Below are 72,089 nucleotides of genomic sequence, written 5' to 3'. Positions count from 1 at the left end.
ATGATGGTAGGTTAGTCTTTCTAACATTCACGCTGCTCTTAAAGTCTCTGTGTTTATGTACAATACTTTCGTACCTTGATGATGGTGTCACTGAGGCTGTAGTATTGAACTCCAGGAAGTCGAGGCTGGGGTCATTCCTCATCTGGGACTGTTCATCGATGAACCTACAGAAATGAATAAATGGGGGAAAAGTGATGTCATGCACTCTTTTGTACCTTGAGACTGATGCCGCCCACTTCTCTTGCAGGCTGTATGGTAACTTCACGACAATTGGGTTCACCCCATGGGCTGTATCCAGGTAGCAAAGACCGGACAGACGAGGGTGTCTTTTGGCAAGCTCCAGTTCCATGAGCAAATCACTTAAATCCTGAAGCTTATGGACATCCTTGAGACTGATCTTGGGGACGTTCTGCAGTCTCCTGAATAGTGCCTTCTCTATTGCTTCTGCACTGCCAAAGGTGCGTTCGAGTCTCTGCCAGGCTGCAGCGAGACCTGCTTCTGCTTGTCCCACATAGACAGTTCTAAGGCTCTTGATGCGATTTGTGGAGCCTGGGCCCAGCCAGTTGATCAAGAGGTCAAGCTCCTGCTCTGCGGTTAGGTTGAGGTTGGCGATGGCGGCTTTGAAGGTTGCCTTCCAGGCTCTGTAGCTCTCCGCACGGTCATCAAATTTTGAGAGACTGGTGTTAATTAGCTCTCTGCTCACCATAAACCTGGCAAACTCAGACATATCTGATTTCTCACTGCTTGTTGCCATGACAACTTGTGATGCCCCTGGGTTGTATAGGCTGCGTGGCGTGAAAGGGTGAGATGCTTCCGGGTAGAATGATGTTGCTGCAGGGTTGAGCTGTGGTCTAGCCTCTGTAGATTCTGATGACTGCTGCTTGAGCTGTGGAGGTAGGCCAGGAAACACCTGGTAGCCATCTTGCTGTAATAACTGCCCTTGAGAGGGTGCGTCTGGGCGACTGTTATTGGATTGCTCGGGTGCTATGGGTGTCACTGCCACTGCAGGTAGAGATGACTTGGAGGTTTCAGTGTTGGCTTGGACGGTACTGCACACTGGGGGTGGTGCAGATAACTGTTTCAGTACATAGTCGCTGGTGCGGTCAACTGGATCGTCTATCTCCTCTGGTGGCAAGCAGACTGAATCAAGGCCTTGGCTCAATGCTTGCTCAAGTAGTCTTACTTTTGCTAATGCGATTTCCTCTTCCCTCTCTGATTCAAGGATCTTCATTCGAGCCTCTGCTTCTGCCCTCTTGGCTTCTGCTTCTGCCCACTTAGCTTCTGCTTCTGCCCTCGCAAGGACTTCTTTTTCGGTGAAGGAACGCCTCACTTTGGATTGCTCTGCATTTATGCGGGCCTCTAGTAATCTGTCGCTCAGGGCGGAGCTTCTAGAGCATGATGATCTGTAGGACCGCGAGGAATGTTTGGATGAATGCGATCTGTGTGATCTGGTTTCTTGCAAATGAGAGATGCGGAGTTCCACTTTATCTTTAGCGTCCAGCACCATGGCGTCTCTTTGTCTGTCTATTGATTCTGCCTTGCACAATTCTGACGGGGCTTCTTCAATATTAGAGTCTTTTAGAAAGGTTATATACCTTGTGGACAGTCTCTTGTATCTTTCATGGGCTGCGTTCAGCCGCCCGATGGCAATTTGTAAACTGGTGGCATCGCCTGAGGAGGACTTAAGTCCTGATATGAGGGAGGAAACTCGTTCCCATAGCTCTTCCAGGTTGTCACATAGCTCATCTTTCCTGGTGTGATAGTTTTCTGTGATCTTTATAGTTGGTTTGAGAGAGCGCCTTGGTCGAGTGACTTGGTCTGCTGGAAGTGTGGGTTCTACCTCCAGCTCTTCATAATGATCAGTATCAGGTTGCATTTGCTTTATTTGATCACTGGGGAACTGTACGAGGTCCTTTTCAGCCATTTTGATTTAAGGTGCGCTGTCTCTTTAAGAAAATGAACTTTTGAATTGGGGGCTGAAAATTGCAGTGCGGCTCAGATGAGGCACCCCGATGAGTTTCCCAAGGTGTTTTGAGTGAATTGCGGGGTTTGGTTTAAGGGAGGCCCCCGCGTGCGTGAACAGTTCTTATATCATGCGAGCAAGGGTTAATATAGGATGTAGAAAGTGGCTTGGCGAGTAGTGGAGGACTTCCAGGCGAGAGTATATCTACTGCGGACACGCCGTGCTTCCCCTTAGGCTTATGGGACATGCACTGTTGCTGGGCAGATTTGCTGGAAGTGGCCGTGTTGCAGGGGAGGTTCCTGAGTGTGGCACTGGGCTCTGAGGGAACCTGCAGCCGGGAATTGGACATTCAGACGGATATTGACTGGGGTATAAGGCTTTAAGGCAGTTTTTGACTGTTCTGTCCCCACATGAAGGCGAATGAAGGTGTAACTGATAATGATTTTGTGACTGTCCTACCTTCGTATCCAAGCAGTGGAGCAGACCGGACCGGCAGATGCTCAGGTTAGATGGACCCAGATGTAGACATGAGGATGCAATCAAACGTGGGTTTATTTGATCCAGAGCAGTGACATACAGTGATGCAATACAGGAATGCAGTAGATGCTGTGATGTGGATGTCTTTGCTGAGGCTACTGCTGGTCAAAAACTGATGCCTTCACAAGCCAAGGTGTGTGTCTCCAGTAACAAAGAATGCAGCACTGAAAAAGGCTACAGGAAGTGACCAGGCCCAAGGCTGCTAAAACCACGCCCAGAGAAAAAACTTTATAGACAACGAACGAGGCGTGCAGCATACAAATTCCGGCCAGCAGATAGCAGCAGAGAACAATAGACTTAAACAACATAGGTAAAACAAGAAATAATACAGTGCAGAAATTCAATATGAAAGGAACAGCACAGTCTGCTGAGCTGTGTATCTAATCCTATCCTGTGTGATACTGTCTGCTGAGCTGTGTATCTAATCCTATCCTGTGTGATATTGTCTGTTGAGCTGTGTATATAATCCTATCCTTTGTGATACTCTCTGCTGAGCTGTGTATCCAATCCTATCCTGTGTGATATTGTCTGCTGAGCTGTGTATCAAATCCAATCCTGTGTGATACTGTCTGCTAAGCTGTGTATCCAATCCTATCCTGTGTGATATTGTCTGCTGAGCTGTGTATCGAATCCAATCCTGTGTGATACTGTCTGCTAAGCTGTGTATCTAATAACCTATCCTGTGAGATACTGCTTGCTTAGCTGTGTATCTAATCCTGACACGTCATATGACTGAATATTTAAGGACCTACGAACTGCTAAAACCTGTGATCAGTTGTTATGGAAACCTGGAGTAGGACCTGTGAGCTTCTATTGGCTGATAAGGGACATGTGACCGTGTGTATGGCAGTTGGCATATGAAGAGAAACACTTGCAGGCTTGTATTGGCTAATGCAGGTCATTTTTTGGGGAATAGCTCAGAAACGGTACGTGCTAGAGACCTGAGACCCACTCTATAACCTTCCTGGACACCTGATGTACCTGTGTACCAAAATTGGTGACGATCGGTCCAGTCGTTTGGTCGCGCACAAAGAACAGACAGAAACTCATTTTTATAATATAAGAGATAATATATTAAGTATCTTATAATATGTTATATTAAAGGGATTCTGCACTTTGTTTAAAGTGATGATCTATCCTCTGGATAGATCATTAGCATCTGATCTGCGGGGGTCCGACACCCGGGACCCCCGCCGATCAGCTGTTTGAGAAGACAGCGGTGCTCCAGCAGTGTCGCGGCCTTCTCACTGTTTACCGCTGGCCGAGTGACGTCACCACTAGTATCAACTGGCCTGGGCGGGGCTAAGCTCCATTCAAGTGAACGTTACTAGGCCAGCGATCACTAGTCGTGACGTTACTGGGCCAGCGGTAAACAGTGAGATGGGCTGCTGGAACGCCGCTGCCTTCTCAAACAGCTGATCGGCAGGGGTCCCGGGTGTCGGACCCCCGCCGATCAGATGCTGATGATCTTTCCAGAGGATAGATCATCAGTTTAAACAAAGTGCAGAACCCCTTTAAGGATTAATAAATCTGCTCCACTGTTTTCTCTTGTATTGTCGTTTTAAGATATTTTACTTTGGCTCCCTAGGCAATAAAAAAAAAAAAATGGCAACATGCTCTGGGTGTGTCATTTAAAAAAAAAGGTATGTGACTAAGGCCTCATGCACACGACCGTTGTTTTGGTCCGCATCCGAGCCGCAGTTTTTGCGGCTTGGATGTGGACCCATTCATTTCAATGGGGCCGCAAAAGATGCGGATAGCACTCCATGTGCTGTCCGCATCCGTTTCTCCGTTCCGTGGTCCGCAAAAAAAAATAAAAGCTGTCCTATTCTTGTCCGTTTTGCGAACAAGAACAGGCAGTTATATCAATGGCTGTCCGTGCCGTTCCGCAAACACCATCTGTGTTTTACGGATCCGCAATTTGCGGACCGCAAAACACACAACAGTCGTGTGCATGAGGCCTAAAAAACACAAACGTTAAATAACTCTTTGAGGACTACATGGATTTCATGGCATTTTTACAAGCCAAAAGATGCAAAGAAAAAGATTAAGCAGTAATAAAGGACAGTAATTTATATATAATGTATACATAGTAAACTTCTCTTAATAATAATTAAAATAATAATAGCAAAATATAATGAAATGGCATAAATATATGTGCAATGTTCGGTTGGAAAAAAAAAATCCTGAACTATAAACCAGTAAATGCTACTAGGGAGACCTCTGCTGGTGCACTTCAATAGTGCACATTTTGTATAAAATTATGGTTCCCAGGGTGCTTTCAATTATAAGGTTTCTGCTGGTGTTTTTCTGTACTTTTGCATTTTAAGTGTTGTTTTTCTGCACTTTTGCCTTTTTTGAAGTAAAAGCACAAGCTTCAGATGTTAGCTGAAAATCTATGGGAAATATGAAACACGGGACACACAAATGTTTTTTGCTACTGCCGTTTATATTAATTAGGTCTCATTTTTGTGTCTTTTTGCCTGTAGCTCTTGGCATTTTCTCATGCATTTTTACATCACCTTCTCTATTGGGGAGATTACAATGAAGAAAATAGTAGTGGACAAACACAGTGCAAACAATGCCAGGAAAAAAAAAACTTTATAAAAACGCAACAAAACACACAGGCGGCCAAAAAAGTGCTTGCATTATTTTTGGTAACAGAAATGCTAGGCAAAACGTATGAGTATCAGGACCCTAAATCTTGCTTCACACACAAACCAGTAAAAAGCATCCTAGAAACTACTTGCTTTTTTTCTATACCACATGCATTTTTAATAGTGTTCTTTTAGTGCTCTTTTTTCAATACAAATGTGTAGATATCTTTTTCTTAGCAAGCATTTTTTTTCCCGCTAGAGAAGGAGGTGGAAAAACTCCTGAACAAAATATTACCTATACATGCTGCATTTTTAAACACAATACCGTAGAGACAAAAAAAAAAACGACAAAAAAAATCATAAATGTGATTTTAAAAAAAAGCTGCAAAACCCTTTCACTTTTAGCTAAAATCGGGAGCTGGTCTTTTTTCTGCTAAAAACACACCAAAAAAACACATGTGTAAAATGGAGCCCGCAAAGTGAACGGAGCATGCATATGCCACCAGTGCTTGGGATGATACAACCCCTTTTAAGGTGGTATTACATGCAGAGATCACCTCATACAGCTGCATTGTTTCTGGGCAGCAGATCACTGTTTAGACCCCACAATCTGCTGCCCAGAAACGATAATTTACTTGCCTGCATAAATTACTTTTCACCTGATGAACGAGTGTTTCGCTCGTTCATCGGGAAATCGGCTGCACCTTTAGATGGGCAGATTATAGGGAACAAGTTTATTGCACATGAACGTGTGCGCTCCGCGGCCGTATTGCAGATCGCATACACGGGCACCGTTCCGTGTGCATTCCGCATCACGGATGCGGACCTATTCACTTCAATGGGTCCGCAAATCCGGAGATGCGGAATGGTGCGGAACGGAAGCACGGAACAGAACCCTACGGAAGCACTATGGAGTGCGTCCGTGTGGTTTCGTCTCGTACTACCGTTCCACAAAAAGATAGAACATGTCCTACCTTTTTGCGGAATGGCCGGATCACGGACTCATTAAAGTGAATAGGTCCGCGATCCACTGCGGCTGCCCCACGGTGCGTGTTCGTGCATTGCGGCCCGCAGTATGGCCACAGGGTGCACACGTTCGTGTGCAAGAGGCCTTACAGTGGTTTCACAAGCAGATTTTTTTAAAAGAACACCACCATGTTTTTTTTATACAGGTTTTTGAGTCAAAACCAGAAGTGGATCCAGCAGAAAGCAAGTCCTTCCTTTATATTTCTCATTCCTTGTGAATCCACTTCTGGATTTGGCGCAAAAGACTATATAAAAAAACTGCAGTAGTTTAACTCCTAAATACGCGGTGTGTGAGCCCTTATAATGAGAATATTTACTGTATTTAAAACCAAGCAATCCTCCCTGTTAGGCCTCATGCACACAAAAAATTTTTGAGTCCGCATCTGCAGTGGGGCTGTAAAAGATGCAGACCGCACGCCGTGTATCTATTCCGCAGCCCTGCAAAAAAAATAGAACATGTCCTATACTTGTCCGTTTTGTGGACAAGGATAGGACAATTCTACAGAGGGAAGGATGTTCAGTTCCGTTCCTCAAAATGCGGAATGCACACAGCCGTTATCCGGAATGAGCCAATGGTCTTGTGCATGAGCCCTAACAATTATCAGGTATGACTCTACCTGCACACGGTGCGGATTACGTGCAGTTTGTGTGGAAAAACCACAGTATAATACAGCAGTGATGGCCAGTTCGCCGTGTTCGCCCGCGAACACATGCAGGCTGCCATCTTAACTCACAAGTCCGGCGATGCACAGGTAAGTCCTTACCTGTGCCTGTGCCGCGAGCCGGTCTGAAACAAATGCGGTCACCGGGAGCAGGCAGTTCCGAGAACAGCCGCCGGGGGCCTTCATCGGGCTGTTCTCGGAACTGCCTGCTCCCGGTAACCGCATTTGTTTCAGACCGGCTCGCGGAGTTAAGAAGGCAGCCCGCATGTGTTCGCGGGCGAACACTGCGGACTGGCCATCACTGTAATACAGTACCAGCAAAGTGAATGAAATTCGACAAATCTCATGTACACTTTCAGTATTTTTTTCCGTGAGGAAACTGACCCGTTTTGTAGATTTTTTAATCTGTAGCATGTCAATAGCTTCTGCATATTTTTAGTTCGGATTGCAGTGCAAAGGGTGAGATCTGGGGTTAAGTCCGCATCAAAAGTAACACATGCAGATTTTGTTGTGGATTTGGTGTGGAAGTGCAGAGAAAAAATCTGCACGAAAATCTGTTTGTTAATATGCACCCATGTACTGGTGGCCTGAATCTGACTATACAGAGTTAACAGGGGAGGATTGGCCACAGACCCTACAGGGAAATTTGCTGGTGGCCGATGCAGGTGCATAATGAGGTCTTAACAGTAATTTATGCTATAAGAATCAAGTACTCATGTACCCAGCCAGCGACCGCACGTGCCCTCCTGAATTCAACTGCTATGGCCTGCACCTCACCTCCTAAGCCCCTGCTTCATAGATGACTGGAGGAGGAGGACAGAAGATGGTAGCTATTAATGGCCACCACAGAGGGCCGGCTTTTGGGGCAGTATTTACCTACACTGTGTTATTTGGTTCCGCTGGGATGGTATTTTGCACTATGGTATTGTTGACCCTGCCTACGTGTAGTAGCCCCGCCTTCTGTTTTTTGGACCTGTCTACAAAATCAGGCCACTTTTAGTTTTTTTTTTCCAGGACCACTTTAAGTTCCTACTCCGTCTCTGACAGTTAATAGCTGTTGGCCGACTAGTCATTAAGCCAATGGCAATTGTTCCTGGATTCCACATGCACAATCAGTTCAGGCGAGTGCATATGTGTTGTCAGTCTGGAGAGAGACACCCTTGATGGTGGCTTATGTTCTGGGAATAATAAAAAAAAAGGATCATGCAAAATTTTCACCTTGCCGCCGTTCACTTGATCGTTGAGTTGACGCTGTGGAATATGGTGGCTCCAAAGGTTTAGAATACAGGGATCTTTATCACTGGTACTCCACGTTCCACGTTTCACTTTTCCATCTTATAGGATATGAGCTTTTGGCTGGGTGGTGGGAGATGAATCCCTACTTGGACTATCACAGCCTGCCTAAAAGCGGAGGAATCGCCCGCCTATATGCGGAGGCTTCCAAAAAGGAACGGCCCCACTTATCGGTGGCTTACCCTGACAATAACTTTCCCTTCCTAGATGTGTTACTCCCAGGCAAAATCAATAATATTTTCCAAGCATACCATCCCGAGTCCCAACGCGTTTCCCCTGTCAGAATAGAGGACAGGTTCATCAGGGGATATAGATGATTAAGTGAAGCTCGATAGCTACAGCAATATGCCGACTGGATGCTCAGCAGTCTTAAGTGATATGTCCAGACTGCTGCCAAATATACCCAAAGTAATCGTTAAAGTTACTACACCTGCTCACTATGAGCGTTTGTGGCGTGCTTTCCAGCCCACTGCGCCTGTGCCAGGTTATTTGTCTGTATAGGAAGCGCCGACTTCTCTATTGGAACGTAGGATGTCACTGATGTATGCGTCCCTACGTTGAGACGTTCCCATGTTGTACATGCGTTCCAGCTCTAAAACCTCATTCTCACTTTGGTGCACTAGATAATATTCTGGCGCCTGCGCATTAGAAATCCCGGGCCAGTGTATTAGAAGCTGTTTCTTTTAAAAAAAAAAAATATATATGTTTTATGCGCCCATCATAGAGATAATAGATGTCCCCATGTGTAGGTGCAAGATGCTTCGCTTTTCTTTACGACTCTACTACTCAACAACCCACGCGTAGATTAGAAGAGTGGGTATATTGTGCGCACGCTCAGATACTATCTTTCTGTCTTGTAACTTATGCGCAGGCGCACAGTCTATCCTTCTGTCCTATAGCTGTCACCTATATTTAGGTAATTACATTTTTGTTTATCCAACCAAAGGTACAGGAATGGCATAGTTAAATAGCTTATTTGGATCAAGATAATATATATATATATATATACACTCACCTAAAGAATTATTAGGAACACCTGTTGTATTTCTCATTAATGCAATTATCTAGTCAACCAATCACATGGCAGTTGCTTCAATGCATTTAGGGGGGTGCTCCTGGTCAAGACAATCTCCTGAACTCCAAACTGAATGTCAGAATGGGAAAGAAAGGTGATTTAAGCAATTTTGAGCGTGGCATGGTTGTTGGTGCCAGACGGGCCGGTCTGAGTATTTCACAATCTGCTCAGTTACTGGGATTTTCACGCACAACAATTTCTAGGGTTTACAAAGAATGGTGTGAAAAACATCCAGTATGCGGCAGTCCTGTGGGCAAAAATGCCTTGTGGATGCTAGAGGTCAGAGGAGAATGGGCCGACTGATTCAAGCTGATAGAAGAGCAACGTTGACTGAAATAACCACTCGTTACAACCGAGGTATGCAGCAAAGCATTTGTGAAGCCACAACACGCACAACCTTGAGGCGGATGGGCTACAACAGCAGAAGACCCCACCGGGTACCACTCATCTCCACTACAAATAGGAAAAAGAGGCTACAATTTGCACAAGCTCACCAAAATTGGACTGTTGAAGACTGGAAAAATTTGGCGTAAACAGAATGAGAACATGTATCCATCCTCTGGCTACTTCCAGCAGGATAATGCACCATGTCACAAAGCTCGAATCATTTCAAATTGGTTTCTTGAACATGACAATGAGTTCACTGTACTAAAATGGCCCCCACAGTCACCAGATCTCAAACCAATAGAGCATCTTTGGGATGTGGTGGAATGGGAGCTTCGTGCCCTGGATGTGCATCCCTCAAATCTCCATCAACTGCAAGATGCTATCCTATCAATATGGGCCAACATTTCTAAAGAATGCTATCACCACCTTGTTGAATCAATGCCACGTAGAATTAAGGCAGTTCTGAAGGCAAAAGGGGGTCCAACACCATATTATAATTCTTTAGGTGAGTGTATATATCAGTGTAGCACAATTATTATTTTTTTTGTATTTTATATTAGGATCAGAGGGCAAATGGTTTGGGATATAGTGAGGAAATGGAGCTTAGGGCTAGAAGTTCATTCAAAAAGAGAATCAAAACAGACCCAGGATGGATTTCCTCATACTTTTTGATGTATAGTAGTGTTTGACCATTTTTGGTCTAATACATTTATTCCTGACTTGCCTAAGATAATAGTGTCATTATTCTTCTGTAGGTATATTATATACATACACTTTACCTGTGTGGGCCCCATTATAAACCTTTGATTGGTTCCTGCTTTTGTAGGCTGTATACTTGTTGCACTTTGCTCTTTATAAACTGCTCAGTATATAGACACTTGCAGGCTCTCTCTATATGTGCTCACTTTGCTTTTATTGGCTTATGTATACTCTGTCCGCTGGGAGGTATCACACAGTTTGTGTGTGTCTTGTTATCTCGATGCTTTTATATTTATGTATTCAATAAAATTTATTTTTATTTTTGTATATATTGCTGTTTAAGGACTCATTTGTTTCGCTGTAGGTTTATCAGCCCAGGAATAGGTTGGCATAGTTGGGGGCACCAGCTTCTTCCACCAGGGTACGGCAATGGGGAGCGCATGTGCCCCCACCTATGCCAACCTATTCCTGGGCTTCACAGAGAACAGTATATGGACATTGAGGATAGTTTTCTGGGGCCACTACATAGATAATATCATAATACTGTGGAGCGGCTCCAGAGAACTTTTTTCTGAGTTCCTGGCAGAACTTAATACCAACCAGATTGGTATGCACTTTACCTCAGAGGTCAGTGATAATAATCTGGCCTTCCTGGACTTGCATATCAGTTTGATTGAAGGAGTCCTATATACAAAGAAATATAGGAAACCAACTGCAACTAATAATTTACCTAAATGGGAACGCCATCACCCACTAAGTCTAAAAAGCGGGATCCCAAAAGGACAATACCTGCACATCTGTAGGAATTGCTCCACCCAGAATGCCTTCTACAATCAGGCCAGAGATTTGAGAACACGATTTAAGCAGAGAGGGTACTCAAATCAGACCCTACAAATGGCGTTCAAGTCTGCCCTAAGTAAAGATAGGACAGATATACTGTCCAGTAAAAGAGATAAAAAAGATATGGATATTGTTTGAATTATAGGAACATATGACAACTATAGCAAGGAAGTGAGAAATATTCTGCAGAAATATTGGGAAATGTTACTCTTGGACCCAGATATTAAAGAAATTCTTCCCCCATACCCCGCAATTACATACAGAAGAGGGAGATCGGTTTGGGATAGGTTTGTCCATAGCCACGACAAATCACCGAACAAACCAGGTACATGGCTGGACAGAAAACCCATAGGTGCCTTTAGATGTGGCACATGTATCGCCTGTCAATATATATGTCAAACAAAGACTTTCACCAGCCACACGACCCAAAAAACATACACCATCAGAGATTGTGCAAATTGCAAATGTACATGTTTGCTGCAATATGTAGGAAATAAAAAAAGAGAGCTTAGAAGAAGAATAGGGGACTACCTGGGAGACATCAGAACAAAAGGGACACCACAATTTCCAGACATATACAGGAATTTCATGACGGAGATAGTAAATTGTTACATTTTTTTGTGATGGAGGTTGTTCGCCCCTCACCACTGGGGGTGACCTGAACAGAAAAATATTACAAAATGAGGCCGAGTGGATCCACAGACTTAAAACTGTGGAACCGCTCTGCCTATATAAGACGCTGTCCTTTGCTTGGTTTATTTGATCCTTCACTCTATATACAGTACAGACCAAAAGTTTGGACACACCTTCTCATTCAAAGAGTTTTCTTTATTTTCATGACTATGAAGGCATCAAAACTATGAATTAACACATTTGGAATTATATACATAACAAACAAGTGTGAAACCACTGAAAATATGTCATATTCTAGGTTCTTCAAAGTAGCCACCTTTTGCTTTGATTACTGCTTTGCACACTCTTGGCATTCTCTTGATGAGCTTCAAGAGGTAGTCCCCTGAAATGGTCTTCCAACAGTCTTGAATGACTTCCCAGAGATGCTTAGCACTTGTTGGCCCTTTTGCCTTCACTCTGCGGTCCAGCTCACCCCAAACCATCTCGATTGGGTTCAGGTCTGGTGACTGTGGAGGCCAGGTCATCTGGCGCAGCACCCCATAACGCTCCTTCATGGTCAAATAGCCCTTACTTTCAAAGTTTTCCCAATTTTTCGGCTGACTGACTGACCTTCATTTCTTAAAGTAATGATGGCCACTCGTTTTTCTTTACTTAGCTGCTTTTTTCTTGCCATAATACCAATTCTAATAGTCTATTCAGTAGGACTATCGGCTGTGTATCCATCTGACTTCTCCTCAACGCAACTGATGGTCCCAACCCCATTTATAAGGCAAGAAATCCCACTTATTAAACCTGACAGGGCACACCTGTGAAGTGAAAACCATTTCAGGGGACTACCTCTTGAAGCTCATCAAGAGAATGCCAAGAGTGTGCAAATCAGTAATCAAAGCAAAAGGTGGCTACTTTGAAGAACCTAGAATATGACATATTTTCAGTTGTTTCATACTTGTTTGTTATGTATATAATTCCACATGTGTTAATTCATAGTTTTGATGCCTTCATAGTCATGAAAATAAAGAAAACTCTTTGAATGAGAAGGTGTGTCCAAACTTTTGGTCTGTACTGTACATACAGGGCGGGCCATTTATATGGATACACCTTAATAAAATGGGAATGGTTGGTGATATTAACTTCCTGTTTGTGGCACATTAGTATATGTGAGGGGGGAAACTTTTCAAGATGGGTGGTGACCATGGCGGCCATTTTGAAGTCAGACATTTTTAATCCAACTTTTGTTTTTTCAATAGGAAGAGGGTCATGTGACACATCAAACTTATTGGGAATTTCACAAGAAAAACAATGGTGTGCTTGGTTTTAACGTAACTTTATTCTTTCATGAGTTATTTACAAGGGGACATTCAACTGGTCCACGATGACCAATCCACTTTCCCTCTTTATGCACTGAAGCTGGCACGTTCCCTGAGTTTTTCCAGCAAGATGGTGCACCACCACATTATGGGTGTCAGGTCCGAGCATTCCTAGATGAACAGTTTCCTGGAAAGTGGATTGGTCATCGTGGGCCAGTTGAAATGCCCCAAGGTCTCCCGATCTGACCCCCTTAGACTTTTATCTTTGGGGTCATCTGAAGGCAATTGTCTATGCTGTGAAGATACGAGATGTGCAGCACCTGAAACTACGGATACTGGAAGCCTGTGCTAGCATTTCTCCTGTGGTGTTGCTATCAGTGTGTGAATAGTGGGAGAAGAGGGTTGCATTGACAATCCAACACAATGGGCAGCACATTGAACACATTTTATAAGTGGTCAGAAACTTGTAAATAACTCATGAAAGAATAAAGTTTCGTTAAAACCAAGTACACCATTGTTTTTCTTGTGAAATTCCCAATAAGTTTGATGTGTCACATGACCCTCTTCCAATTGAAAAAACAAAAGTTGGATTCAAAATGGCCGACTTCAAAATGGCCGCCATGTTCACCACCCATCTTGAAAAGTTTCCCCCCTCACATATACTAATGTGCCACAAACAGGAAGTTAATATCACCAACCATTCCCATTTTATTAAGGTGTATCCATATAAATGGCCCACCCTGTACAGGGAGTGCAGAATTATTAGGCAAGTTGTATTTTTGAGGATTAATTTTATTATTGAACAACAACCATGTTCTCAATGAACCCAAAAAACTCATTAATATCAAAGCTGAATATTTTTGGAAGTAGTTTTTAGTTTGTTTTTAGTTTTAGCTATTTTAGGGGGATATCTGTGTGTGCAGGTGACTATTACTGTGCATAATTATTAGGCAACTTAACAAAAAACAAATATATACCCATTTCAATTATTTATTTTTACCAGTGAAACCAATATAACATCTCAACATTCACAAATATACATTTCTGACATTCAAAAACAAAACAAAAACAAATCAGTGACCAATATAGCCACCTTTCTTTGCAAGGACACTCAAAAGCCTGCCATCCATGGATTCTGTCAGTGTTTTGATCTGTTCACCATCAACATTGCGTGCAGCAGCAACCACAGCCTCCCAGACACTGTTCAGAGAGGTGTACTGTTTTCCCTCCTTGTAAATCTCACATTTGATGATGGACCACAGGTTCTCAATGGGGTTCAGATCAGGTGAACAAGGAGGCCATGTCATTAGATTTTCTTCTTTTATACCCTTTCTTGCCAGCCACGCTGTGGAGTACTTGGACGCGTGTGATGGAGCATTGTCCTGCATGAAAATCATGTTTTTCTTGAAGGATGCAGACTTCTTCCTGTACCACTGCTTGAAGAAGGTGTCTTCCAGAAACTGGCAGTAGGACTGGGAGTTGAGCTTGACTCCATCCTCAACCCGAAAAGGCCCCACAAGCTCATCTTTGATGATACCAGCCCAAACCAGTACTCCACCTCCACCTTGCTGGCGTCTGAGTCGGACTGGAGCTCTCTGCCCTTTACCAATCCAGCCACGGGCCCATCCATCTGGCCCATCAAGACTCACTCTCATTTCATCAGTCCATAAAACCTTAGAAAAATCAGTCTTGAGATATTTCTTGGCCCAGTCTTGACGTTTCAGCTTGTGTGTCTTGTTCAGTGGTGGTCGTCTTTCAGCCTTTCTTACCTTGGCCATGTCTCTGAGTATTGCACACCTTGTGCTTTTGGGCACTCCAGTGATGTTGCAGCTCTGAAATATGGCCAAACTGGTGGCAAGTGGCATCTTGGCAGCTGCACGCTTGACTTTTCTCAGTTCATGGGCAGTTATTTTGCGCCTTGGTTTTTCCACACGCTTCTTGCGACCCTGTTGACTATTTTGAATGAAACGCTTGATTGTTCGATGATCACGCTTCAGAAGCTTTGCAATTTTAAGAGTGCTGCATCCCTCTGCAAGATATCTCACTATTTTTGACTTTTCTGAGCCTGTCAAGTCCTTCTTTTGACCCATTTTGCCAAAGGAAAGGAAGTTGCCTAATAATTATGCACACCTAATATAGGGTGTTGATGTCATTAGACCACACCCCTTCTCATTACAGAGATGCACATCACCTAATATGCTTAATTGGTAGTAGGCTTTCGAGCCTATACAGCTTGGAGTAAGACAACATGCATAAAGAGGATGATGTGGTCAAAATACTCATTTGCCTAATAATTCTGCACGCAGTGTATATATATATATATAACAGCACTCTCAAACACTTTATTCACTCCTGTGGTCACAATGTGGTTTCAAGCTATGAGCTAAAACGTTGTGACTAGTGTTGAGTGAACTTGTGTTTCAGCATACAAGGTTCAGGTTATCTAAGAATTCCGTTATGGATTCCGCTACAATGGACCATAAAGGTCCATTCACACGTCCTCAACTTTTTTGCTGTCCGCAAATTGCGGATCGGCCAAACACGGACACCGGCCATGTGCGTTCCGTATTTTGCAGACCGCACATGGCCGGCACTATGATAGAAATGCCTATTCTTGTTCGTGACTGCAGACAAGAATAGGACATGCTCTATTTTTTTGCGGGGCCGTGGAACGAAAGTGTGGATGCAGACAGTACATGGTGTGCTGTCAGCATCTTTTGCGGCCCCATTGAAAATGAATAGGTCTGCACCCCTTCCGCAAAATTGCGGAACAGATGCAGACCCATTATGCGGACGTTTGAATGGACCCTCGGTGCTCTATTTTAACCCCTTCCTGGCTATACACCAGTGCCAGTTATAGTCTCTGACTCACTTGCTGTGTTCCTGGTTCCTTGTTCCTGCATTGCTGATTGATTCCTCTCTGACCCCGGCTCGTCTTCTGACCACTCTATGTCTCACGTTTTGTTACGGCATAGCCCATCTGGTTCTGACCCTTTTCTGATGACTCTGGTATTGGGTTTGTCTGTCTTTGTTAGTCCATCTATATAGCATTGACCAGTTGTGGTCTAGGGCTTGTACTGCAAGTAGGTAGGGAAAGTGGGCTGGGTACTAGCCTTAGGGCTCACTGTTCTTGTCTGTCCCTACCTACAGTCGTTACAATAATGCGGAATTACAGTATCTATGTTGGCATCGGTCATATGCAAAATGATAGAAATTGTCATGATTTTTTAAAATAATAAATACAAATACATGTGGAACTAAAATAAATGTGTAAATTGTTTCTTTAATTGTGTAATATTGTTTATTGCACACACTCATAATGAAATAATGCAGTTACTATTCCTATATAATGACAAATTTAATAAGAAATTGCCTTTATCAGATGCTCAGCAAATCTAATATCGGGCTGCAGATCGATCAGTTCTATGGTCTAAAATTTACACCAAATATAGTTTTCTTCTGTAATTTTAGATTATAATACAGATATGGAATCATATTGCTGAATCTCATGATGTTTTCTGAGTTTATTAAGCTGGTGCAACTTGATTGGGTTTGACATCAGTTTGTTTTTCCACTGGTCCAACCATAGAAATTGTATCCTCCTTTGGTGCGGATAGGTCAATGTGACCACATGTCAACAGCTCAACAGCACAACTGCGGAACTGAAGAGAAAAGCAATGTTATACATAGTTTTGTCTATTTAATATATACCTTAAATGGGTTGTTCCGCATTTCATGTCATATTCATTTTATAGATACTAAAAAATGAAACATATAACAAGATGTTAAGAAAAAAAGCTCCAGTAATGAGTTTTGACATTTAGGCTCCATTTACACATCCGTATAATGGGTCCGCATCCGTTCCACAAATCGCAATTGCGGACAAGAATAGGCAGTTCTATGGGGTGCCGGCCGGGTGTATTGCGGATCCGCAATGCACTACGGACGTCTGAATGGACCCTTACTGATATAGTATGGCACCACCTGGTGGTCAAAGTAAATAGCTACACGTCCATCTAGTAAGCATGCTCAATCATTCTCCCCATAGCCAGGTCTCTGCATAGTGATCCTCTGGTCACTGAAGAACAGCTAATGAATGGAGGATCACTACGCAGAGAGTGACTGAGAATGTGTGATCAACAGCACTCATCTCAGCATATCAACATTACTATATACTGTGAACAACAGGTGGTGCCATACATGCAATGTCTTTTGGGGCTCCGTTCCCCGTTCGCTGGGACCTGCACCTATCAAACAATGGGGGCATATCCTAACGATATGCCCCCATTGTCTCAGATGAGACAACGCCTTTAATTTTTATTACACACCCTTTAATTATTATTTTTTTTTAACAGATTTTTAGGACACATCAATCATTTTCTCTAACATTCACTTAGGAGTTTAATTGCTCATGCTTTGAGCAAACAATATGATTGAGACAGATCCTGACAGTCATCGTAAGGGCTTATCAGCAAAATACAGACTGCTAGATACTGTAAACTACGGACTCTAGTTAGCCAATGACGTTCAAGCTGGAAATCGTTAAAGGGAACCTGTCACCTAGAAAATGTATATTAAACCGCCAGCAGTACCTTATTGCAGCCTGCAGCATGATTATAAAGGTGTCTGTGTATTTTCTGTACAATGCGGCAAAAGTCTGAAAAAATACTTTTATTCAACTTGGTGCGCTATGTAAACGATAATCTTGAAGTCAGAGGGGCAGCGGCTTTCTCTTCTGAAGTCAAGCATGCCACGCCCCCTCTCCTGCCCGTTAGGGTTTGATTGATAGGAATTCCAATTCCTTCACCACTGGACGCTCAAACGTAGTCTTGAGCGTGCACTGTTTCCCTGCAGTGCCGACGCCTGCGCACTGTTCCACTCCGCTGTGAGGTAGGCTCAATGATATGATCAGGCACTCGCACATGAGAGCCTGCGCATGCGCGAGACTATGCTCAAGTGCCCAGCAGTGAAGGAATTGGACATCCTATCAATCAAATACTAAGGGGTGGGCAAGAGGGCGGGGCACGCTTGACTTCAGGCGAGAAAGCCGCTGCCCCCCTAACTTCAAGACTATCGTTTACATAGCGCACCAAGCTGAATAAAAGTCTTTTTTTCCGATGTGTGGCGCATTGTAAAGAAAAGACACCTTTATAATCATGCTACATGCTGCAATAAGGTACTGCTGGAGGTTTAATATGCATTTTCTAGGTGACAGGTTCCCTTTAAGAACAGGTTGTAATCTGCGAAATAGTGTTGAGCAAATTATTAAAAAATTCGATTTGGCTGCTTTGACGAATTTCACAAAGAAATTTGCTTCATGACGAATTACTTAGTTACGAAGCTCATTTCTTTGTAAGTAGCCGACGCAAGGACAGGGAACGGTGATTGCGCTGCCCCCCGTCACTGAAACCATCAGATACCACGTTTATCGCTGATTGCAGCATCTGAGAATAACAGTGAGGGCTTTCAAGGGTTAATCCACCACGGCAATCTTTATTGAAGATCCTGCCCGGTGCATGATGATGTCATCATGTTGTGTGGCGACGTCATATGTCACCATGCACAAGTTTGATCTTCAATCAAGATAGCTGCGGCGGCAAATGATTTAGGTGAGTATGTTTTTTTTTACTGCCATTTCAGGGTAAATTGATTTGTTACCACGAAGCATGAGGAAATTCGGCTTCATGGCGAATCAAATTTTCCCTGAAATTCTGATCGAAGTCCACTTCGAATACTTCGATTCACTCAACCCTACTGCTAAAGATTAAGAGGGAATCTGTAGGTAATTAGATTTTTGCTGGCACATTCCTGTTGTAGTTGTAGATCTCTCCTGCTTGTGGCAGAAGCATGTAGAGAGTGGAGCTTACGCTTGTGTGTAGAAGTTTTTGTAACTGAAAATTAGTTTCACTGTACTTCGATAAAATTAATTTTATTTAATAGAGAATGGTATAACTTCTAAATCACTTCTTTCAAAAAATATGCCTGAATCCACCTGAAAAAAAAAAAGTATTTGCGGCTTGGATGCGGACCCATTCACTTCAATAGGGGCGCAAAAGATGCGGACAGCACTCCGTGTGCTGTCCGCATCCGTTGCTCCGTTCCGTGGTCCACAAAAAAAATAGAACCTGTCCTATTTTTGTCCGTTTTACGGACAAGAATAGGCAGTTATATTAATGGCTGTCCGCGCCATCCGTGTTTTGCTGATCCGCAATTTGCGGACAGCAAAACACACAACGGTTGTGTGCATGAGGCCTAACTTGCAGTCCACTGCCTGTCATCAGGCAAGATCTGTCTCTGGTAACAGAGACTCAGAAGACAGTTGTCAGGAAGCGGGGCGTGTCAAAGCTAGTTGAGAGAGTGAGCCTGATAAACTGCCTCTACACTGCATCTAAAGATCACAGGAGCTGTGATTTATCCCTCATTATCTGTGAGCTCAAGAACTGAAAAAAAACATATTAGGAACTAAGGGAAAGGATATCATAGCAGTGCAGTTCTGGCAGAAGGTAGCCGCTCCCAAGACTATTCCTTCACAGTTATGATTGTACAAAGAAGCACAGCCATTATGCAAACTTTTTCTAAAAGCTCAGGTACACTTTAAAAAGGTTGTGCCACGAATAACACTTACCCTTTATCTGACTGCCAGGACCCCCTGTGATCACAAGCACGGGAATCCACAAGTGCAGCCAAATTTCCCTTATGAGAATGGAGTGGTGGTGTGCATGCAGGGTCAGGACAAGGTATTTTGGTGCCCGAGGCAGAGTAGGCAAATTGTGACCCCAGACCAGACCCCCAAATTAATACAGACCTCATGACAGACCTTAAAATTAATACAGACTTCAGATTAGTCCCAAATTCATACAAATCCCAGATAAAAGGCCAAATTTATACAGACCACAAATTCATACAGACCCCAGGATCATGTGAGCCCCCTATAACCTTCTTCCCTTAAATGGAGACCTCAGATCAGACCCCAAATTAATGTGGCTCCCTATAACCACCATCCCACCATCACTTAAATCAGATCTCAGATCAGACCTCAAATTCATGTAGCCCCTCATACAGATCCCTGCAGATCTCAGATCAGACCCCAAAATAAAAAATGACCCCCAAAACCTCCTTCCCTCAGATTCCTGCAGACATCAAAGACCCCAAAATACATGTGCCCCTCTTCACTCAGATCAGACCCCAAAATTCATGTACCCTTCCTAACTCAGATCTCTGCAAACAGCAAATCAGACCTCAAAATTCACATCCTCTCACTTAGACCAGACCCCAATATCATGTGCTTCCCACTCCAGATCCCTGCAGACTTCAGATCAGACTCCCACCCGCTGATCCCGGCAGATCTCAGATCAGATTCCCCCGAGATCCCTGCAGACCTAAGATCAGACTCCTCCCCAGATAACTGCAGATCTTAAATCAGAATCCCTCCCATCATGTCCATTCACACCTCAGATCAGACTCCCCCCACCTCCAGATCCCTGCAGATCTCAGATGATACTCCCCCCAATCACTGCAGACCTCAGAACAGACTCCCCCTGATCCCTGCAGACCTCAGAAATGACTCCCCCTCCAAATCCCTTCTGACCTCAGATCAGACTCACCTTCCAGATCACTGCAGATCTTAGATCAGACTCCCCCCACAGATCTCTGCAGGCCTCAGATCCGACCCCCCAGATCACTGCAGACCTCAGATCAGACTCCCCCAGATCACTGCAGATCTCAGATCAGACTTCCCCCCTTCAGGTCCCTGCAAACCTCAGATCAGACTACCCTCCCATATCACTGCAGATCTCATAACAGACTCCCCATCCAGGTCCCTGCAGACTGCAAATAGGCCTGTCCCCGGATCACTGGAGATCTCAGATCAGAATCCCCCCTCAAGATCAATGGAGACTTTAGATCAGACTCCCCCCAGATAACTGCATAGATGATCTCAGATCAGACTCCCCCCCCCCCCCAGATCACTGCAGATTTCAGATCAGATCAAACCTAGATCACTGCAGACCTCAGATCCGACCCCCCCAGATCACTGCAGATCTCAGATCAGACTCCCCCAGATCACTGCAGATCTTATATAAGACTCCCCCCCCCAGATGGACTGCAGACCTTAGATCAGACATCCCCCAGATCACTGTAGATCTCAGATCAGACTTCCACCACAGATCACTGCAGACCTCAGATCAGACATCCCCCCACAGATCGCTGCAGACATCAGATGAAACTCCCTCCCAGATTACTGCAGATCTCAGATCAGACTCATCCCTTCAGGTCCCTGCAGACCTCAGATCAGACTACCCTCCCAGATCACTGCAGATCTCCTATCAGACTCCCCCTCCAGGTTCCTGCAGATCTCAGATCAAACTCCCCTTCCAGATCACTGCAGACTTCAGATGAGACTCCCCCGATTACTCCATGTTTAAGAATCTCCCCCCAGATCACTGCAGACCTCTGATGAGACTCCCCCCCCCCAGATCACTGCAGACCTCATATCAGACTCCCCCCTCCTTCCCCCTAGGTCCCTGCAGACCTCAGATCAAAAAAAACAAAAAAAAAAACAACTTACCTCTCCAGCTCCGGACATCTATGTCTGACCTGACCCTGTAGGAGGGCAGGACACAGCGCAACTGCTAGAAGAAGAGCAGGGAGAGGTGAGTGATGACATACACTCAACGCTCCCTGGCTCACAGCTGCTGTGTACTTAGTGTTTCCATAATGGACACGCTTATTAGTAACGGTTGCAAAGTTATTTATTTTTTACAGACAAAAGTTTGCCCCCCTGTGGGTAGCAAGGTGGTTCCCTAGGCGGGCGGCTACCTTCACCTACCAATCGTCCCGGCCCTGAGCGCATGTGTGTCTACCCTTCCATTTGCTTCTATTGGACTGCCTAGTACAGTGCTCACAGCAGCTCCATAGAAGGGAATAGAGTAGAGGACGTATACGCACACCACCACTCCATTCTCATGGGCAGCTCAGTGCCACTTGTGGACCCCCATTCTCATGCTGTGGGTGGGTCAGACCTCCAGAGATCAAACATTTATCCCCTGTCCTGTGAATAGGGGATGTGTTTTTAGTGGCACCACCCTTTTAAACTTATTGATCAGAGCTACGAATGTGCTACATTTGTTATGTATTATACATAGCAATCTGGTCTAGAGATTGAGCTCTGTTGTCCCTTGCCCATTAACTTGCTGGGTACAGATACTGTACATTGTCTTTTATAAACCTCTTATATCCGCATTAAATCTAAGTTATTCACATTAAGAAGAAAATCTATTGAAAAGAGAATTTTTGAAGAATCGTTCAGCTCTAACTATAAACTCTGGCTGTATCTTGCTTTTACTTACATAGACATTATTTGTGCAGTAAGAACAGAAATAGCATATCCATAATATCAGTAATCGTTAGGACTGCTGCATACATCTGAACGGGGTTTGTAAAAAGCTATATACACAGTGCATACAGATACAGAACTCCATTCAAATGTATGAAACACATTCTCAGTTGCAGAAATAGCAATGTGTAAGTGTTCGCAATCAAACAACACTCAAGTAACACTAAGTAACATTAACACTCAAGTAACAATCAAGTAACGCTCAAGACTACATTTGAAAAGATTTCTGCATCCGTCTCATCAATTATTAAAAATAATAAAACAGTAAGAAAGAAACTTCTGGTGAAAGTTCTAAATGTTATACTATAGCAATGCACTGTGCACATATCATTAGGTCATTACCTGTTTGTTTAGAAAAATGTAGATGATTGGATTATAGACAGGACTTGTCTTAGCAAAATAAGTTGGTAGAGTTGCAGCGAGCGGATTAATGTAGAGGGTCGGTTTGATGACGACAATAAGAGCAAACACTGTATATGGCAGCCAGCATACAAGGAAAGCAATCACCATAAAAAGCACCATCACTATTACTCTTTTCTCTTCTTCCGGGTCTGTCTTCCCCCCCTGATTTTCAATTTTCCTGTTCAGCTGGGAAAATAAAGGCAATAAAAATGATGCTCAAATCTATATATGCACATGACATTTCTACCTGTTACCATTGCCATAGCAGTTTTATCAAAGTGTTATGACCATTAATTGTAGACATTTGATTGACATGCCTATAAATAATAGTTGTATATATAGTACTGTGCAAAGGTTTTAGGCAGGTGTTGAAAGAAGATATATATATATACTGCCCGTCCAAGAAAAAAGTTGCCACCAAAAATATTTTGTTGGACCGCCTTTAGCTTTGATTACGGCACGCATTTGCTGTGGCATTGTTTCGATAAGATTCTGCAATGTCACAAGATTTATTTCCATCCAGTGTTGCATTAATTTTTCACCAAGATCTTGCATTGATGATGGTAGAGTCTGACTGCTGCGCAAAACCTTCTCCAGCACATCCCAAAGATTCTCAATGGGGTTAAGGTCTGGACTCTGTGGTGGCCAATCCATGTGTGAAAATGATGTCTCATGCTCCCTGAACCACTCTTTCACAATCTGAGCCCGATGAATCCTGGCATTGTCATCTTGGAATATGCCCGTGCCATCAGGGAATAAAAAATCCATTGATGGAATAACCTGGTCATTCAGTATGTTCAGGTTGTCAGCTGACCTCATTCTTGGAGCACATACTGTTGCTGAACCTAGACGTGACCAACTGCAGCAACCCCGGATCATAGCACTGCCCCCACAGGCTTGTACAGTAGGCACTAGGCCTGATGAGTGCATGATGCGCCCATCCCTCTGGAACAGGGTAAATCTTGACTCATCAGACCACATGACCTTCTTCCATTGCTCCAGAGTCCAATCTTTATGCTCCATAGCAAATTGAAGCCTTTTTTCTGGTTTGCCTCACTGATTTAGTGGGTTTCTTACGGCTACACAGCTGTTCAGTCCCAATCCCTTGAGTTCCCTTCGCATTGTGCATGTGGAAATGCTCTTACTTTCACTATTAAACATAGCCCTAAGTTCTACTGTTGTTTTTCTTCAATTTGATTTCGCCAAACGTTTAAGTGATCGCCGATCACGATCATTAAGGATTTTTTCCAGCCACATTTCTTCCTCGAATATGATGGGTCCCCACTATCCTTCCAGTTTTTAATAATGTGTTGGACAGTTCTTAACCCAATTTTAGTAGTTTCTGCAATCTCCTTAGATGTTTTCTCTGCTTGATGCATGCCAATGATTTGATCCTTCTCAAACAGACTAACATCTTTTTCACGACCACGAGATGTGTCTTTCGACATGGTTGTTTAAGAAATGAGAAGCAACTCATTGCACCAGTTGGGGTTAAATAACTTGTTGCCAGCTGACAGATAATCGCCCATGCAGTAATTATCCAATAGGAGGCTCATAACTATTTGCTTAGTTAAATCTAGGTGGCGATTTCTTTTTTTGGACAGGCAGTGTATATATATATATATATATATATATATATATATATGCATCAGCCAAGCCAAGACTGCAGATCCTCAGCAGTCATCAGATTAGCCTTTATCAAGCTAAATAACAAGTGATATCTACAACTATGTTATAGTGTCTAAAGGCCCTCCCATTTAGATGAGGAGCCAATCAAACGGGTGTCACAACCCCCACTTTGTAAAAATCGCCAATCCAAAGTGAACCCTCATAAAGTATTGTATTCATCATAGTTGTGTATAATTAAAACAGTTGTGCACAATTAAAACACATGTGTTTACCTTATCAGAGGCGGTAGTCATCAGTGGTGCGCATGTCAAGAGACCCGGGTTCCACATCCGCGTCTCTACATCTCAACTGCGCATGTCAGAGCACACATCAACCAATGCCCAGGTGCCATGGTACGCAGTATCGCGTCATCATATCACTTGGCGATCATGAGATAATCACATGATCACTATTCAACTTCTGTCTATCTATGCCAATATACTCAGCTAAAAAGAGTCTTTCTGACCATGGCGACGCATTCATATAGCAGAATGAATCAATATGCACGTGCGCAAAAAACCACCCGATTGAAATCCATCTAATAGAGGATGCCGCGCACGAGCACAGGGATGAAAAGGATAAACTACTGCCGGAGGGATATACAGTATGTTCTCCGATTACAGACGTAAGTAGAATCTGGGTGTCTCGACTAGCCCACTGTACTCCGCAAATCACCTATAGACAATGACATAAAAAAGTGACAAGTTAAAATCAATTAAACAGTTAAAATAAAACAGACCCCATACTGAATCGGACATATATAATATGTATATTACTCCATACTACTCACATTGAACTCAATATTAGGCCAATAAGGTTGTAAGGCTTTCAAGGTAAATATCCACTTTAATTCCTTTCTCCTAAGGATTTGTTCTCGATCACCCCCTCTTTTCAATATACCCACCGAGTCTATCACACAGAATCTCAACTGGTTGACAGAGTGGCCACACTCCACAAACTGCTTAGCCACCGGTTTATCCAACATTGTTTTGCTGATTGTGCTCTTATGTTTGTTCATTCTTTCTCTAATTTCCATAGTGGTCTCACCCACATAAATTAGGCTACAGGGACATTGAATCATGTACACAACATATCTTGATCTACATGTATAGAAATCACTAATGCTGTAAATTTTGCCACTGTAGGAATGGACAAAGGTATTTCCTTTTATCATATTTCCACAGTTGTAGCAACCAGACAGCCGTGGTTCGGCTCAGTCTTAGGGAGAGCTGCAGCAGAAGGGACAGATAGTGTAGGGACAGGAATTGTTTTTTTTTTGTTAGAAAGGGTTTAGTGTTGAAAGGTGTTAGAGACCCAAAAGTCCTTTTAAAAACTACTGTTTTATCTAGCTGCAATATATATTATTAGCGCAACCTGCGCTAAATTGCGTGCAATTGTTTGGCCGCTGCTGACAGTGAAACAACCTCTGCTACATCTGTTGTGTTAAATTTGCACATCCTAAATATCTGTTACATTCAGTGCAATTGTTTGGAAGCTGCTGACAGTGACATTACCTGCGCTACATCTCCTGTATAACGTTTGTGCATCCTAAATATCTGTGACATTCAGTGTAATTTTTTCGCCGCTGGTAACAGCGACATTACCTGCACTACATCTCCTATATAACGTTTGCACATCCTAAATATCTGTGACATTCAGTGTAATTCTTTCTTAGCCGCTGGTGACAGCGACATTACCTGCACTACATCTCCTGTATAAAGTTTGTGCATCCTAAATATCTGTGACATTCAGTGTAATTTTTTCACCGCTGGTAACAGCGACATTACCTGCGCTACATCTCCTGTATAACATTTGCGCATCCTAAATATCTGTGACATTCAGTGTAATTTATTTGCGCATACATTTACAAAACCTGCACTACTGTACGTGTAACGAACTTACAAGCATATATATAATTTAATATACTCAAGGTGAGCAGTAAGGGACGGGGAAGTGGGTGTGCTGCTGATGGTGCACGCATAGGCCGTGGCCCTGGGCGCTGTAAAACTGTGCCTGCTACCAGAGCACAAAAAACACACTCATCCATGATACCTTGCTTCATGTCCCAGTTTGCACGGCAGCACAGGACACCACTCTCAAAGTCACACCAGTGCAAACAGGTGGTCGGGTGGATTGCATCAGATAATGCTTCCAGTCGGTTAAGCACCACCTTGTCTTCCACAAAGTCCAGTCTCAGTAGCCAAGAGTCTGGTCAACAGAATCCTCACCCATACTCCTTCCTCCCACCAAGGAAAGTCTTGGCAAACAAGTGATCCCACACTTGGATATTCCGAGGAGCTCTTTTCATCGCCATTCCTTGATTTGGGCCTATCGACAAGCCCCCTTGAAGAGGGACATGAAGAGATCTTGTGCACTGATTCCCAAACTCTTGAGCATCCACAGTCAGAAGAAGATGATGGTTAGGAACGGCAATTAGTGTTTCACGAGGTGTATGATGATGATGATACACAGTTGCCAATAAGTCAACGGCAATTAGTGTCTCAAGAGGTTGATGATGAGGATGAGACACAGTTGTCAACAAGTGAGGTTGTTGTTAGGTCAACAAGTCAGGAGGATGACCAGAGTGAGGAAGTGGAAAAGGAGGTGGTGGACGATGAAATCACTGACCCAACCTGGGAAGGTGGCAAACCGTGCAAGGACAGCAGTACAGAGGGCGCGGGATCCGCAGCACCGCAACAAGCTGGAAGAGACAGTGGGGTGGCAAAAGGGAGAAGGCAGGCCACACCAAACAGGCCCGCAACTGTTCCCCGGAGCACCCCCTTGCGGAAATCTCCCTTGCCAAGGGGTAGGTGTTCCGCAGTCTGGCGCTTTTTTGAGGAAAGTGCGGACAATAAAAGAATTGTCATTTGCAACCTGGGCCATACCAAAATGAGCAGGGGCGTGAACACTAGCAACCTCACCACCACAAGCATAATCTGCCACATGGCATCAAAGCACCCTAATAGGTGGGCCGAATGCCTGGGTCCACAATCAGTGTCTGCGGGTCACACCACTGCCTCCTCTTCCCCTGTGTTACATGCTAGCCAATCCCATGTCCAAGACGCAGGCCCGGATGCCTCCCGCCCTGCACCTGGACCTTCGCAAGCACCATCAGTTAGCACATGCATTTCTGTGTCCCAGCGCAGTGTACAGATGTCCATACCCCAGGCCTTTGAACGAAAGTGCAAATACCCAGCCACCCAACCACATGCCAAAGAACTAAATACGCACCTTTCCAAATTGCCGGCCCTGGAAATGTTGCCATTTAGGCTTGTGGACACTGAGGCTTTCCGCAGCCTGATGGCGGCAGCCGTCCCTCATTACTCAGTCCCCAGCCGCCACTATTTTTCCCGTTGTGCCATCCCTGCCTTACACCAGCATGTGTCCCGTAACATCACCTGTGCCCTGACCAACGCAGTTATTGGGAAGGTCCACTTAACGACTGACACATGGACAAGTGCTTTTGGCCAGGGATGCAAAATTTCCATGACGGCACACTGGGTGAACGTTGTGGAGGCCAGGAGCAAGTCATACCCTTGGATGGCACAGGTGCTACCGATGCCAAGGATTGCGGGCCCTACTTCCATCAGGATTTCCGCCACCACCTACATTAGTGGCTGCAACCCTCCCTTCTCCTCCACTTCCACTTCTGAATTTTCATCTTGCAGCACCAGTCAGCCATCATTCAGTAGCTGGAAGCAGTGTAGCACTGCAGTGGGGAAGCCGCAACAGGCCGTGCTGAAACTAATTTGCTTAGGTGACAAACAGCACACCGCTGCAGAGCTGTGGCAGGGTATAAGGGACCAGACTTAGCTGTGGCTCTTGCCACTCAACCTACAACCAGGCATGGTTGTGTCTGATAATGGCCGTAACTTGGTGGTGGCTTTGGAGCTCGGCAAGCTCACACACATACCATGCCTAGACCACGTGTTCAACTTACTGGTTCAGCGGTTTCTCAAAACCTCCCCCAATTTGCCAGAGCTACTGGTGAAGATGCCCCGCGTGCATGCCCATTTCCGAAAGCCATCTATAGCTGCTGCCGGTCTGGCAACGCTGCAGCAGCGCTTGCAATTACCAGCTCACCGACTGTTGTGCGACGTGAGCACGCGCTGGAGCTCCATGTTCCACATGTTGGCCAGGCTTTGCGAGCAGCAGAGGGCAGTAGTGGAATACCAGCTGCAACATGGTCGTCACCTTTACAGTCAGCTTCCGCTCTTCACAAGCGACGAGTGGGCATGGATGTCTGACCTCTGTGAGGTTTTAAGCAACTTTGAGAAATCAACACAGATGGTGAGCAGCGATGCCGCTATTATCAGCATAACCATCCCACTTCTGTGTCTACTGAAACGCTGGCTGCTCACAATGAAGGCGGATGCTTTGCATGTGGAAGAGGTGGAAATGGGGGAAGACAGTACACAGGGTGATAGCCAGAGAACCCTCAGTTCGTCTTCTCAGCACGAATTGGATAATGATGATGAGGAGGAGGAGCAGGAGACGGTTGACTCCGCTACAGAGGGTAGTACCTATAGCAGGTTTATTCCATCTGTGCGTGGATGGGCCAAAGAGGAGGAAGAGGATGAGGAGATTGAGAGTCATCCTCCTGATGAGGACAGCGAAGTCTTGTCTGTTGGGATTCTGGCACACATGGCTGACTTTATGTTATGTTGCCTTTCCCATGACCCTTGCGTTATAGGCATTTTGGCCAACACCGATTACTCTTTGTTCACCCTTCTCAACCCCCGCTACAAAGAGAACTTGTCATCCCTCATTCCTGTGGTGGAGAGGACGAGCAAAATAGTGCAATACCAGAAGGTCCTTGTGGAAAAATTGCTCCAAAAATTTCCAGCTGACAACGCTGGCGGAAGAGTACATAGTTCCTTGAGCAAGGGTGTGTATAATGCCCTCCTTTATGTGTAATAAATGGTGTATTGGAGTGCCGGTTCCTTGTAATTTTTGGCAGCCCTTTCACTAAGTACATAGGCTTTATGAGTGTAGGAGTCCCACTACCTGAACAATTGTGCCACAATGTGAATGAGGCCCTCCTTTTTATGTGATATACAAGTTGTATTGGAGTGTCTCTTCCTTGCAATTTTTGGCAGCACTTGCACTTTATATACAAGTAAATATACAGGAAAGAATGTTTCCTAACAATTTTCCCTCTAAAATTGATTTTATCTTCGGTTTTGTGCGTATTATTGTCAGTCTGTAAAAGTGGCGTACTACTTGGACAACATCGTTCCCAGCAGCGACCTGGGAGTCCAAGATGCATCCAGACATCATTCCTATGCTGTTCCCGAACCATTTCAGTTTTGTTTCCATCAATTTCTGACCTTTTCCTGTGAACCAGATACCCTCCCCTATTCAGAGCAGGGGGTGGCTGGTTTAATGCTCTGGTTCTCCCATTGACTTGCATTGTGCTCTGTAGAGCACCCGAGCATCCCAAAGTGTTCTACTCGAGCACCCGAGCACTTTGGTGTTCGATCAGCACTACTCAAATCCTTTTGTCTCTTCCTGTAATCCCAGACAGACTCAATCATGTTGAGATTACAGCTCTTTGAAAGATGTATCATCACTTTCTAGACTCTTTGCTCTTCTTTATACTTGATTTGATAACAGAACAAGATATGCCCATTAGGTCAGTCATAAATTACTTTTGTGGGATTTTCCTTCTCTTGTGTCAACTACTTATTGACATGCAGCTCTCTCTCTTTAATAAGTTCCTCAGCAGCTTCAATGTGTAGCCTTCAGTTTAGTGCCCCAGCCAGGTGTGTAATTTGCCTTTCTCCTGAGGTAAAAAAAAATGAAATGAAATGGTGCCATCATTCCTTCTTTATGTTTCAGATTTCCACGTGGCAAGTTCTCATGTTGAATGCTCATTCCATGCAAATTAATATGATTTAATAATTTTTCTTCACTTGCTGTGGAAAAAATGCCCTACATGATCTGCACAACTGGTTGCCTGTGAATGGTATTAGCTCCTGTGATTGCCTCACTAGCTCTATTGCTGATATACTGCTATCTGGATCTCTGACCACTGGATTGGACCCTGAATTTTCGGAGTCCTTTCGGACTTGATGAACTCTCTTGGTTTTGATCCTTGGCTACTCCCGGTTTCTTGTTAGTTCTGATTTGGTAATGTTCGGATTCTCCTTGTATTAACCTTGGCTTGGTATTTTTCTTGTTTTGGCTTTCATTTTCTGTCACTAGTCATTTGTTGTTTTGTCGAACAGTTGTGGGCCGCCACCTGGGGGTGGATCATGCAAATAGGTAGGGACTGTGGCAGGCGCAGCACTATGAAGTGCTTTTTGCGCTGTGGCATTAGAAGAATTTTGATATCTCTGACTTAGTCTAACCAGAATGTCTATTACTCTGTAATTCCTCTAGCGCCGTTCTATGGAAACAGTAGGATTAAAGAGCACACCAAATGCTTGAAATAAATTCTTTATTAACTCCGCAGCAGATAGTCCATGTACATAACATGTGTTGAAAACATATCACAAAATGGAGGTATGATTAAGATGGTGGTTCAACTGTTTAATCTTGTCATTCAACATAAAATGGTGGATATATCTCTCTCTTGAGTATCTGTACTCTAACTTTTAGGTTATTTAAGCACTTTATGATCTCTCTGAGAGGTATATCTGAGGTCTAACTAATAGTTCTGCTTGCAGTATGCAGTTAGCAGTGACTATTTGCAGACTGAAAACTACAGTTGCAAACTGTGAACTACTACAAATACCATGCAAACATATTGCAATCCAAATTGCATTTAACCATACCAGATCATACTTAACCAATCTGCAAATAGTTACTGCTAATTGCATACCGCCATTTTGTGATATCTTTTCAACACGTGTTTTGTACATGGACTATCTGCTGCGGAGGCGGCAGTGTTATATATGAAAAAAAGTTGAAGTTAATAAAGAAGTTATTTTCAAGCATTTGGTGTGCTCTTTAGGCTACTTTCACATGAGCGTTCGGGTGTCCGCTCGTGCGCTCCGTTTGAAGGGGCTCACGAGCGGCCCCGAACGCATCCGTCTGGCCCCAATGCATTCTCAGTGGAGGCGGATCCACTGAGAATGCATCCGCCTGCCAGCGCTCAGCCTCCGCTCCGCTCAGTGAGCGGACACCTGAACGCTGCTTGCAGCGTTCGGGTGTCCGCCTGGCCGTGCGGAGGCGAGCGGATCCGTCCAGACTTACAATGTAAGTCAATGGGGACGGATCCGCTTGAAGATGACACCATATGGCTCAATCTTCAAGCGGATCCGTTCCCCATTGACTTACAATGTAAAGTCTGAACGGATCCGCTCAGGCTACTTTCATACTTAGAAAATTTTCTAAGTTTTAATGCAGACGGATCCGTTCTGAACGGATGCGAACGTCTGCATTATCGGAGCGGATCCGTCTGATGAAACATCAGACGGATCCGCTCCGAACGCTAGTGTGAAAGTAGCCTAAACCCTACTGTTTCCATAGAATGGCGCTAGAGGAATTACAGAGTAACAGACAGTCTGGTTAGACTAAAAGTCAGAGATATCAAAATTCTTCTAATGCCACAGCACAAAAGGCACTTGATAGTGCTGCGCCTGCCATAGGGATGGTGTCTTTTCTGGAGTTCAGGGCTCTCTGTTACATGCCGTGACACTGAAGATCTTATCAGCTGTATACAGGATCATAACCCTTTGACAAGTAGAACAGAGAGGAGGATGAGGCAGCTCTTTACCTCAGTGTTGTGAAGTAACTTGTACTGCTGTCTGATAGGTTTTGTGTGTACTAATAGGATGGCAGTTATTTTATTTTCCCTGATCATTGCCCCATAGACAAAAGAGCCATTATAACTAAAGAAAGATATTTGGGAATATATTTATAATAAAGTAATATTTAACTATTTTCAGTAATTTTATGTATTTCTGGAGAATCTCTTTATATACACAAATTTCAAATACCTCTAGGCTAATTACAAGTAATGCATGGCTCCTTCCTCACAACTCAAAGTAAATACAGACTCTAGACACCAAAGTATATTCACACTCAGTGACCACAAAATAAACTCTGTCTCCAAATACAAACCACTGAGGCAAAAACAAACACAGACACCCCCTCTCCCCCACACACACCAAAAGAAAAACAGACTTCATGATAGATTTAGGAATAAATACAATAACCTCAGGCCAGAACCCAAAAATATATAAACACAGACCTGACACCACACATACTACGACTTTAGAATCCAGACCCACTACGCTAATGCAGATGTCAGAAATAAATACCATATATCATATCCCATAAATAAAGACCCCAGACCAAACACAATCTAATATATAAAGCTTAGTGTATGTATGTATGTCCGCTAAACAAATCCGCACCATCGCATTTACAATCATGAAATTTGGCACACCGGTACATCAGGTGTCCGGGAAGGTGTTAGACAGGGTCTTAGCTCTCTAGCACGTTCCATTCCTGATATATTCCCCCAAAAATGCAAATATGGCACCATCACATGACCTACATTAGCCAATAGAAGCCTGCAGGTCTTTCTCCTTATATCTCAACTGCCATACACACGGTCACATGACGCTTATCAGCCAATAGAAGCTTGCAGGCCCTTAGTCTCCACATAAACACAGTTTCACACCAGGTTTCCATAACAACCCAGCCATTTTTCTTCACTGCTGTAGGTCAGCTTTAAAGGCACAAGGTGTGTGTGTGTATGTATACATGGGGAGAGGTACACTGAATCTTTGCCTCATGTGATACATACGATATGTATTGTCCACACAATTTCCTTCTCCACTGTCAGAGAAATATAGCTACATACTTCTATGAATCTAGAAGTAGGGATGAATGAATGAAAGGTGTTTGCACCACTTCACCTCCTTCTCTATGAGATGACTAAGCTAGGGTGGAGAGGAGGAGAAGGGAGCAGGGAAGCTACTGAGCATGTCCACCACTGAATGCAGGAGAAGGTGGACCAGAAGAATAAACAGCAGGGGGCGCTGCCAGAGGAAAATGGAATGTACATCACGAAATGAGAATCATTTTACTGCATGTACATTAAAGTAATGCTTCATTTTCAGTTCCCTATTCATTGCATAGCAATACTTTTGATGGGATTAAATATTTCAATTACTATCTCCATCTAATTAGGGCAAATGGAAGATTCATACTGTACAAATTCCTTTGCCTATAGTTTTGTACAATGCATTCGGAACACATACTGTATGAAAATGGATTCATAAAACATTAATTGTTCAAATTAGAGATAGGCACATCCAAATATTTGGGTCACTTGGAAAATACAATCGTTTTATTAAACATCCGATAACATAAGAATATAAAAGAAATATACTAAAAAACATATACGTAAAAACCTATTGGCTCTCGCCACAGGGCAATAAAACAAGGAGATGAGTATTATAAAATCACCAAGCAGTAATGTGCAATGACAAAACAATGGTCACATATAAATATATGGGATGAACTGTGGACTCCAATCTATAAATGACAAATCAAGATTGGATCTGATACATTGTCTCTCCAGGAATAATACAAGTTGGTTGTGTGGTATGCGTCCTAACACTGACATCACTCAGTGTTTTCCCCAAGATTTCATAAAGTGGGGATATTAGATATATTGTTGTTACTCGTCCACTTTAAATTAACCCCAGATCTCTACAAATTATTCTTTCGGAGTATCGGAATAACAGGGTACTCACGGTTGATGTAACCAAACTGCGGATAGAGTTGCACGCTGTGTGGCGTCCCACCTGTATTCAGCGTGACTGTGGTTCTTTTGTGCAGTAAGTCTCGGGAGTTATTACGGGATTTTGGAGTGTTCACCCTGTTCAACTTGCCGGCTTTCAATCCTGGGGTCTGTGGATCGGTGGACAGCTGTTCCTTGTACTTAATCAAGCTTGTAAGCACGATTTTGTGGGTAAAGTTCTGTATGTTCTTTCAGTTGCGCAAATCTGTAGCTGTTTCTTCAGAAAATACTTGGGCACTTCATAGATACTTCATTAAAACCAAACGCGTTTCGGAGTGTATATAATTTCTCACTCCTTCTTCAGTGGTGCTTTAAAGGCACAAGGTGTGTGTGTGTGTATGTATACATGGGGAGAGGTACACTGAATCTTTGCCTCATGTGATACATATGATATGTATTGTCCACACAATTTCCTTCTCCACTGTCAGAGAGATATAGCTACATACTTTTATGAATCTAGAAGTAGGGATGGATGAATGAATGAAAGGTGTTTGCACCACTTCACCTCCTTCTCTATGAGATGACTAAGCTAGCGTGGAGAGGAGGAAAAGGGAGCAGGGAAGCTACTGAGCATGTCCACCACTGAATGCAGGAGAAGGTGGACCAGAAGGATAAACAGCAGGGGGCGCTGCCAGAGGAAAATGGAATGCACATCACAAAATGAGAATCATTTTACTGCATGTACAGTCGTGGCCAAAAGTTTTGAGAATTACATAAATATTGGAAATTGGAAAAGTTGCTGCTTAAGTTTTTATAATAGCAATTTGCATATACTCCAGAATGTTATGAAGAGTGATCAGATGAATTGCATAGTCCTTCTTTGCCATGAAAATTAACTTAATCCCCAAAAAACCTTTCCACTGCATTTCATTGCTGTCATTAAAGGACCTGCAGTGCTAAGATCATTTCAGTAATCGTCTTGTTAACTCAGGTGAGAATGTTGACGAGCACAAGGCTGGAGATCATTATGTCAGACTGATTGGGTTAAAATGGCAGACTTGACATGTTAAAAGGAGGGTGATGCTTGAAATCATTGTTCTTCCATTGTTAACCATGGTGACCTGCAAAGAAGCACGTGCAGCCATCATTGCGTTGCATAAAAATGGCTTCACAGGCAAGGATATTGTGGCTACTAAGATTGCACCTCAATCAACAATTTATAGGATCATCAAGAACTTCAAGGAAAGAGGTTCAATTCTTGTTAAGAAGGCTTCAGGGTATCCAAGAAAGTCCAGCAAGCGCCAGGATCGTCTCCTAAAGAGAATTCAGCTGCGGGATCGGAGTGCCACCAGTGCAGAGCTTGCTCAGGAATGGCAGCAGGCAGGTGTGAGCGCATCTGCACGCACAGTGAGGCGAAGACTTTTGGAAGATGGCCTGGTGTCAAGAAGGGCAGCAAAGAAGCCACTGCTCTCCAAAAAAAACATCAGGGACAGATTGATCTTCTGCAGAAAGTATGGTGAATGGACTGCTGAGGACTGGGGCAAAGTCATATTCTCCGATAAAGCCTCTTTCCGATTGTTTGGGGCATCTGGAAAAAGGCTTGTCCGGAGAAGAAAAGGTGAGCGCTACCATCACTCCTGTGTCATGCCAACAGTAAAGCATCCTGAGACCATTCATGTGTGGGGTTGCTTCTCATCCAAGGGAGTGGGCTCACTCACAATTTTGCCCAAAAACACAGCCATGAATAAAGAATGGTACCAAAACACCCTCCAACAGCAACTTCTTCCAACAATCCAACAACAGTTTGGTGAAGAACAATGCATTTTCCAGCACGATGGAGCACCGTGCCATAAGGCAAAAGTGATAACTAAGTGGCTCTGGGACCAAAACTTTGACATTTTGGGTCCATGGCCTGGAAACTCCACAGATCTTAATCCCATTGAGAAGTTGTTGTCAATCCTCAAGAGGCGGGTGGACAAACAAAAACCCACTAATTCTGACAAACTCCAAGAAGTGATTATGAAAGAATGGGTTGCTATCAGTCAGGAATTGGCCCAGAAGTTGATTGAGAGCATGCCCAGTCGAATTGCAGAGGTCCTGAAAAAGAAGGGCCAACACTGCAAATACTGACTCTTTGCATAAATGTCATGTAATTGTCGATAAAAGCCTTTGAAACGTATGAAGTGCGTGTAATTATATTTCACTACATCACAGAAACAACTGAAACTAAGATCTAAAAGCAGTTTAGCAGCAAACTTTGTGAAAACGAATATTTGTGTCATTCTCAAAACTTTTGGCCACGACTGTACATTAAAGTAATGCTTCATTTTCAGTTCCTTATTCATTGCATAGCAGTACTTTTCGTGGGATTAAACATTTCAATTAGTATCTCCATCTAAATAGGGCAAATGGAAGATTCATACTGTACAAATTCCTTTGCCTATAGTTTTGTACAATGCATTCGGAACACATACTGTATGAAAATGGGTTCATAAAACACTGTATGTACCTTATGCAATGTGAGCAGTATGCTTCCATATGAAAATACGATTATTGCTACAGGAATAATGAAGCAAGTCAGAAAGTAGGCAATCAGGTAGCTGTAGTTACTCCAGGATCTTTCCTCCCAGCCAATTGAGCAAGAAGTCTGAACACCTTCAGGTCCATAGGAACTCCAGCCAAATAGTGGTGCTATAGCCCAAACAAGACAGAAGAGCCAGATAAATGCCAGGCCTTGATAACCTCTCTGAATGTTAAGCTTCAATGCTCCTACTGGCTCGCAAACCACACTGTACCTCTCAAACGCCAACATTGTCAAAGACCAGAGGGACACAATTCCTGTAATATAATGACAACAGTTAAGAAATAGTTGTTAAAAACATGCATCATGCACACTTAGCATGCTGAGTTTTTTAAACTGAAAATGTAGTTACCACTAGAGGGCGCATTTACAGAACTGAATGCTAAAGCACGTAATTGAACAGCTTTGAGATAAAAGGCTGTTACCCTCGTGAAAGGTTTAGAAATTGTCAAGTAAAATATTGTTAGACGTATGTAAGAAGATATTATATGTATGCCTTTATAATGTATAATTCACATTACCTATTTATTTTCTATATGATTTTACTAATATGTATGTAACAAGCAGGACAGCGTCAGTATTGTAGAGCAGAAATGTAACTCTGAGCTAGAGCGCTGTACCTTCAAGCACAACAATAAGGCCTCGTGCACACGACTGGATGCATTTTGAGGTCCGCAAAGTGCAGAACTTTGCAAGTATGCATACCACCTGTGTTGCATCCACATTTTTTGCAGACCTATTGACTTCAATGAGTCAGTCGTTTGCATTTTACTGCCAAGGATATGTATAGGATATGTTCTATCCTTTTGCGGAAGGGACACACGGATGCAGAAAGTACATGAATCATTTGTGTTTTTTCCACATCTGTAAGTCTGTTCTGCAAAAAGATAGACTATGTCCACAGCATGCGGACCATGGACCCATGGAAGTCAATGGGTCTGCAAAAAAATGCGTACAGCACACAGATCGTATCCGTATTATGAGATCTGCAGTTTGCGGACCGCCAAGCAGACACGGTTGAGTGCATGAGAACTAAAGGTGAGTTCACATCACCGCTATATATTTATGTTCTGCTCTATTAGAGAGGTAGATGTGAAGAAACCCTAAGGGCTGTTTCACACGAGCAGATGCCGTGCGTGACATCCGCTGCGTGAAGGACAGCCAAGCCCCGCTCTGGACAGCAGAGACACGGACATAACATGACTGATAATGCTCCGTGCCTCTCTGTGATCTTTTTACTACAATATCACAGTGAGATAAAGTTGTCACCGTCATTTTGTAGTAAAAAGATCACAGAGAGGCACGGAGCATTATCAATCATGTTATGTCCGTGTCTGCTGTCCAGAGCGGGGCTTGGCTGTCATTCACGCAGCGGATGTCACGCACGGCATCCGCTCGTGTGCCCTAAGTCTTTCAATTAGAACCTTCATTGTCTTCTTCCAGTGGATCAAATTCTGCGCTGGACATGTGGTAGAGGACAGGCGACTGGGACAGGTATAATAACCATACTATAAAAAAAGCTGTGCACCTATGTGATCACCCCATGACAAGTATTATTATTATTATTAATATATAACTTTATTTAATAAAACTTTAATATCATTTTTATGAAACATTTATGACCAGAGTCAGGAGAGAGACCTGAGTTGTTCATGTTTTTAGCTTATAGTGATTTGTCTAAATCAACCTCACGGGAAGGTGTATTGGGTCTGTACTACTTCTGAACCTCTCAATTTAAGCCAAAGTATTCCCATTCACTGACAGCAAACAGAGATCTTTGAAAGAGTGATACACAAAGAGCATATGACATCACGTAAGAGAACCAAGTAGAAAAATGTAATCACTAGTGGTAGTACTTACCAAAATAGTTGACGGCAAATCCTTGGAAAACACAGAATTTTTCGCCCAGGTAAAAATAGCCATGGTAATTGGTGCTGACCACTATAGTGGTACCACACAGTGTCATTAATAGGTCCGAAAAGGATAAGTTTAGTATGAAAATATTGATAGGATTGCGGAGTTGTGGATATTTCATGGTTACTAAAATGACCAGCAAATTGTTAAAAATGGAAAATACAGCGTTTAGGAACATAAGGAATGACAAAATGCTATATCCAGATCTGGGGAATATGGTGGGCTTTGCTGTGAAGTTTTCCATTAGGTCAGCTGTAGATGTATTGAAATACATATCGAACAAGAGCTTCTTTTCTCCAGACTCCTTTGCATTCAGGGTATTACAGCTTCTGCTCTTCTTGCTTCTCAGCTGTCATATTCAATCTGCTTTTAGGTTTATTGTTTTGTATAGGATAAAGAATGGATCCATCTTTTAATTAAAGTGACATCTGTCCCTATCAGCTCCTTTATATGGATACTTGTATTAGGAGCTTACTTAATCAGATTATATATAGCTTCAGGAGAGATTCATTTAATAATAGTACAGTATATCACTCTACATTTTAGGATGGCTAAATATATTACATAATAGGATTTATGTAAGAACACAGAAGTATTAATTTTGTTCTTTTGTTATATGGTATACATTTTAGTCAACTTGTCACATCAGTATCTTTTATGTTTAAAGGGGTTGTCACATCAATCTTATTTACTTTTAACCGGGTCTTTCACTTTTTTTTCTATTTCATTCTGTTCAAGTATCTTGTCTCGTTCTTTATTTCTTGCTCCTTCCTCAACTTTCTATTATTTTTCTGGTTTGCTCATTTGGATGCATTATAGGGTATAAGGCCTTTAGGCATCGTGCACAAAAACATATGTATTTTGCGGTCCGTAAATTGCAGATTTACAAAATACGGATACTGTCTGTGTTGCATCCGCATTTTATGTGGACCCACTGACTTCAATGGTCCCGTAGTGTGCATTTTGGGGCCAAGTACAGGACATGTTCTGTCTTTTTGCAGAACAGACATACGGATGAGGAAATTATCCATGTGCTTTCCGCATCTGTATGTCTGTTCCAAAAAAAAGATAGAATATGTCCCCAAAATGGGAACCACAGATCCATTGAAGTCAATGGGTCTGCAAAAAAAACTGTGGCGGCACATGGACTACATCTGTATTTTGCAGATGAGCAATTTGCGGAGTGCGAAACAGATATGGTCCTGTGCATGAGGCCTTAAATGTATGAGAATGCTCCCCATTCTCCCCATGTCTCATCCTTGACCCTGGTTATTAGAGATGAGCGAATCGATTCTAAATGAATGAAATTAATCTTGAATGTCACAATAATTCAGATTACAGGCAAATCTGTATCTTTTGCCATTCAAAATGGAGTCCACTATTTTAGAGGTCAGAAGACCTGGCAACAAAAAGGGATAATTTGTGGACCATGTTTTATTTAAAAAATAAAAACAGACAGTGCAGTGTGTTTTTTACCACCCGCTACCACACATTTACCCTTAGACATACAGTATATGTACTGTCACTTTGGCATTACTAGTGGTGTTAAAGTGCTTACAAGGGTCTGGATACAATCCTAGTGTAACGGTCGCGTACACACACACACACAGGGGGAAGGGAAGTGACCACTGCGCTCCACCCTTACCCCTGGCCCTGCCTACTTGCCTCGCGAGTCCTAATGACAGGGGACAACTGGACGGCAATCCCTAACTTGGAATAAGTGCAGGGATGACAGACAGACAAACAACAGGATGTGAACGGACCGAGTCAATACCAGGAAAGCTACAAGGTACAAATGGAGCAAGCAGAGAATTGTCAGGAGAAGCCGGGGTCATAAATACCAGGAGAGACGTGAAGTACCAAAGGAGTCAGCAGAGGATTGTCAGGAGGAGGCCGGGGTCAGAATACCAGGAGAGCAGCAAAGTATACAAGGAGCAGGCAGAGGATCGTCAGGAATTCAGCAGGAGGTAAGTACGCCAGAAAAGACCAAATCACAGGTGGAACCTAAATTAACAGGCAACCTGTGGCCAGCAGGCTGCCTGTATTTATAGTGGGGAGTGAGGGTCATGTGACGTGGCCAGCGTCACATGACCGACAGACCAACCAGTCGAGCACCGAGTGATCAGCTCGGCGCTCAAGGCAGACTAGGAGCAGGGAGCCACACAGCTAGTAAAGCCGCCCTGGGAATGAGGTCAAACACAGATCCTCATTCCCAAAGCTAAGCAACAGTTCTGCGGGCAATGGGGGACCGAGGGCACCTTCGGAACCCTGTTACACCTAGGAGACCTCAGAGTGTCATACACATGGGCGGACTGGGAATTTATAGTGACTTTGGAAAAAAAGCTAAAAGTGGCCCCATCTTGTAGGCAGGCTCAAGTTGACTGAAGGCAGGCAGGGACAACAGAAGTAGGTGGGGCAGCAATACTGTAGTGCAGGACAAGATACCGCCCCTGCAGAACCAAATATAACAGTTCAGCTCTCCAGCTCTGCTATGTCTGCCTTGTTCATAGCCCAGCTGCCTTGAGCCCAGAACTGAACACAGTACTCAATGTGTGGTCTGACTAGTGATTTGTAAAGTGGTAGGACTATGTTCTCATCATGGGCATCTATGCCCCTTTTGATGCAACCCATTATCTTATTAGCCTTGGCAGCAGCTGTCTGACACTGGTTTCTACAGCTTAGTTTGCTTTTCAGTCCTTTTCCATGTCAGTATTGCCCAGTGTTTTACCATTTTGTATGTACGGGTGACTTGCATTATTCCTTCCCATGTACAAAACCTTACATTTGTCAGTATTAAACCTCATCTGACACTTTTCTGCCCAAGCCTCTAATCTATCCAGATCCATCTGTGGCAGTATATTGTCCTCTTCCGTGTTAAGTGTCATCTGCAAAAATGTATACTTTACTGTGCAAGCCTTCTACAAGATCATTAATAAATATATTGAATAAAATAGTGCCCAATACTGACTAGGGATGAGCGTCAGGGGCAATATTCGAATTTGCGACATTTCGCGAATATGTGGTAGAATATTCGTCATATATTTGCGAATATTCATATTCGAGATTAAATCTGCAATGTAAAAATCGTGTAAGATTATTTTTGTGATTCTGAAAAATCTGCAGTGTAAAAATCGTGCAATGCGAAGTGGGTAAAAAATGAATATATAGCACTATAAAATATAGTGTTATATATTCGTTTTTAGAATATTCGTAATTTTTTTCCATCTGAAAAAATGATTCCTCCCTGCTTCTTGCTTGTGGGCCAATAAGTAATTGGCCCACAAGCAACTTAAGCAGGGAGGAATCCTGACTTCAGATGGAAAAAAATGCTGAATAAAAAAATAAATAAATATAGCAATATATTCAATATAGTGCTATATATTAGTTTTTTAGAATATTCTGCATTTTTTTTCCATCGGAAGTCTTGATTCCTCCCTGCTTAACCACCTCAGCCCCCAGTGCTTAAACACCCTGAAAGACCAGGCCACTTTTTACACTTCTGACCTACACTACTTTCACCGTTTATTGCTCGGTCATGCAACTTACCACCCAAATGAATTTTACCTCCTTTTCTTCTCACTAATAGAGCTTTCATTTGGTGGTATTTCATTGCTGCTGACATTTTTACTTTTTTTGTTATTAATCGAAATTTAACGATTTTTTTGCAAAAAAATGACATTTTTCACTTTCAGTTGTAAAATTTTGCAAAAAAAACGACATCCATATATAAATTTTGCTCTAAATTTATTGTTCTACATGTCTTTGATAAAAAAAAAATGTTTGGGTAAAAAAAAAATGGTTTGGGTAAAAGTTATAGCGTTTACAAACTATGGTACAAAAATGTGAATTTCCGCTTTTTGAAGCAGCTCTGACTTTCTGAGCACCTGTCATGTTTCCTGAGGTTCTACAATGCCCAGACAGTACAAACACCCCACAAATGACCCCATTTTTATTTTTTGTCACAAGTTAGCGGAAAATGATGATTTTTTTTTTTTTCTTACAAAGTCTCATATTCCACTAACTTGTGACAAAAAATAAAAACTTCTATGAACTCACTATGCCCATCACGAAATACCTTGGGGTCTCTTCTTTCCAAAATGGGGTCACTTGTGGGGTGGTTATACTGCCCTGGCATTCTAGGGGCCCAAATGTGTGGTAAGGAGTTTGAAATCAAATTCTGTAAAAAATGACCTGTGAAATCCGAAAGGTGCTCTTTGGAATATGGGCCCCTTTGCCCACCTAGGCTGCAAAAAAGTGTCACACATCTGGTATCTCTGTATTCAGGAGAAGTTGAGGAATGTGTTTTGGGGTGTCTTTTTACATATACCCATGCTGGGTGAGATAAATATCTTGGTCAAATGCCAACTTTGTATAAAAAAATGGGAAAAGTTGTCTTTTGCCAAGATATTTCTCTCACCCAGCATGGGTATATGTAAAATGACACCCCAAAACACATTCCCCAACTTCTCCTGAGTACGGAGATACCAGATGTGTGACACTTTTTTGCAGCCTAGGTGGGCAAAGGGGCCCATATTCCAAAGAGCACCTTTCGGATTTCACAGGTCATTTTTTACAGAATTTGATTTCAAACTCCTTACCACACATTTGGGCCCCTAGAATGCCAGGGCAGTATAACTACCTCACAAGTGACCCCATTTTGGAAAGAAGAGACCCCAAGGTATTCGCTGATGGGCATAGTGAGTACATGGAAGTTTTTATTTTTTGTCACAAGTTAGTGGAATATGAGACTTTGTATGAAAAAAATAAAAAATAAAAAATCAGCATTTTCTACTAACTTGTGACAAAAAATAAAAAATTCTGGGAACTCGCCATGCCCCTCACGGAATACCTTGGGGTGTCTTCTTTCCAAAATGGGGTCACTTGTGGGGTAGTTATACTGCCCTGGCATTTTCCAGGGGCCCTAATGTGTGGTAAGTAGGTAAATGACCTGTGAAATCCTAAAGGTGCTCTTTGGAATATGGGCCCCTTTGCCCACCTAGGCTGCAAAAAAGTGTCACACATGTGGTATCGCCGTATTCAGGAGAAGTTGGGGAATGTGTTTTGTGGTGTCATTTTACATATACCCTTGCTGGGTGAGAGAAATATCTTGGCAAAAGACAACTTTTCCCATTTTTTTATACAAAGTTGGCATTTGACCAAGATATTTCTCTCACCCAGCATGGGTATATCTAAAATGACACCCCAAAACACATTCCCCAACTTCTCCTGAGTACGGCGATACCAGATGTGTGACACTTTTTTGCAGCCTAGATGCGCAAAGGTGCCCAAATTCCTTTTAGGAGGGCATTTTTAGACATTTGGATACCAGACTTCTTCTCACGCTTTGGGGCCCCTAGAATGCCAGGGCAGTATAAATACCCCACATGTGATCCCATTTTGGAAAGAAGACACCCCAAGGTATTCAATGAGGGGCATGGCGAGTTCATAGAAATATTTTTTTTTTGGCACAAGTTAGCGGAAATTGATATTTTTAATTTTTTTCTCACAAAGTCTCCCGTTCCGCTAACTTGGGACAAAAATTTCAATCTTTCATGGACTCAATATGCCCCTCACGGAATACCTGGGGGTGTCTTCTTTCCGAAATGGGGTCACATGTGGGGTATTTATACTGCCCTGGCATTCTAGGGGCCCTAAAGCGTGAGAAGAAGTCTGGAATATAAATGTCTAAAAAATTTTACGCATTTGGATTCCGTGAGGGGTATGGTGAGTTCATGTGAGATTTTATTTTTTGACACAAGTTAGTGGAATATGAGACTTTGTAAGAAAAAAAAAATATAATTCCGCTAACTTGGGCCAAAAAAATGTCTGAATGGAGCCTTACAGAGGGGTGATCAATGACAGGGGGGTGATCAATGACAGGGGGGTGATCAATGACAGGGGGGTGATCAGGGAGTCTATATGGGGTGATAACCACAGTCACTGATCACGCCCGTGTAAGGCTTCATTCAGATGTCCGTATGCGTTTTGCGGATCCGATCCATCTATCAGTGCATCCGTAAAAATCATGCGGACATCTGAATGGAGCTTTACAGGGGGGTAATCAATGACAGGGGGGTGATCAGGGAGTCTATATGGGGTGATCACCACAGTCATTGATCACGCCCCTGTAAGGCTTCATTCAGACGTCCGGATGCGTTTTGCGGATCCGATCCATCTATCAGTGGATCCGTAAAAATCATGCGGACGTCTGAATGGAGCTTTACAGGGGGGTAATCAATGACAGGGGGGTAATCAATGACAGGGGGGTGATCAGGGAGTCTATATGGGGTGATCACCACAGTCATTGATCATGCCCCTGTAAGGCTTCATTCAGACGTCCGGATGCGTTTTGCGGATCCGATCCATCTATCAGTGCATCCGTAAAAATCATGCGGACATCTGAATGGAGCTTTACAGGGGGGTGATCAGGGAGTCTATATGGGGTGATCACCACAGTCATTGATCATGCCCCTGTAAGGCTTCATTCAGACGTCCGGATGCGTTTTGCGGATCCGATCCATCTATCAGTGCATCCGTAAAAATCATGCGGACATCTGAATGGAGCTTTACAGGGGGGTAATCAATGACAGGGGGGTGATCAGGGAGTCTATATGGGGTGATCACCACAGTCATTGATCATGCCCCTGTAAGGCTTCATTCAGACGTCCGGATGCGTTTTGCGGATCCGATCCATCTATCAGTGGATCCGTAAAAATCATGCGGACGTCTAAATGGAGCTTTACAGGGGGGTAATCAATGACAGGGGGGTAATCAATGACAGGGGGGTGATCAGGGAGTCTATATGGGGTGATCACCACAGTCATTGATCACGCCCCTGTAAGGCTTCATTCAGACGTCCGGATGCGTTTTGCGGATCCGATCCATCTATCAGTGGATCCGTAAAAATCATGCGGACGTCTGAATGGAGCTTTACAGGGGGGTAATCAATGACAGGGGGGTAATCAATGACAGGGGGGTGATCAGGGAGTCTATATGGGGTGATCACCACAGTCATTGATCATGCCCCTGTAAGGCTTCATTCAGACGTCCGGATGCGTTTTGCGGATCCGATCCATCTATCAGTGCATCCGTAAAAATCATGCGGACATCTGAATGGAGCTTTACAGGGGGGTGATCAGGGAGTCTATATGGGGTGATCACCACAGTCATTGATCATGCCCCTGTAAGGCTTCATTCAGACGTCCGGATGCGTTTTGCGGATCCGATCCATCTATCAGTGCATCCGTAAAAATCATGCGGACATCTGAATGGAGCTTTACAGGGGGGTGATCAGGGAGTCTATATGGGGTGATCACCACAGTCATTGATCATGCCCCTGTAAGGCTTCATTCAGACGTCCGGATGCGTTTTGCGGATCCGATCCATCTATCAGTGCATCCGTAAAAATCATGCGGACATCTGAATGGAGCTTTACAGGGGGGTGATCAATGACAGGGGTGTAATCAATGACAGGGGGGTGATCAGGGAGTCTATATGGGGTGATCACCACAGTCATTGATCATGCCCCTGTAAGGCTTCATTCAGACGTCCGGATGCGTTTTGCGGATCCGATCCATCTATCAGTGCATCCGTAAAAATCATGCGGACATCTGAATGGAGCTTTACAGGGGGGTGATCAATGACAGGGGTGTAATCAATGACAGGGGGGTGATCAGGGAGTCTATATGGGGTGATCACCACAGTCATTGATCATGCCCCTGTAAGGCTTCATTCAGACGTCCGGATGCGTTTTGCGGATCCGATCCATCTATCAGTGGATCCGTAAAAATCATGCGGACGTCTGAATGGAGCTTTACAGGGGTTGATCAATGACAGGGGGGTAATCAATGACAGGGGGGTGATCAGGGAGTCTATATGGGGTGATCAGGGGTGATCAGGGGCTAATAAGGGGTTAATAAGTGACCGGGGGGGGGGTGTAGTGTAGTGTAGTGGTGCTTGGTGCTACTTTACTGAGCTACCTGTGTCCTCTGGTGGTCGATCCAAACAAAGGGGACCACCAGAGGACCAGGTAGCAGGTATATTAGACGCTGTTATCAAAACAGCGTCTAATATACCTGTTAGGGGTTAAAAAAAACACATCTCCAGCCTGCCAGCGAACGATCGCCGCTGGCAGGCTGAAGATCAACTCTCTTACCTTCCGTTCCTGTGAGCGCGCGCGCCTGTGTGCGCGCGTTCACAGGAAATCTCGCGTCTCGCGAGAGGACGCGCCGGCGCGTCCAGGAGGAATGAATCAACCACCTCCAGGACGCGTCTGTGCGTACAGCGGTCCGGAGGTGGTTAAGTTGCTTGTGGGCCAATGGCTCATTGGCCTACAAGCAAGAAACAGGGAGGAATCATGTCTTCAGATGGAAAAAAAATGCAGAATATTCTAAAAAACTAATATATAGCACTATATTGAATATATTGCTATATTTATTTATTTATTTATTCAGCATTTTTTTCCATCTGAAGTCAGGATTCCTCCCTGCTTAAGTTGCTTGTGGGCTATATTCGAAATATTTGCGAATTCTCAAAGTTGCGATATTCGCGATAAATATTTGTAATTTGTATATTCGCGATCAACACTAATACTGACCCCTGTGGTACCCCACTAGTGACAGTGACCCAATCTGAATGCGTACCATTTATAACCACCCTCTGTTTTCTATCACTGAGCCAGTTACTTACATACAGACATTTTCTCCCAGTCCAAACATTTTATATACTACCCTTTTATGTAATACAGTGTCAAATGCTTTGGAGAAGTCAAGATATACGACATCCATTGATTCACTACGGTCAAGTCTACAGGGAGTGCAGAATTATTAGGCAAGTTGTATTTTTGAGGATTAATTTTATTATTGAACAACAACCATGTTCTCAATGAACCCAAAAAACTCATTAATATCAAAGCTGAATATTTTTGGAAGTAGTTTTTAGTTTGTTTTTAGTTTTAGCTATTTTAGGGGGATATCTGTGTGTGCAGGTGACTATTACTGTGCATAATTATTAGGCAACTTAACAAAAAACAAATATATACCCATTTCAATTATTTATTTTTACCAGTGAAACCAATATAACATCTCAACATTCACAAATATACATTTCTGACATTCAAAAACAAAACAAAAACAAATCAGTGACCAATATAGCCACCTTTCTTTGCAAGGACACTCAAAAGCCTGCCATCCATGGATTCTGTCAGTGTTTTGATCTGTTCACCATCAACATTGCGTGCAGCAGCAACCACAGCCTCCCAGACACTGTTCAGAGAGGTGTACTGTTTTCCCTCCTTGTAAATCTCACATTTGATGATGGACCACAGGTTCTCAATGGGGTTCAGATCAGGTGAACAAGGAGGCCATGTCATTAGATTTTCTTCTTTTATACCCTTTCTTGCCAGCCACGCTGTGGAGTACTTGGACGCGTGTGATAGAGCATTGTCCTGCATGAAAATCATGTTTTTCTTGAAGGATGCAGACTTCTTCCTGTACCAATGCTTGAAGAAGGTGTCTTCCAGAAACTGGCAGTAGGACTGGGAGTTGAGCTTGACTCCATCCTCAACCCAAAAAGGCCCCACAAGCTCATCTTTGATGATACCAGCCCAAACCAGTACTCCACCTCCACCTTGCTGGCGTCCGAGTCGGACTGGAGCTCTCTGCCCTTTACCAATCCAGCCACGGGCCCATCCATCTGGCCCATCAAGACTCACTCTCATTTCATCAGTCCATAAAACCTTAGAAAAATCAGTCTTGAGATATTTCTTGGCCCAGTCTTGACGTTTCAGCTTGTGTGTCTTGTTCAGTGGTGGTCGTCTTTCAGCCTTTCTTACCTTGGCCATGTCTCTGAGTATTGCACACCTTGTGCTTTTGGGCACTCCAGTGATGTTGCAGCTCTGAAATATGGCCAAACTGGTGGCAAGTGGCATCTTGGCAGCTGCACGCTTGACTTTTCTCAGTTCATGGGCAGTTATTTTGCGCCTTGGTTTTTCGACACGCTTCTTGCGACCCTGTTGACTATTTTGAATGAAACGCTTGATTGTTCGATGATCACGCTTCAGAAGCTTTGCAATTTTAAGAGTGCTGCATCCCTCTGCAAGATATCTCACTATTTTTGACTTTTCTGAACCTGTCAAGTCCTTCTTTTGACCCATTTTGCCAAAGGAAAGGAAGTTGCCTAATAATTATGCACACCTAATATAGGGTGTTGATGTCATTAGACCACACCCCTTCTCATTACAGAGATGCACATCACCTATATGCTTAATTGGTAGTAGGCTTTCGAGCCTATACAGCTTGGAGTAAGACAACATGCATAAAGAGGATGATGTGGTCAAAATACTCATTTGCCTAATAATTCTGCACGCAGTGTAGAACTTACCTCCTCATAGAAACTGATTAAATTAGTTTGACAGCACCAACCTCTCATAAACCCGTGCTGATATGGTGTTATATGCTTATGCTTATTTTCATTGAGATATTCCAGGATGGCATCTCTTAGACTTTAAAAATGTAGTTTTAAATGACACCCATTGGAATGGGCAACCATGTAATAGTTGTGCAGAGTTGAGTTGCATCCTTGCGTCTCTGCATTGACGTTGAGTGTCATTATTAATGCGGCACCGCTGAGTAAGTGCACCTTGGTTGGAAAGCACTAACATGGCGGATTTGTGCCAACTAATGCACAGATGTGGAGGGCAAAGGTAAAATATATATTCTCACACTATTCCCCTGGGAAATCACCTCCTGACAATGCCTTAGTGGTGAAAGGTGCGTTAAGGTGTTCAGTGCTAGGGGAGGATATTCGGGGCCTGGGACAAAACATCCGGGGCCCAAGCCCAGAATGTTTTAACCTAGCAACGCCCCTGGGCATAGCTATAGGGGGCTCAGCGGTCTCAATTAAGACAGAGCCCCTCTTGCAAGTTGCACACCTCAAATTTTGGATCGCCATCCTAAAAACGGCTATACAGTTAAGAGCTGCAGCGGGGCAAGGGAGCCATGCCTCACTGCCCCACTTTTTCCTTCTGATAGGCTTCAGGCCTAGTGCCTGTAGCCTATTAGAGCCCAGCACAAGGATCGCAATGACGTAATTATAATCGCGCCGCCTGAGCCGGGCAGCATACAGCTGTGGAAACAGGCTAGAAGAGGCCTACACCACATCACTGACAGTCTCATGGAAGTATTTGAGTTTATTGTTTTTTATTTGGCACCATGCTGTTGGGCCACCAAGCGGGGGCATCTACTGGGGGCACTAAGTAGGAGCATTTTGTACTGGTACACATAAAGAGGCATGTTCTTGTACTTGCACATATTATGTGGGGCACTTTGCAGACATTGACTCTACTGGGGCACTAAGAGGAAGCATTTTTCTGTAGTGGCATACAGAAAGGTGATTTTTTTTTTTGCATTTTTAGCACCGGCACCAGGGTTGCCAATCATCCAGAAATATCTAGACAGTCCATAAAAATAGGCAATTTTTTTTCCCTTTGTCCATGAAAAAAAATTGATGTGTCTGTGATATTTTGGACCCTGGTGGTACTTGACTAGATTATTTTGGTGGTAATTATCATCTTTTTACAGCTCATAGTAAATGCTGGTAATGCGTTATTATCAGTATATTGAGCTATAGACATGTATTATCTTTATCACTCATTATGGTTTTCTGATTTGTCCGTAAAAAATGTTGGCCCTTCATGATTCTTGGATAAGTTGTCCATAAAAAAGACACATTCTGGTTGGCAACCCTGACCGACTATTTTTTGTACTGGCGTACATTGTAAGGGGTTATTTTATGTATTGACACACATTATAAGAGGGTATTTTTGCACTGGCATGCATTATAAGGTTTTTTTTTTGTATTGGCACAAATTATAAGAGGATTTTTGTACTGCCACACATTAGAGGTAATTTTTTTTTTTACTGTCACACATTCTAAAGTGAATTATTACTACTGGTGGACTATGATGAATATGATTACTAGTATGGGCACAATGGGGGGCATTAATACTATTGAAGGCACTGTTAACACTATGCACTCAGAGATAATTTTGTCTATTGGTGGGACTTTGGGGAGCACTATTACTGAGAGGGGCACACTGGCACAGTATCAGCTTAGCACTATTATGTTTACACTATTAGCGTTAGGGACACTATTTCCTGGACGCAGTTATTGTTTAGGGCAATGTGTGCCAATGATTATTAAAGGGGGCACTATCTGCATGGTGCCTGTTTCTGCAATATAGTATTGGGGATCACAGTGATTACAGTATTTGAGGTGTCAGGATGGGGTATTGAGAAGGTGGGAGGATGATCGAAAAGTAGGAAACTAGGATGTCTGTTTGTCAAACTCTGCAGAGACAAGAGATGGCTGAAAGAAATCATCATGGTGATCTGGCCCGAATGGAGAATATGAGGAAAAAGAGCCTATACATCAGAGCAGACATCACTGGATGTAAGAGGTATATAGTGTTGTATTGCCCTGTATGTTTTGTAGCACTGTATGTAATGTTTTCCAAGTATGTCTTTAACAGTGGGGCTGGAGGGAAAAGGTTAGGTTGAGAATTTGGCAGAATTTAAAGGGTGGGGAGTGGGTGGGTGCAGCTTCAGTTTTTGCCTTGGACAGCAGATAGGCTAAGTGCCCCCCCTGCCCCACAAATCACTGAGGGAAGGGGAGCCCAAGCTGAACTCTTGCACCAGGGCTCATGAGACTTTAGTTATGTCCCACAGTACAACTATTGTTGTCCATCATGTGACATCTTTCACAGTTTACATTCTGTTTTTCTGTTCCTATGACAGAATGTACAAATGGAATTCAGAACGCAGATGTGAACTCTGCCTAATAGCTAATGCAAGTTGGAGCTAAGCCTAAAACTTATGCTGGCTGTAGGCTATAAAGGGATTCCCATCCCATGCAGTGTCCCCTCAGGCCAACACAGGATACACTGTAGAGTAGGGGGTGTTTTAATACCTTAGTGGGCCAGGGCAGAAACTTTATGAGTGGGACCCCCTTTAGTGCGCCCACAAGTTGAATTTTCCCTAGTGCCTCAACATAGTAAAATGCACTCTTAGTGCCCCCACAGTAGGAATGCTCCCCTTAGTGCTCCCTCACATTAGAAATGCCCCCCTGACAGCAATTATGCTCCCTTTAGGCCCCCTCACAGTAGTTATGCTCCCTTATTGCCCCCTCACAGTAGTTATGCCCTTTAGTGTTCTTTCACAGTAGTTATGCCAACTTACTGCCCCCTCACATTAGTTATGCCCCCTAAGTTCCCCTTCACAATATTGCTGTCCCATTCACTCCTATGAATAAAGCAGCCCTACCTGGAGTACCTTGCTAAACCTTAATATCGCAATCCATTTGTATAAGATTCTTGCACTTTGAAATCTAATATATAATTTTGTTAAATAGACGGCTGCATGAAACTTTTCAAGTCTTTCATTATTCTGATTGTCTCAAATTTGGCAGTTTTAAACTATATTTGCTTTAGGGTGTAATTAGAAATTAAACTTCAATCATATTTCTAAATGATTGCTCTGCTGTACATGTACATTCATCTTGCTTTCAACAAGTAAAGTCAGCCTTAGGGTACATTTATTATTATAATGTCAAAAATCATCTCCAGTCTTGTATGCATTATGACGTACTGTAATAACATATTACATAAACTAACCACTCAACCTTTTCTATATTTACCCAGGGTAAACATCACTTATCAGTCATCGAGGACAGCAAGCTTTGACATCACTGTTATATCAAAATATATGAATACTTGTGAAAGTCACAAAGTGCAAACCAATCGATATAATGTCCAAATTCCTGGGCTTGTGTTTGTGTATTCTAATTTATGGGTGATGCATTTTCTTGTCCAGACTCCCTAATGAATACCATTTTTTTTTACCTGTGCAGTTTATGAAATAATTACTTGAATAGGTTACACAATCTTATCAGACTGATTAAAAGGGCTGGTGGTGGCACAACATATTCATGGGCAACATCAGCACCTATGCTCTTGGCTACCAAAGAGAGAAAGATGAAAGGCTATGACTAAAGATTGGCTTATAAATTTCCTGTAATATGGCAAGAGAAAGCTGCTGTTGAAAAATAAACCCAAAATTTTGGCAAAACTCACATGCCTGTTTTAATAGCTACATGTATTCCCCATGTAATAACAATTCTGGAGAAGCTATTCTTGTGTCTCTAAGTTGTGCAATTCTTTTATTATTTCTAATAGAAGTTATGACTGAATTGCTATTAGCCTTCAGTAAGGGTACAGAGGGGAGGTTACCAGTTGGGGGTGTGTACCTGCACAGACTGACTCTATCCAATCAGTGCTGCCATTGTCAGACTGTGCAGGTACACACCCCCAACTGGTAACCTCCCCTCTGTACAATTACTGCAGACTGCTAGCAATTTATTAATAACTTCTAGTAGAAATAATAAAGGAATAGCACAACATAGAGCCATAAGAATCAATTCTCCAGAACTGTTATTACATGGAGAATGCATGAAGCTATTAAAACAGGCATGTCAGGAGTGGTGAAAGGTCCTCTTTAAAGGTTAGCAGATTTGTACCTATGAACCTGGCTGACATGTTTCATTTGTGCTTGGCAGCTGAAGACAGGTCCCATGTTCATATGTGCCTGCATTGTTGAGGAAAAATACCATTACACCTAGAGGCTCTGCTCTCTCTCCAACTGCTGCACCCTCTACACTTTGATTGACAGGGCCAGGTGTGTTGGTGTTTTCACTGCCTATGTTAGGCCGCACAGTGTGATGTATGCTGAGTGATGTAGCGTAGGGGCGGGGGGGGGGGGGGGGGGGGGGGGGGGTTGCAGGTGCCCCAGGCGTCAAATTGCAGGGCGCGCCAGGCAGCAGGCATTTCAATGAGGGCCACGGGAGTCTATGGCTCTCGTCCCCTCCGTTATGCCTCATAGGCTTCAGGCCACTGCCTATGAGGCAGTAGAGCAACGCGGGAGATCGCGATTAACTCGCTGTGACCTCCTGCGTCATGACGCCTCAAGTGGTGATGGAGAGCGGAAGAGAGGTAAGTATTATAACAAAGAGGGGGCCATTATATTATTAATAACAAAGAGGGGATCATTATATTACAAATAACAAAGAGGGGGCCATTATATTATTAATAACAAAGAGGGGATCATTATATTACAAATAACAAAGAGGGGACCATTATATTACAAATAACATAGAGGGGCAAATATATTATTAATAACAAAGAGGGGATCATTATATTACAAATAACAAAGAGGGGCCATTATATTATTAATAACAAAGAGGAGGGCATTATATTATTAATAACAAAGAGGGGGGCATTATATTATTAATAACAAAGAGGGGGCATTATATTATTAATAACAAAGAGGGGACCATTATATTACAAATAACAAAGAGGGGCAATTATATTATTAATAACAAAGAGGGGGGCATTATATTATTAATAACAAAGAGGGGGCCATTATACTAATTACAAAGAGGGGGCCATTATATTACTAATAAAAAAGATGGGGCCATTATATTACTAATAACAAAGAGGGAGCCATTATATTACTAATAACAAAAAGGGGGCCATTAAATTATTAATAACAAAGAGGGGACCATTATATTACTAATAACAAAGAGGGGCCATTATATTACTAATAACAAAGATGGGGCCATTATATTACTTATAACAAAGAGGGAGCCATTATATTACTAATAACAAAAAGGGGGCCATTATATTACTAATAACAAAGAGGGGCCATTATATTATTAATAACAAAGAGGGGGCCATTATACTAATAACAAATAGGGGGCCATTATTTTATTAATAACAAAGAGGGGGCCATTATATTACTAATAACAAAGAGGGGCCATTATATTATTAATAACAAAGAGGGGGCCAATATATTACTAATAACAAATAGGGGGCCATTATTTTATTAATAACAAAGAGGGGGCCATTATATTACTAATAACAAAGAGGGGGCCATTATATTATTAATAACAAAGAGGGGGCAATTGAATTATTAATAACAAAGAGGGGACCATTGTATTATTAATAACAAAGAGGGGCCATTATATTACAAATAATACAGAGGGGCCATTATACTAATAACAAAGAAGGGGCCACTATACTAATAATACAGAGGGGACCACAATTCTAATAATACAGAGGGGTCTAATATACTAATATACAGAGGGGGCCATTATACTATTAATACAGATGGGGCCACTATGCCAATAATACAGAGGGGTATTATATACTAATATACAGAGGGCGCCACTATACTAATAATACAGAGGGGTCTAATATACTAATATACAGAGGGGGCCATTATATTACTAATAACAAAGAGGGGGCAATATATTATTAATAACAAAGAGGGGGCCATTATTTTATTAATAACAAAGAGGGGGCCAATATATTACTAATAACAAAGAGGGGGCCATTATATTATTAATAACAAAGAGGAGTCATTATATTACTAATAACAAAGAGGGGGCCATTATATTATTAATAACAAAGAGGGGGCAATTGAATTATTAATAAGAAAGAGGGGACCATTGTATTATTAATAACAAAGAGGGGGCAATTATATTACAAATAATAAAGAGGGGGCCATTATATTATTAATAACAAAGAGGGGACATTATATTACAAATAATACAGAGGGGGCCATTATACTAATAACAAAATGGGGGCCATACTATTATTAATAGCAAAGAGGGGCCATTATATTAATAATAAAGAGGGGGCCATAATATTATTAATAGCAAAGAGGGGACCATTATATTAATAACAAAGAGGGGGCCATTATATTATTAATAACAAAGAGGGGGCCATTATATTACTAATAACAAAGAGGGGGCCATTATATTACTAATAAAAAAGATGGGGCCATTATATTACTTATAACAAAGATGGAGCCATTATATTACTTATAACAAAGAGGGAGCCATTATATTACTAATAACAAAAAGGGGGCCAATATATTACTAATAACAAAGAGGGGGCCATTATATTATTAATAACAAAGAGGGGGCCATTATATTACTAATAACAAAGAGGGGGCCATTATATTATTAATAACAAAGAGGGGGCCATTATATTACTAATAACAAAGAGGGGCCATTATATTATTAATAACAAAGAGGGGGCAATTGAATTATTAATAACAAAGAGGGGACCATTGTATAATTAATAAGAAAGAGGAGGCAATTATATTACAAATAATAAAGAGGGGGCCATTATATTATTAATAACAAAGAGGGGCCATTATATTACAAATAATACAGAGGGGCCATTATACTAATAACAAAGAAGGGGCCACTATACTAATAATACAGAGGGGGCCACTAAACTAATAATACAGAAGGGGCCACAATTCTAATAATACAGAGGGGGCCACTATACTAATAATACAGAGGGGGCCACAATACTAATAATACAGAGGGGTCTAATATACTAATATACAGAGGGGACCATTATACTAATAATACAGAGGGGGCCACTATGCCAATAATACAGAGGGGTATTATATACTAATATACAGAGGGCACAACTATACTAATAAAACAGAGGGGTCTAATATACAGAGGGGGCCATTATATTATTAATAACAAAGATGGGGCCATTTTACTAATAAAAAATAGGGGGCCATTATTTTATTAATAACAAAGAGCGGGCCATTATATTATTAATAACAAAGAGGGGGCAATTGAATTATTAATAACAAAGAGGGGACCATTGTATAATTAATAACAAAGAGGGGGCAATTATATTACAAATAATAAAGAGGGGCCATTATATTATTAATAACAAAGAGGGGCCATTATATTACAAATAATACAGAGGGGCCATTATACTAATAACAAAGAAGGGGCCACTATACTAATAATACAGAGGGGGCCACTAAACTAATAATACAGAAGGGGCCACAATTCTAATAATACAGAGGGGGCCACTATACTAATAATATAGAGGGGGCCACAATACTAATAATACAGAGGGGTCTAATATACTAATATACAGAGGGGGCCATTATATTACTAATAACAAAGAGGGGGCATTATATTATTAATATCAAAGAGGGGATCATTATACTAATAACAAATAGGGGGCCATTATTTTATTAATAACAAAGAGCGGGCCATTATATTACTAATAACAAAGAGGGGGCCATTATTTTATTAATAACAAAGAGGGGACCATTGTATTATTAATAACAAATAGGGGGCCATTATATTACAAATAATAAAGAGGGGGCCATTATATTATTAATAACAAAGAGGGGGCCATTATATTATTAATAATAAAGAGGGGCCATTATATTACAAATAACAAAGAGGGGGCCACTATACTAATATTACAGAGGGGGCAACTATACTAATAATATAGAGGGGGACACTATACTAATAATACAGATGGAGCCACTATACTTATAATACAGACGGGGCCACTATACTAATAATACAGAGGTGTCTAATATACTAATATACACAGGGGGCCATTATACTAATAATACAGATGGGGCCACTATGTTAATAGTACAGAAGGGTCCAATATACTAATAATACAGAGGGGGTCGTTATAATAATAATACAGGGAGGGCATTATAATAATAATAATAATAATAATAATAATACACGGGGACTATAATATACAGGGGGATTAATATTATGGGGGACTATCTGTCTGGCTCTAGCACAGTATTGGAGGTAGCAGCAGGATGACAGTGTTTAGACCAGGGCCGTTTCTAGAGGCGGGCGCCCGGGGCGCATCCCTCAGGACAGAAGAGGGGGGGCACCGTCAACAGGGCCCAGCGCCGGAGGGGGGCCCTTTCTGTCTGGAGGCAGCAGGAGTGGAGATGAGCGCTTCCATTGTGGAAGCGCTCATCTCCAAATTCATCTGTATCGCTGTCCTCAGGACAGCGATACAGATGAACGGTGCGGAGGAGCAGGGGAGAGGCGTCTCCCTTGGCCCTTCCTCTGGTAGGCTACAGGCTTAATGCCTGTAGCCTATCAGAGGCCGGTGCAGGCGGCGCAATGACGTCATCGTGCCACCTGAGCCGTACAGAGCGGGACACAGGCCGGAAGAGGCCTGCATCGCTAAGCAGCATAAGGTAAGTATATGTGTTTATTGTTTTTATTATAGTACAGTATGGCAAGAAAGGGGGTGGGGGCCCTATATACTGGCACAATATGGAGGCGGACTATGGTGGCCCTATATACTGACACAATATGGAGAGGGCACTATGGAGAAGAGGGAAAGCACTATGGGGGCCCTTTTTACTGGCACAATATGGGGGGCACTATGGAGAAGAGGGGACGCATCTACTGGAGGCCCTATATACTGGCACAATATGGAGGGGCACTATTGGGGCCCCATATACTGACACAATATGGAAGGGCACTATGGAAAAGAGGGAAAGCACTATGGGGGCCCTATATACTGGCACAATATGGGGGGGCACTATGGAGAAGAGGGGACGCATCTACTGGGGGCCCTATATACTGGCACAATATGGGGGGGACTATAGAGAAGAGGGGAAGCACTATGGGGGCTCTATATACTGGCACAATATGGAGGGGACACTATGGAGAAGAGGGAAAGCACTATAGGGGCCCTATATACTGGCACAATATGGGGGGCACTATGGAGAAGAGGGGACGCATCTACTGGGGGCCCTATATACTGGCACAAAATGGGGGGGCACTATGGAGAAGAGGGGACGCATCTACAGGGGGCCCTATATACTAGCACAATATGGGGGGGCACTATGGAGAAGAGGGGAAGCACTATGGGGGCCCAATATACTGGCTCTCATCATGGGGGGCTCTATGGAGAAGTGGGGGGTAAAGGAGCACTATGGGGGCATTTACTGGGGGCCCTATTTACTGGCATGCATTATGGGGGCACTATGGAGAAGTGGGGGAGAAGAGCACTATGGGCGCATTATATAGGGGCATTTAATACTGGCAACCATTTTGGTGCCACTATGGGGAAGGGGGAGAGGAGCATTATGGGGGCATCTATGTCGGGCAGTCTATAGGGGCATTTTATACTGGCACATTATGGAGGACACTATGGGGACAGGGGAGGAGCACAATGGGGCATTTTCTGGAGGTACTATATAGGAGTATTTTATACTGTCACAAATTATAGGGGCACTATGGGCACCTAAGCTCAACTGGGGGCACTAGATGTTTATTCTAGTGGCACACAGTACGGCTCATTGGAACACATGAGGGCATTCTGGGAACATTGGCACTAAGATGTCTTTGTTTTTTTTTTTCTTTCTTTACTGACACAGAACGGGGCATTTTTTGCACTGGCAAACACTATAAATATAATTATTACTACCATGGGCATTATGGTGGGCTTTATTACAACTGGGGGACTATGGGAGCATTATTACTGTACTTCTGGGACACAATTACTGTTAGGGGCACTGTAGGAGCACTATTACTACTAAGTGCACTCTGGCACAGTATTATGGATGAATGGAGACGATAAAGAAAGAGAACATCTACATCAAAGGAGACATCACTGGATGTAAGAGGTATGGGGGACTGTATTAGGGTACTTTCACAACTGCGTTAGTGATTCTGGCAGTCTGTTCCAGCTGAGAGCAGCCTGCCGGAATTCACTGGATCCGGCACTGTGGACTGAATGCCTGCCGCCCCCATCAACTACACTGGGGTACGGCAGAGATCCGCCCACAATCGGGGGGGGGGGGCGCTTTTTTGATGTTCGCCCTGTTGGTAAATCTCCCTAGAAACTGCCCTGGTTTAGACGCCAGGAGGGAGAGGATGATAGTAAAGTGAGAAAGTGAGGAATCTAAATTTTTTCTATGAAACTCTGCAGAGACGAGAAGCCGCTGGAAGAAGGTATTATGGCGGTCTTATCTCCGAATGAAGACGTTGAGGAAAGAGTTTACATCTCAGGAGACGTCACTGGATGTAACAGGTATGGTGCTGTGTTCTCCTGTATATAATAATGTCCATCCACATATCTGTTTCACGGTAGGGTTAGGTGCAGGAGATGGAGAATTTGGCCCACATTGCCGCACACTGGCCCCAGACTTCAGGTCACACTGTGCGTGTTGTTGTAGAGGTGAAGCACCGCACACTGTTATTGCTGGTGCCAGCAAAGACTTGTAAGGCTACTTTCACACTGGCGTTTTGAATTCCGTTTGTGAGATCCGTTTCAGGGCTCTCACAAACGGTTCAAAACGGATCAGTTCAGCCCCAATGCATTCTGAATGGATAAGGATCAGAATGCATCAGTTTGGCTCCGTTCCGCCTCCATTCCGCTCTGGAGGCGGACACCAAAACGAGCCAAACAGATCCGTCCTGACTTACAATGTAAGTCAATGGGGACGGATCCGTTTTCACTGACACAATATCGTGCAATTGAAAACGGATCCGTCCCCCCACTGACTTTCAATGTAAGTCAGGACGGATCCGTTTTGACTTTGTTCTTCATAATGCAAACGGATCCGTTCTGAACGGATACAATTGTTTGCATTATAGGTGCGGATCCGTCTGTGCAGATACAAGACAGATCCGCACCTAACGCAGGTGTGAAAGTACCCTAAGTTGTAGCTAAATAATAGAGAATTGCGGCACACAGTGTCTGCAATTAATTATTTATTTATATTACATCACATAGAGTTCATGATCCAGTTTCGTCATAGAAATTTACAGTGATCACATTTATAAGATGTAGCGACCGAACGTTTCGGCCAGTGAAGGCCTTCCTCAGCGGTCTATTATGATGATGTGGCTGTCTGTCTGGAATAGCGCTGGATCACCTTCACTGGCCGAAACATCCGGTCGCTACATCTTATAAATGTGATCACTGTAAATTTCCTATGACGAAACTGGATCATGAACTCTATGTGATGTAATATAAATAAATAATTAATTGCAGACAAAAGACACTGTGCGAGTTCTGAATTCTGGGGCCTCACACCCATCTACTACATTATCTGTATTCAGAGAGTTATCACTGTGTTATCTGTGGTGTTACATAGGACTGCAGGAGACATCTACTACATTATCTGTACTCAGAGAGTTATCACTGTGTTATCTGTGGTGTTACATAGGACTGCAGGTGAATCTACTACATTATCTGTATTCAGAGACTTATCACTGTGTTATCTGTGGTGTTACATAGGACTGCAGGAAATCTACTACATTATCTGTATTCAGAGAGTTATCACTGTGTTATCTATGGTGTTACATAGGACTGCAGGTAACATCTACTACAATATCTGTATGTAGAGAGACATCAGTGTGTGTTATCTGTGGTCTTACATAGGACTGCAGGTGACATCTACTACATTATCTGTATTCAGAGAGTTATCACTGTGTTATCTGTGGTGTTACATAGGACTGCAGGAGATCTACTACATTATCTGTATTAAGAGACTTATCACTGTGTTATCTGTGGTGTTACATAGGACTGCAGGTGACATCCACTATGTTATCTATCTCATATCTATCTATCTATCTATCTCATATCTATCATCTATATATCTCATATCTATCTATCTATCTATCTATCTATCTATCATCTATCTACAGTATCTAATATCTATCATCTATATATCTCATATCTATCTATCATATCTATCTATCTATTTATCATATCTATCTATTTATCTATCTTCTATCTATATATCTCATATCTATCTATCTATGTATCTATCTACAGTACAGACCAAAAGTTTGGACACACCTTCTCATTCAAAGAGTTTTCTTTATTTTCATGACTATGAAGGCATCAAAACTATGAATTAACACATGTGGAATTATATACATAACAAACAAGTGTGAAACAACTGAAAATATGTCATATTCTAGGTTCTTCAAAGTAGCCACATTTTGCTTTGATTACTGCATTGCACACTCTTGGCATTCTCTTGATGAGCTTCAAGAGGTAGTCCCCTGAAATGGTCTTCTTGAAGGAGTTCCCAGAGATGCTTAGCACTTGTTGGCCCTTTTGCCTTCACTCTGCGGTCCAGCTCACCCCAAACCATCTCGATTGGGTTCAGGTCCGGTGACTGTGGAGGCCAGGTCATCTGGCGCAGCACCCCATCACTCTCCTTCATGGTCAAATAGCCCTTACTTTCAAAGTTTTCCCAATTTTTCGGCTGACTGACTGACCTTCATGTCTTAAAGCAATGATGGCCACTAGTTTTTCTTTACTTAGCTGCTTTTTTCTTGCCATAATACAAATTCTAACAGTCTATTCAGTAGGACTATCAGCTGTGAATCCACCTGACTTCTCCTCAATGCCACTGATGGTCCCAACCCCATTTATAAAGCAAGAAATCCCACTTATTAAACCTGACAGGGAACACCTGTGAAGTGAAAACCATTTCAGGGGACTACCTCTTGAAGCTCATCAAGAGAATGCCAAGAGTGTGCAAAGCAGTAATCAATCACACTTGTTTATTATGTATATAATTCCACATGTGTTAATTCATAGTATTGATGCCTTCAGTGTGAATCTACAATTTTCATAGTCATGAAAATAAAGAAAACTCTTTGAATGAGAAAGTGTGTCCAAACTTTTGGTCTGTACTGTATGTATCTATCTATGTATCTATGTATCTATCTATTATCTATCTATCTATCTCATATCTATCTATCTATTTATTATCTATCTATCTCATATCTATCTAATTAGTGCAAGTGTGTCCACATGATCCCAAAACATTAAAAAACTCACAATCAGCTGATGATCCGTACAGAACCGGCATCGCGATCTCGGCGGCGTCCCTTTTCAGTCTCTGCGCATGTGCGAGAAAATCAAGTCGTGCGATACTTCGAGCGCAAAGAGCCTGACTAGCAACCACAACAAAGATGGCCAGACCTGTCTCCCGGTCAGTGTGCGCATGTCCATGTGCAAGTATCGGCCTCCCATCGGTAGTCACGTGATCCAAGTCACATGATCGAATACCGGCAAGTACACAAGCTGTATTGGGGAATCTTTATAATAGAATGTGGGTCTGGATCACTGTATACCCGGGACTCCCACAGGGGAACAGATGTGGGAATCCAGGATCAAGCACCCTATCAACCCTATTACTGGCTATACAATCACCCTAACGTGCACATAATAGGTAGGATTGGTGTCCAACGGCAGCGATTGATCGTATCAGCGATCCAATCACTGTCGAACTAAGGAGGTGACGACGCCGCCAAGGGCCTCCCCGCAAATCGTCGTCCACTCCAATGGAGCACCTCACCCTCCAATCCTTGCACAAAGTGTAGACGCCAGAGTTAAATATGATGGGGGTAAGAATAACAGCAACATCTTATTGGGAAAATCATATACATAAAGTAAATGGGTAGGCTCCGAACTGTCATGGATCATACTCCACATCTGTACCGGAGCCGCAGTCGGGTCATCATGTATGTGGATGATGTCAAGAAAAACTGTGGGTAGCCAACCGTTTCAGCGATGTTCCATTCACAATACAGGGCATCAGTCGTGACCATGGTCAATATATAGTTCTAAAAACAAAAGAAAGAATTTTTTAGAATAATTCAAAATCAATCAACTTAAAAATATGAACACATGTACACTCGAACTACAATAGGGGGTGAGGACCCACGTGTACCAGGAGAGAGACACCACTAATCCACCCTGAAATCAACATTCAACCCGTTGGGCTTCAAGGTTTTTAAAGTAAAGATCCAGAATAGCTCCCGCTTTTTGAGGAGAGCTTGTCTGTCACCCCCACGCCTAACCAATTCTATCTGTTCCAATATACAGAATCTTAGATCTTTCTGTGTGTGTCCTGCCTCTTTAAAGTGCTTAGACACCGGCAGGTCCATCTTTTCTTTTCTGATGGAGTACCGATGTTGATTTAGCCGTGTCTTCACGTCCCACGTGGTCTCCCCAACATACCACTTCCCACAGGGACATGTCAGTTGGTAGACCACATAGGACGAATCACACGTCAAGTATTGGGTGATTTTAACCATTTTATTAGTGGCTGGATTAAGGAATGTATTCCCTTTAATCATGAGGTTGCAGTTAATGCAGTGATAACAAGGGTAGCAGCCAGTCCGCGTGGAGCCACACAATGCTCTCACACTGGTCTTGGCACTCCCCACGTCTGATTTCACCAATCTGTCCCCCAGATTGCGTCCTCTGCGATAAGAGAATAAAGGAGGTGTGTCAAACTCCTTGACCTGAGGGAAACTGTTCCCTATCATCCTCCAATGTTTCCGAATGACAGCCGCAATTTGTGGACTGTCAGCAGAAAACTGGGAGATGAAGGGAATACGGGTTTTTTTGGGGACCAATTTGGAACTGGTTGTAGTGGCATTGTTATCCACTCGCGAGATACTATCTCTGATCAATTTTTTGGGGTATCCACGAGTGGCAAACTTCTGGCCCATTTCAGAGAATCTCATATCTCTGATATGTTCATCCTTCATGATCCTCTGCACCCGGAGGAACTGACTGAAGGGTAATGACCGAATCATAGGGCGGGGATGATGGCTGTCATAACACAACAGCGTGTTTTTGTCGGTAGGCTTCACAAACAGGTCAGTCCTCAAACCCCGTCCTACGATCCGGACCTCCGTATCGAGAAACTGTAATTTATCAATTGAATGGACCACAGTGAATTTAACTGTTGGATCGATTTCATTGAGAAATGCGTGGAACGCGAGGAGGCCCAACGTGTCACCCGTCCACACCAAGAAGATGACGTCAATATAGCGCCACCACCCCAGAACATGTCTGAAGTGGTGGCTGCCATATATAAACGACTCCTCGAGGTGGGCCATGTAGATGTTAGCATAAGTGGGCGCCACGTTGGACCCCATCGCCGTCCCACGCATCTGCACATAAAAATCGTCCTGAAACAGAAAATAATTTTTGCTTAGAACAAATCTCAATAATGTCAGCATGAAAGTTTGGCAAGCCCCAAAAGATTTCGCGGAGATGGCATATTGGCGCAACATTTTATCAAGAAAAATAGCCACATTACAGAATAGTGACCCCCCCACCATCAAGTCGGCTGACAAGGGTGGTGGGGTTGTGGTCATGGACACCAGTGAGTACATCCGGGAGATCTATGGTCAACTAAATGATGCACAGGTGTACAGGCGGGTTACACAGGATCCTAAATTTGGGTTACTTAGAGAATTTTGTGATACTCTGAACCAAGCCCTAGGGGCCGGTATTATCGATGATAAACTTTTCTCATACTTATACTGTGATAAACCGTGTACGCCCATTTTGTACACCTTGCCTAAAATCCACAAAAGTTTGGTTTCCCCCCCTGGACGCCTTATTGTCTCCGAGAGGGGGTCACTATTCTGTAATGTGGCTATTTTTCTTGATAAAATGTTGCGCCAATATGCCATCTCCGCGAAATCTTTTATCAGAGATACAGGTGATTTTTTATCCAAGATAAATGATCTTGACATCCCCGTGGGCGCAGCCCTGGTATCATTTGACGTGTGTAGCCTATACACGTCGATTGACCATGAGCTGGGCCTCCAGGCGGTGGAAATTTGTCTTAAGGCCTCTGACTACACTGGGGCTTGCCAAACTTTCATGCTGACATTATTGAGATTTGTTCTAAGCAAAAATTATTTTCTGTTTCAGGACGATTTTTATGTGCAGATGCGTGGGACGGCGATGGGGTCCAACGTGGCGCCCACTTATGCTAACATCTACATGGCCCACCTCGAGGAGTCGTTTATATATGGCAGCCACCACTTCAGACATGTTCTGGGGTGGTGGCGCTATATTGACTACATCTTCTTGGTGTGGACGGGTGACACGTTGGGCCTCCTCGCGTTCCATGCATTTCTCAATGAAATCGATCCAACAGTTAAATTCACTGTGGTCCATTCAATTGATAAATTACAGTTTCTCGATACGGAGGTCCGGATCGTAGGACGGGGTTTGAGGACTGACCTGTTTGTGAAGCCTACCGACAAAAACACGCTGTTGCGTTATGACAGCCATCATCCCCGCCCTATGATTTGGTCATTACCCTTCAGTCAGTTCCTCCGGGTGCAGAGGATCGTGAAGGATGAACATATCAGAGATATGAGATTCTCTGAAATGGGCCAGAAGTTTGCCACTCGTGGATACCCCAAAAAAATTATCAGAGATAGTATCTCGCGAGTGGATAAAAACGCCACTACAACCAGTTCCAAATTGGTCCCCAAAAAACCCCGTATTCCCTTCATCTCCCAGTTTTCTGCTGACAGTCCACAAATTGCGGCTGTCATTCGGAAACATTGGAGGATGATAGGGAACAGTTTCCCTCAGGTCGAGGAGTTTGACACACCTCCTTTATTCTCTTATCGCAGAGGACGCAATCTGGGGGACAGATTGGTGAAATCAGACGTGGGGAGTGCCAAGACCAGTGTGAGAGCATTGTGTGGCTCCACGTGGACTGGCTGCTACCCTTGTTATCACTGCATTAACTGCAACCTCATGATTAAAGGGAATACATTACTTAATCCAGCCACTAATAAAATGGTTAAAATCACCCAATACTTGACGTGTGATTCATCCTACGTGGTCTACCAGCTGACATGTCCCTGTGGGAAGTGGTATGTTGGGGAGACCACGTGGGACGTGAAGAAACGGCTAAATCAACATTGGTACTCCATCACAAAAGAAAAGATGGACCTGCCGGTGTCTAAGCACTTTAAAGAGGCAGGACACACACAGAAAGATCTAAGATTCTGTATATTGGAACAGATAGAATTGGGGGTGACAGACAAGCTCTCCTCAAAAAGCGGGAGCTATTCTGGATCTTTACTTTAAAAACCTTGATGCCCAACGGGTTGAATGTTGATTTCAGGGTGGATTAGTGGTGTCTCTCTCCTGGTACACGTGGGTCCTCACCCCCTATTGTAGTTCGAGTGTACATGTGTTCATATTTTCAAGTTGATTGATTTTGAATTATTCTAAAAAATTCTTTCTTTTGTTTTTAGAACTATATATTGACCATGGTCACGACTGATGCCCTGTATGGTGAATGGAACATCGCTGATACGGTTGGCTACCCACAGTTTTTCTTGACATCATCCACATACATGATGACCCGACTGCGGCTCCGGTACAGATGTGGAGTATGATCCATGACAGTTCGGAGCCTACCCATTTACTTTATGTATATGATTTTCCCAATAAGATGTTGCTGTTATTCTTACCCCCATCATATTTAACTCTGGCGTCTATACTCTGTGCAAGGATTGGAGGGTGAGGTGCTCCATTGGAGTGGACGACGATTTGCGGGGAGGCCCTTGGCGACGTCGTCACCTCCTTAGTTCGACAGTGATTGGATCGCTGATACGATCAATCGCTGCCGTTGGACACCAATCCTACCTATTATGTGCACGTTAGGGTGATTGTATAGCCAGTAATAGGGTTGATAGGGCGCTTGATCCTGGATTCCCAAATCTGTTCCCCTGTGGGAGTCCCGGGTATACAGTGATCCAGACCCACATTCTATTATGAAGATTCCCCAATACAGCTTGTGTACTTGCCGGTATTCGATCATGTGACTTGGATCACGTGACTTCCGATGGGAGGCCGATACTTGCACATGGACATGCGCACACTGACCGGGAGACAGGTCTGGCCATCTTTGTTGTGGTTGCTAGTCAGGCTCTCTGCGCTCGAAGTATCGCGCGACTTGATTTTCTCGCACATGCGCAGAGACTGAATAGGGACGCCGCCGAGATCGCGATGCCGGTTCTGTACGGATCATCAGCTGATTCTGAGTTTTTTAATGTTTTGGGATCATGTGGACACACTTGCACTAATTAGGGGCAATTCCAGTACTTGCCCTGTATTGTAAACACTATGTATTTTTATTTGACACTTGCCATATGTACTGTATCCTTTAACTTTTCAGACACTATTCATGTATTTTGTTTACTAAGATGAACGATTGTTCTTATGAATTTCTGTCCTTGTATGGACAAATTATTTTAATTGTATTTCCAATTGATGCACCTTTATATTGCATGCTTGCAACACATGTGCACATAGCTTGAGAAAGACAGCAACAAGCTGTTGAAACGTCGCTGCTGACACTGGGTGAATAAACTACATGTTTTCCATTGAAATCCGTGGTGTGCTGCTGGCCTTCTTTCATCTTTGTATCGCATTGGACCCAGGTGCCGGTTCACATTGGCTTGATTTGCACCCGCATCTTACAGTGTGCTGCATCCTCATTTTCCCAAAGCATCATATCTATCTATCTATCTTATATCTATCTATCTTATATCTATCTATCTTATATCTATCTATCTTATATCTATCTATCTAACTACTGTATATATTATATCATAATAGCATAAATATAGTTTGATTCTAAAGAGAAATGTATGGCTATATCTCCTTATATGTCTTCACTGTATAAGGCCTCATGCACACGACAGTGTTTTTTCACTGTCAGTGATTTGGCTTCAGTGGTCCGTGTCCGATTTTGCTTCAGTTGTGTTTCCTTGTGTCTTCCTTTTTTTTTGTCTGACAGGGGGGAAAAAAGGAAGGTTAATGAAAAATGTAATTTTATTGCACCAAGGTCTTGTAGAAAAAAACGGACACGGATGACATACCAGTTGTGCATCCGTTTTTTTTGACGGACTCATTGACTTGAATGGGTCCGTCCTCCGTTTTCCACTGACAAGAATAGGACAGGTTATACTTTTTGGACGGACTGGAATCATGGATCACGGACGCGGAGAAAAAACTGAGGACTATCAGTTTTTTTTCACAGCTCCATAGAAATGAATGGGACCTCCGCTAAACTGTGAAAAATGACGGAACGGACGCAGATGCACACAATGGTCGTGTGCATGAGGCCTAAAGCTCAACATTAATTAAAATTTGGAAGAGCCTACATTAAAATATCCATCTGAAATATAGAATTATGACACACAACCGTAAAAAACTTTTGGGCACATTTATTAAGACCAGCGTTTTAGACCGTCCCCTTCCCTGCCTGCAACACGCCCACTTTTATAGACCTGTTAACGAGGAGAAGTCGCAGATGGCAGCGCAACTAGCTGTTGCGCCATACTCTTCCCCGAAATACTCCTAATATAGGCGGATTTCAGCTTAATAAATGAACTCCTTTGAGTCTTATAGAGGAATTTCATTGAATGCCTATAATAATGACAGTTCATTTAAATTATTACAATGTTGAAATATACATATATGTCATAAAAAAAATTATTTTCTAGTGTTGTAATACTGCTCTCTAACAGAAGGTGGCACTCTTTAATAATACAACATATAATATAACTTTAATAATAATAACACATTAAAATGTCTGGTACAAACTATTCCATAACGTATCTCAGCAAGATAATACTGTGTAAAAGTTTAATAAACACCACATTGTGACCATTTTGAGGAGGCTACATGCCTTGTGTATAGAAACAGATAGAGCTGTTTGTGGGAGAGTCTATGGGGGGGATTTTTATCATTCCAGAATACTGGACATTTTTTAGAACTTTCTCATTTTTACACCACTTAAGGCTACATTCACACGAACGTATTTTTTTTTGTGTCCGTTCCGTTTTTTTTTGCGGATTGGATGAGGGCCCATTCATTTAAATGGGTCCGCAAAAAATGCGGACAGCACAATGTGTGCTGTCCGCATTCGTATGTCCGTTCCGTAGCCCTGCAAAAAATTTATGGATCCGTAAAAAAAAAAACTGATGCAACACGGATCGTCAACCTGTATTTTTTGCGGACCGCAAAATACATACGGTCGTGTGACTGTAGCCTAATCCAGTTTTGAAATATGGGTGGGGAAGTGGGCGTGGTTACATTAATTAGTTTAGCTCCAGATTTATCACTGCGATTTTTTTTAAAATAAGTTGCAGTCTCACTCTAGTAGGAGAATGGAGTAGAGAAACTGGCATAGCTTTTCTAGATAAAAGTGTTAGGTTTAAAGATGAGCCAAATTTAACAACGTGTGTAGGGATGAGCAACTTTGCGAGTTCGGGTGATTTTTATTATTTTCAGTTATAACATGGTTATATCGGAAAATAATAGCATTCTTGACAAAGAATTCAAAACAATTTGGCCATTTAGGCGTTATAAAAACAAACTCACTTCATCCACTGCAGCAGCTTCTTCTATCTTCACTGAACAGGACCCGCCAAAGGACCTGCGAAGTGCGTGATGAAGTCGACGCGCTCTCCCATGTGGTAACGTCATCACGCATATCGCAAGTATTTACCGATATAACCATGTTATAACGGAAAATAATAAAATGAAGTTTGGGTCCCCATTCGACCTGAAGGTCGGCCGAACCCGGTGAACCTGAATTTCCACAGGTTCGCTCATCCCTAAACGGGTGACGTTTTATCAATTTAGTGCAAAGTATACCAAAGCAGACTCAAGAAAAACTGCCATATATTATTAACTTATATATTATTAACCTCATGATAAGTTTCCCCCTATGTCTCTATGCCTGAAAGCTGTTTAGAGACTTGTTTATATTAAAGTCCCTGAGAAATGTGCCTCAACATTCGCAATATGACAATGATCCCTTGGTTGCAAATCCAAACTTGAGGAGGGCTGAAATTGATTTTTCTTGGCGGATGAATTTAATTGTGGTCCAGAAAGTGGTATTTTTTAGGGAGGGTTTATTTTGGTCAGTATGCCCTTGCAGAGCATGATGCTCTGTCATTTCCAGTCAGACCAATTGCAGGGTACATGTCCAGATGCAGAGTCACAAAGAAACTGCTGCACATCCTAGTTACAGAATATATGTGGGTGAGATCTTAGAGGAGAATCTAGAACATCTATCTATAATTCCAACATCGTGTCATGAAGAAAGTGGGAGGCAGCAGAAGACTGGAAGCATTACTACAAGCATACATGGGGACACAGATGGACAAAATAGTTTTTGCAACACTAATATAAACATTGAAAACTTAAAGGGGTTATCCCATGAATAATGTAAAAAAAATTAAATCTTCTAAACTAGTACATGACAACCTCTTTTTAGCAAAGCTAGAACCAGGGCTGCACCGCCAATTAGGCGAGGTGGGGCGATCGCCTCAGGAGGCGCGGCCCTGGTGACAAGTGGGGGGTTGCGGCAGGGCACAGGGAGATGAGCACTTCCACAACTCTATAGTAATCTGTATCGCCGTCCTCAGGACAGTGATACAGATCGATGCTGCGGGGCAGGGGAGAGGCGTCTCCCTTACCCCTTCCTCTAATAGGCTGCAGGCACTATAGCCGTACAGCGCGGGACACAGGCCGGAAGAGGCCTGCATCGCATCGCTGCGAGCCTAATGGAGGTAAGTATATGAGTTTATTTTTTTTATATGTTACAATACAGGAGAGGAGCGCTATGGGGGCACTGTGGGGGCACTTGTTATTGGCACATGATTTGGGGGCACTTATTACTGGCACATGATTGGGGGGGCACTTCTTACTGGCACATGATTGGGGGGGCATCTAATGGGGGGCACTTCTTACTGGCATATTATTGGGGGGCATCTATGGGGGCACTTACTGGCACATTATTTTGGGGCACCTATGGGGGGACTTCTTACTGGCACATTATTGGGGGGCACCTATGGGGGCACTTCTTACTGGCACATTATTGTGGGGCACCTATGGGGGCACTTCTTACTGGCACATTATTGAGGGGGACTCTGCATGCCAGTAGGTTAAAGCATTATTTGGAGATGATTTACCACATAACAGCACATTATTTACATGCAAATTGAAAGGTTGTGGACAACTTTGACATGGAAATAAGGATGTTCACAGATATTAGTGGTTATCTTGAGTTTAAGTCTACTATGTTCATTCCTTCCTTACTTTTAAGACTCCCTGATATTCAATTTGCATCCTGCTCCTAGTTTCAGACTTTTCACTTGTTGGTATAACTCTCCTAGTATTTCAGGTCTGTATGTCCAGAATGCTGCTGCCTTCACTTCACACATCAGAACATCTTCCTTCCTGGTCTGCTTTCTCCTTCCACAGCTCATGTGGGATCTCTTTTCACTTATCCTAAAATTCATTGAAGTGGTTCCCTGGGCTTTTACTATTAATGATCTATCCTCAGGATAGGTAATCAATATCAAATTGGCGGGGGTCCGACTTCCGGCACCCCCGCAATCAGCTGTATGAGGAGGTGGTGCACGCAGTGTGCACATGCCGTCTCCCATCTCTTTTCCTGTCCACTGTTGTCTATGGTCTTTGCCATAATAAGCAGTGGTGAGCAAGAAGAGAGAGGGGAAGCGGCACGTGTGAAATGCATGCTCCGTCTCCTCATACAGCTGGGGTTAGCTGGTGGCCATAACCCTTTGCTTACAGTTGGCTCCTCCGTAAACAGTTCATGAACCAGTGCCAGTGAGTTCCGTGAGGTGCAGCAT

At 43.0% G+C, this 72,089-nt stretch overlaps 1 protein-coding gene across 1 annotated transcript; it reads right to left on the bottom strand.

The window, feature by feature from the left end:
- Positions 1-16,546: 16,546 nt before the first annotated feature.
- Positions 16,547-38,955, bottom strand: LOC120984069 (pinopsin-like). The gene is made up of 4 exons (XM_040413288.1): positions 38,628-38,955; positions 36,696-37,024; positions 22,756-23,001; positions 16,547-16,681 (listed from the first exon to the last, which is right to left on the bottom strand). The coding sequence occupies exons 1-4, from the start codon at positions 38,953-38,955 to the stop codon at positions 16,547-16,549; spliced, it is 1,038 nt and encodes a 345-aa protein (XP_040269222.1).
- Positions 38,956-72,089: the final 33,134 nt, after the last annotated feature.

Source organism: Bufo bufo, chromosome 1 (genome assembly GCF_905171765.1).
Source record: "Bufo bufo chromosome 1, aBufBuf1.1, whole genome shotgun sequence".
NCBI classification, from domain to species: domain Eukaryota; kingdom Metazoa; phylum Chordata; class Amphibia; order Anura; family Bufonidae; genus Bufo; species Bufo bufo.
This window is presented reverse-complemented; position numbering and strand designations above follow the sequence as displayed.

Coding starts and splice junctions, on each gene's coding strand:
- LOC120984069 (XM_040413288.1), bottom strand. CDS start 38,955: ATGTATTTCAATACATCTACAGCTGACCTAATGGAAAACTTCACAGCA. Junction 37,025..38,627: donor ATTTGCCGTCAACTATTTTG/GTAAGTACTACC, acceptor ATTATATTACAG/GAATTGTGTCCCTCTGGTCT. Junction 23,002..36,695: donor TACTGCTCACATTGCATAAG/GTACATACAGTG, acceptor TTATTTTCCCAG/CTGAACAGGAAAATTGAAAA.